The sequence below is a fragment of the Hyperolius riggenbachi genome, chromosome 3 (assembly GCF_040937935.1).
Source record: "Hyperolius riggenbachi isolate aHypRig1 chromosome 3, aHypRig1.pri, whole genome shotgun sequence".
In the NCBI taxonomy this organism is placed as follows: domain Eukaryota; kingdom Metazoa; phylum Chordata; class Amphibia; order Anura; family Hyperoliidae; genus Hyperolius; species Hyperolius riggenbachi.
Window position 1 is genome coordinate 55490348 of NC_090648.1, and position 72089 is coordinate 55562436.

Below are 72089 nucleotides of genomic sequence, written 5' to 3' on the forward strand. Positions count from 1 at the left end.
CTGCCAGGCAACTGGTATTGTCTAAAAGGAAATAAACATGACAGCCTCCATATACCTCTCTCTTCAGTTCCCCTTTAAATAGAGATTAGAGGAGGTGCTCGCTGCCTTTTTTCTCTGTCCTCACCTCATAGGATCAGAGGCTGCAGTCCTGCAGAAATTTTTTTCTCTTTTTTGCACCTATCTGACTGTTTTCCTGCAGTCCCCGCACATTGCCTCCCTGTGCGACGATCCCCTTTTTATGTCCTATAAATTAGGATCAGAGGGGATGCCCCGTTCTGCTGGTCTTGGGGGCAAAAGCTGGTTTATGCTGTTGCTGGGGGCACTGTGTGCCTAGCCATACCAGATGCCTATTATGCATAAAAATTTATATACGATGCAGGGTATACAAGCCACTCGTGTGGGCTTAGGCTTACCGGCTCCGGCTTCTTTTTGACTCTAAATGAGTCTTGTTCTGGCGCATGTCCTCCTGAGTCTTGCTTTCCAGGGCATGCGCTCCACAGCATTCCGCGCTGGAGCGCAGGTGGGCGGGGTATAGGCGCAGCAGCGCTCTCTCGCCCTCTCGTCCGTGACGTCACTGCCCTCTGTTCTGATTGGGCGGTGACGTTGCTTACTCCTCCCTGGTCCTCCGGCGGCTGCCCATACAGGAAGCATTTTAAACCTGGTGGCGGCGGCGGCTGGCGTTCTCCGTGCAGCCCAGCGTGGATTTGTGCGGTCAGGGCGGACAGATGGAGCCCGAAAACTCTGCTGTAGCAGCAGATATATCCATAGTGGTGGAGGAGTGAGTACTTTTTTATTTCTTTCTTTCTTCGTTTGTTGCCTGTGTCCTGCTGCAGTACAGCACTGCTATACTTTGGCATAGCAGATACACTAAATTAATGCTTCTGTGTTACTATTTTCTCCTATCTTAGACACTATTTTTTCTTTTCCAGCTACTACTCTTCTTCTTCATCTCCGGACACATATGCGCCTCTCAGAGACCAGCAAACTATAGGTAGGTAAGTGCATTACAGGTAGGTTACCTTATCTTGGGAGTGCACTAGTAGCAGATAGTCATCTATGGCTATTCTTTTTTCAGCCCAAGAAGACAGAGGGAGCCAGACCCAAGGAAAGCAACAAGAAAATCATCTCCTCCAAGATATTATTCATCATCATATACAAGGCACCATTCAAGGAGTCGTTCTCCTCCCCGCAGGAATTATTACGACTATTATGATGATTACTATGCATACCGTAGGAGAAGAAGTCCTCCTCCCAGACACCATTCACCGGACCATCATCCACACCAGAAGGGCTGCTGGGCCTGTGGAGAGACTGTAATGCCAGGAAAATTGGTGTGCAAGACCTGCTTTCAACAAAAATCTGGCGAAACAGAGCGTTCTGAGATTGATGTGTCGGCACTAATAAAGAAAGCTGTCCAGGAATCAATGGGCACATATATCTCAAATCTTCCTTCTTCCCAACCCTTGGATCAGGCGTCGCCTCACACTTCAGCCTATGAGATACCCGCAAAAAATGTAGCCACAGGGGGCTTCGATTTCTCTCTTGTTCCCCCCTTTATCAAGGCAGTGTGAGAAGCGATTGAGTGGGAATCAGAAGAAAAGATGGAGGAATATACTACTAAGAAAAAGAAGAAACAATACTATACGCATCTTAAAAAGACTAAGGATACGTTTCCATACCTTGTGGAAATCGAAGAAGTAATTAAAGATGAGTGGCAAAGACTAGAAAAGAAAGCTCCTTTGGCCAATCGGCTTTCAAAATTATATCGGCTACTAGAGGATGAGTCAAAACCCTTGGACAATGCCCCTATAGTGGACGCCTCGATAATGAGACTAGCTAAACACATGACGCTACCTCTGGAAGACTGTATATCCTTTAAGGATGTAGTACTCAGAAAAGCCGATTTAGATCTAAAGAAGATATATACCTCGGCTGGAGGAGCATGCAAGCCCGCTATAACATTCGCAGCCGTAGGCAAAGCCGTAAAGTCCTGGACAGAAAACATTGAAACAGCTATAAGGTCAGATGCTGACAAAGATACAATAATTTCTTCACTGGACGATTTGAAAATTTCTGCAGACTTTATAGGAGAAGCATCATTCGATGTCGTGAGAGGAGCTTCTAGAGCAATGCTTTACTGCGTAACAGCTAAAAGAGCCCTTTGGCTCAGGTCATGGTCGGCAGACATAAACTCGAGACAGGCATGGTGCAAGATACCGTTCGATGGGAAGACTTTATTCGGCGAAAGGATGGGTGCAGCCATTTCGAGAGTTACTGGAGGCAAATCCGGTCTTTTGCCCCAAGACAGAAGATCTACCAAACCGAACTATACCTCCTCACAACAGCAACAAAATAGATATAAGAATGCGAGAGCATACCGCCCAGGCAAGAACTTTAGGAAAGACTGGAGAAGCACACAGGGGCCATCACACAGATCCACTAAGCAGAAGACCACGGAGGCTCCTACTAATCAGAAGAAGTCTTTTTGACGGTGTCCAAGTCCAGGATGTACCTGTAGGTGCCAGACTAAGTGCCTTCAGCTTAGGCTGGGAAAACAAGATCGATTCACAATGGGTCAACAGAACGATTTCCACAGGCCATTTCTGGACATTCAAGCACATCCCGAAGCATCGGTTTATCGAAACAAGAATTCCAGTTACACGGGAGAAAAGGAACATCTTATTATCCTACGTGCAAGAACTAATTCAGAAACAGGCAATATCTTGGGTTCCTATAAATTAAAGAACAGAGGGATTCTATTCCCCTCTCTTCTTGGTAAAAAATAAATCAGGGAAACTTCGTCCTGTATTAGATCTGAAAGGACTGAATCCTCACATAAATCTAGAAAGCTTCAAAATGGAGTCGCTCCAATCAATCAGTCAAGCTATCCTGAAGGACGACTGGATGCTCTCGGCAGATTGGCAGGACGCATACCTGCACATACCTATCCAAAGAGATTACCAGAAGTTCCAAAGGTTCGCAGTAGGGGAGGACCACTTCCAGTTCACCTGTCTCCCCTTTGGAATTTCAACTGCCCCGCGAACATTTACAAAGGTCCTAGTGTCAGTTATCGCTTTACTGAGGACTGAGAACTTACCACTATTTGGACGACATACTGCTTCTGGGATCCAGCCTACAGATAATACTTCAGCACAGAGAGATTCTGCTTCAGACTTTACAACAGTTCGGGTGGCTGATCAATCCAGAAAAAAGTCAGTTAGCACCGACCCAGGATCTTGTTTTTCTCGGAGCTCGCTTCCAGACTCGCCTAAACGCAATTTCGATTCCGACAGAGAAGATTCCTGCTATTCAACAGAGAGTCAGAAATATCAAGAGCTCCTCTTGGGCCTCCGCAAGACAATGTCTCAGACTTCTAGGTACCCTTTCGGCGACCATTCTTATGCTGCCCTGGGCCCACTGGCATATTCGGGACTTTCAAATCGGATTCCTCGATCAGTGGGACAGAGTAAACCTAGATCAGCGTATTACACTTCACAGGCCGATGACAGCCTTTCTTGGTGGCTTCTAGACTACAAGATCTGCCGCCAGGTACAGCTGACACCAGACCCTCCAATGATCGTAACGACGGACGCCAGCAGGAAAGGATGGGGCGCTACATGCCAGGATATGGTAGCTCAGGGTCCCTGGGAACAGGAGGTGGCGAAACAGTCCTCGAACTCGCTGGAGCTCAGAGCAGTCCTTCAAGCCCTGCTTCTTACAGCATATTGTCAACAAGAATTGTCTCCTCCGCATCGACAACAGTACAGCAGTAGCGTACATTCAAAGACAAGGAGGAACAAAAAGCCGTCATCTTCTAGAGAAATCAAGTTTTCCATCTGGCGGAAACGAACCTCTTGTCTCTGAGGGCGGTGTATATTCCTGGGAGATTGAACACACAGGCAGACTACCTCAGCCGCAACTCCCTCAACAACAACGAATGGTCCTTACATCAGGAGACATTCGACCTAATATGCAGTCGCTGGGGTCAGCCGGACATAGACATGATGGCGTCAAATCGCAATGCCAAATGCAGGAGATTCATGGCAAGATATCCATTCAATCATGCGGAAGCAGTAGACGCAATAACTGCCCCATGGAACTTTTCGAAAGGTTATGTGTTCCCCCCCAACACCAATGATACACAACCTCCTGAGGAGAATTCAACAGGAGCCAGTATCTATAATAGCAGTAATACCGATATGGCCTCGATGTCCATGGTACCCTCTTCTGCTGACACTGGCAGTAGGGGAGCCAATGACCCTACCACTCAGGAAGGACTTGCTAATGCAGGGACCATTCTTACACCCGAATCGTTTGAATTTAGCGGCATGGCAATTGAGAGGGCGAAGCTTGAAACCCTAGGATGTTCTGCAGGAGTCATAGACACTCTTCTTCAGGCTAGGAAGCCCTCTACTAACAGAACATACTGTAACATCTGGGAGAAATTCACATCATTCACTAGATCATCTTCTTTCAATCCTCATCAGCCTTTGCCTCAGAATGTGTTGGCCTTTTTACAGACGGGTATAGAGAAGGGTCTAGGCTATAACGCTATCAAAGTCCAGGTCTCCGCCATCTCTGCACTGTCAGACTTCAGGTGGGTCTTGCACCCTCTCATCAAACAATTTATGTTAGCCTTAATCAAAATTAGACCACCAAGGAAGTCAACATATGCAAAGTGGGATCTTCCCCTAGTACTGAACTTTCTGTCGGGCGATCCTTTCGAGCCAATACAGTCATGCTCACTTTGGAATCTGACCCTAAAAATCGCCTTTCTAGTGGCAATAACCTCAGCCCGCAGGGTCTCAGAATTGAGCGCTCTAGGATGCAAAGAACCTCATCTGACTTTCTTTCATGATAGAGTCCAGCTAAGGCCAGTAGACTCTTTCCTTCCTAAAGTAGTAAAATCATATCACATCAACCAAGATTGGTCATTACCAGCTTTCCAGGACGACTCTAGTTCAGTTCTACATAACCTGGACGTCTCAAGAACATTAAAAGCATACCTGGAAGTTACAGAATCCTTCAGGAGATCGGATCATCTCTTCATAGTACCTTCAGGTTACAGAAGGGGTCAAACGGCTTCCACAAGAACTATAGCTTCATGGCTAATAAAAACAATTCAATCGGCATACAGGGCTGTCGGTTTGCAACCACCAGAGACGATAGGGGCGCACTCAACTAAGGGAATCTCCTCATCGTGGGCAGCCTATTCATATGTATCAGCAACAACAATATGCCAGGCGGCAAATTGGTCTACAATTAATACATTTATCTCTCATTATAAAGTAGACGTTTCTGCAAGTACTCCAATTGAGTTCGGGAGAGCTGTAATCTCCTCCTCTGTATTCAGTAATGAATACATTTTCTTTTATTCTGCAGCATATATTAGTCACCCTCCCTTATTTACAGGGAGTGCAGAATTATTAGGCAAATGAGTATTTTGACCACATCATCCTTTTTATGCATGTTGTCTTACTCCAAGCTGTATAGGCTTGAAAGCCTACTACCAATTAAGCATATTAGGTGATGTGCATCTCTGTAATGAGAAGGAGTGTGGTCTAATGACATCAACACCCTATATCAGGTGTGCATAATTATAAGGCAACTTCCTTTCCTTTAGCAAAATGGGTCAAAAGAAGGACTTGACAGGCTCAGAAAAGTCAAAAATGGTGAGATATCTTGCAGAGGGATGCAGCACTTTTAAAATTGCAAAGCTTCTAAAGCGTGATCATCGAACAATCAAACGTTTCATTCAAAATAGTCAACAGGGTCCCAAGAAGCGTGTGGAAAAACCAAGGCACAAAATAACTGCCCATGAACTGAGAAAAGTCAAGCATGCAGCTGCCAAGATGCCACCAGTTTGGCCATATTTCAGAGCTGCAACATCACTGGAGTGCCCAAAAGCACAAGGTGTGCAATACTCAGAGACATGGCCAAGGTAAGAAAGGCTGAAAGACGACCACCACTGAACAAGACACACAAGCTGGGCCAAGAAATATCTCAAGACTGATTTTTCTAAGGTTTTATGGACTGATGAAATGAGAGTGAGTCTTGATGGGCCAGATGGATGGATTGGTAAAGGGCAAAGAGCTTCAGTCCGACTCAGACGCCAGCAAGGTGGAGGTGGAGTACTGGTTTGGGCTGGTATCATCAAAGATGAGCTTGTGGGGCCTTTTCGGGTTGAGGATGGAGTCAATTCAACTCCCAGTCCTACTGCCAGTTTCTGGAAGACACCTTCTTCAAGCAGTGGTACAGGAAGAAGTCTGCATCCTTCAAGAAAAACATGATTTTCATGGAGGACAATGCTCCATCACACACGTCCAAGTACTCCACAGCGTGGCTGGCAAGAAAGGGTATAAAAGATGAAAAACTAATGACATGGCCTCCTTGTTCACCAGATCTGAACCCCATTGAGAACCTGTGGTCCATCATAAAATGTGAGATTTACAAGGAGGGAAAACAGTTCACCTCTCTGAACAGTGTCTGGGAGGTTGTGGTTGCTGCTACAAGCAATGTTGATGGTGAACAGATCAAAACACTGACAGAATCCATGGATGGCAGGCTTTTGAGTGTCCTTGCAAAGAAAGGTGGCTATACTGGTCACTGATTAGTTTTTGTTTTGTTTTTGAATGTCAGAAATGTATATTTGTGAATGTTGAGATGTTATATTGGTTTCACTGGTAAAAATAAATAATTGAAATGGGTATATATTTGTTTTTTGTTAAGTTGCCTAATAATTATGCACAGTAATAGTCACCTGCAAACACAGATATCCCCCTAAAATAGCTAAAACTAAAAGCAAACTAAAAACTACTTTAAAAAATATTCAGCTTTGATATTAATGAGTTTTTGGGGTTCATTGAGAACATGGTTGTTGTTCAATAATAAAATTATTCCTCAAAAATACAACTTGCCTGATAATTCTGCACTCCCTGTATAATAGTTAGATCCCAATGTGCTGCCATGGAGGCATAAGGAAAGCGGAAAATTGTATACTCACCTATCGGTAATTTTCCTTTCCTGATGCATCCATGGCAGCACATGGATCCCACCCGACTATTCGGTGAGGATTATAGTTACAAAGACAGCGAGCACCTCCTCTAATCTCTATTTAAATACTGACTGGTCCTATGGGGTAGGGGGGCGGAGTCACTACCCAATGTGCTGCCATGGATGCATCAGGAAAGGAAAATTACCGATAGGTGAGTATACAATTTTCCGCTATCCAGCCAGCTAACATATGGTAAAGAAATCACTACATAAACCAGCTACACCAGCAGTATAAACCAGAACATTTTGCATCTGCTGCACACACACAAACCCAGACATGTACATGGAGAGGGGAGGGGCAGGTGTGTTCTGTATATGGAGAGGGGAGGGGGCAGGTGTGTTCTGTATATGGAGAAGGGAGGGGTCAGGTGTGTTCTGCATATGGAGAGGGGAGGGGGCAGGTGTGTTCTGTATATGGAGAGGGGAGGGGCAGGTGTGTTCTGTATATGGAGAGGGGGCAGGTGTGTTCTGTATATGGAGAGGTGAGGGGGCAGGTGTGTTCTGTATATGGAGAAGGGAGGGGGCAGGTGTGTTCTGTATATGGAGAAGGGAGGGGGCAGATGTGTTCTGTATATGGAGAGGGGAGGGGTCAGGTGTGTTCTGTATATGGAGAGGGGAGGGGGAAGGGGTGTTCTGTATATGGAGAGGGGAGGGGTCAGGTGTATTCTGTTTATGGAGAGGGGAGGGGGCAGGTCGGTTCTGTATATGGAGAGGTGAGGGGGCAGGTGTGTTCTGTATATGGAGAGGTGAGGGGGCAGGTGTATTCTGTATATGGAGAGGGGAGGGGGCAGGTGTGTTCTGTATATGGAGAGGGGAGGGGGGGGCAGGTGTGTTCTGTATATGGAGAGGGGGCAGGTGTGCTCTGTATATGGAGAGGGGAGGGGCAGGTGTGATCTGTATATGGAGAGGGGAGGGGCAGGTGTGTTCTGCATATGGAGAGGGAAGGGGATAGGTGTGTTCTGTATATGGAGAGGGGCAGGTGTGTTCTGTATATGGAGAGGAGAGGGGGCAGGTGTGTTCTGTATATGGAGAGGGAAGGGGCAGGTGTGTTCTGCATATGGAGAGGGGAGGGGATAGGTGTGTTCTGTATATGGAGAGGGGCAGGTGTGTTCTGTATATGGAGAGGAAAGGGGGCAGGTGTGTTCTGTATATGGAGAAGGGAGGGGCAGGTGTGTTCTGCAAATGGAGAGGGGAGGGGGCAGGTGTGTTCTGCATATGGAGAAGGGAGGGGGCAGGTGTGTTCTGCATATGGAGAGGGGAGGGGGCAGGTGTGTTCTGCATATGGAGAGGGGAGGGGGCAGGTGTCTTCTGTATATGGAGAGGGGAGGGGGCAGGTGTGTTCTGCATATGGAGAGGGGAGGGGGCAGGTGTGTTCTGCATATGGAGAGGGTAGGGGGCAGGTGTCTTCTGTATATGGAGAGGGGAGGGGGCAGGTGTCTTCTGCATATGGAGAGGGGAGGGGGCAGGTGTGTTCTGCATATGGAGATGGGAGAGGGCAGGTGTGTTCTGTATATGGAGAGGGGAGGGGCAGGTGTGTTCTGCATATGGAGAGGTGAGGGGGCAGGTGTGTTCTGCATATGGAGAGGTGAGGGGCAGGTGTGTTCTGCATATGGAGAGGGGCAGGTGTGTTCTGCATATGGAGAGGGGAGGGGGCAGGTGTGTTCTGTATATGGAGAGGGGAGGGGCAGGTGTGTTCTGCATATGGAGAGGGGAGGGGGCAGGTGTGTTCTGTATATGGAGAGGGGAGGGGCAGGTGTGTTCTGCATATGGAGAGGTGAGGGGGCAGGTGTGTTCTGCATATGGAGAGGGGCAGGTGTGTTCTGCATATGGAGAGGGGAGGGGGCAGGTGTGTTCTGCATATGGAGAGGGGAGGGGGCAGGTGTGTTCTGTATATGGAGAGGGGAGGGGCAGGTGTGTTCTGCATATGGAGAGGGGAGGGGCAGGTGTGTTCTGTATATGGAGAGGGAAGAGGCAGGTGTGTTCTGCATATGGAGAGGGGAGGGGCAGGTGTGTTCTGTATATGGAGAGGGGAGGGGGCAGATGTGTTCTGTATATGGAGAGGGGAGGGGGCAGGTGTGTTCTGCATATGGAGAGGGCAGGTGTGTTCTGTATATGGAGAGGGCAGGTGTGTTCTGTATATGGAGAGGGGCAGGTGTGTTCTGTATATGGAGAAGGGGAGTTGTGGGGCATCACCTACTCAGGCCTTACAGATACCAAGCCGAGCTGTTGCCAAGAAACAAGATTCAGCCAATCAGCGATGGAGCGGGGCTGACACAGGAGCAGATGTGTAGAGGATGGGTAGAGGAATAGTCAGGCTGGTCTCTGTTGGTTACGTTGGCGGCAGCAGTTGGGATATTGCATTTTTTAATCCCTTCTGTTTCTTCCATTCATGCAAACTGGCTGTTGGTTATCAGATGTGCTGAGTATATACAGCTTTATTAAGCTAGAATATTGATTCAATTAATATTCTAGATTGAATAAGATGTAAATACTCAGCACATCTGATACACCAGCGGCCACCAGCCGGCATAAATGGAAGAAAGAGGAGGCATTAAAAACTGCCCACAACATAAAATTGTCCTAATGCTGGGTACACACCATAAGATAGTTTGGCAGATAGATGGTTCAATAGATAATTTCCGACATGTCCCATCTTATTTTCTATAATTTTTCTGGTTGATTTATCATAGAAGTGAATGGAAATAGATAAGAAAAGATAGGAGAATTGAGCCCAAAAATGATTCGAAAATCAATCGAACAGAAAATCAACCAAAAGAACGCATTGTGTGTACCCAGCATTAGATTACTGAGGCTAGTGACAAATGAAAAATTAACCATCTCCATTGCACTTTGGCTACCTCAGATTACAATAATTAAACACAGCCCGCACTCACTATAGCTGATAAACTAATATACCACAAGCCCTGCACTCACTACAGCTGATAAACTCCTGTACCACAAGCCCTGCATTCACTATAGCTGAGTAACTCCGATACCACAAGCCATGCACTCACTATGGCTGAGTAACTCCCATACCACAAGCCCTGCACTCACTATAGCTGATAACCTGCCATACTACAAGCCCTGCACTCACTATAGCTGATAACCTGCCATACCACAAGCCCTGCACTCACTATAGCTGATAACCTGCCACACCACAAGCCCTACACTCACTATAGCTGATAACCTGCCATACCACAATCCCTGCACTCACTATAGCTGAGTAACTCCCATACCACAAGCCCTGCACTCACTATAGCTGATAACCTTCCATACCACAAGCCCTGCACTCACTATAGCTGATAAACTAATATACCACAAGCCCTGCACTCACTATAGCTGAGTAACTCCGATACCACAAGCCATGCACTCACTATAGCTGATAACCTTCCATACCACAAGCCCTGCACTCACTATGGCTGATAAACTAATATACCACAAGCCCTGCACTCACTATGGCTGATAAACTAATATACCACAAGCCCTGCACTCACTACAGCTGATAAACTAATATACCACAAGCCCTACACTCACTATAGCTGAGTAACTCCCATACCACAAGCCCTGCACTCACTATAGCTGATAACCTTCCATACCACAAGCCCTGCACTCACTATAGCTGATAAACTACTATACCACAAGCCCTGCACTCACTATAGCTGATAACCTTACATACCACAAGCCCTGCACTCACTATAGCTGAGTAACTCCGATACCACAAGCCACGCACTCACTATAACTGAGTAACTCCCATACCACAAGCCCTGCACTCACTATAACTGAGTAACTCCCATACCACAAGCCCTGCACTCACTACAGCTGATAACCTGCCATACCACAAGCCCTGCACTCACTATAGCTGATAACCTGCCATACCACAAGCCCTACACTCACTATAGCTGATAACCTGCCATACCACAATCCCTGCACTCACTATAGCTGAGTAACTCCCATACCACAAGCCCTACACTCACTATAGCTGATAACCTGCCACACCACAAGCCCTACACTCACTATAGCTGATAACCTGCCATACCACAAGCCCTACACTCACTATAGCTGATAACCTGCCATACCACAAGCCCTACACTCACTATAGCTGATAACCTGCCACACCACAAGCCCTACACTCACTATGGCTGATAAACTGCTATACCACAAGCCCTACACTCACTATAGCTGATAACCTGCCACACCACAAGCCCTACACTCACTATAGCTGATAACCTGCCATACCACAAGCCCTGCACTCACTATAGCTGATAACCTTACATACCACAAGCCCTACACTCACTATAGCTGATAACCTGCCATACCACAAGCCCTACACTCACTATAGCTGATAACCTGCCACACCACAAGCCCTACACTCACTATAGCTGATAACCTGCCATACCACAAGCCCGGCACTCACTATAGCTGAGTAACTCCCATACCACAAGCCCTGCACTCACTACAGCTGATAAACTACTATACCACAAGCCCCGCAATCACTATAGCTGATAAACTAATATACCACAAGCCCTGCACTCACTATAGCTGATAACCTTCCATACCACAAGCCCTACACTCACTATGGCTGATAAACTGCTATACCACAAGCCCTACACTCACTATAGCTGATAACCTGCCACACCACAAGCCCTACACTCACTATAGCTGATAACCTGCCATACCACAAGCCCTGCACTCACTATAGCTGATAACCTTACATACCACAAGCCCTACACTCACTATAGCTGATAACCTGCCATACCACAAGCCCTACACTCACTATAGCTGATAACCTGCCACACCACAAGCCCTACACTCACTATAGCTGATAACCTGCCATACCACAAGCCCGGCACTCACTATAGCTGAGTAACTCCCATACCACAAGCCCTGCACTCACTACAGCTGATAAACTACTATACCACAAGCCCCGCAATCACTATAGCTGATAAACTAATATACCACAAGCCCTGCACTCACTATAGCTGATAACCTTCCATACCACAAGCCCCGCAATCACTATAGCTGATAAACTAATATACCACAAGCCCCGCAATCACTATAGCTGATAAACTAATATACCACAAGCCCTGCACTCACTATAGCTGATAAACTAATATACCACAAGCCCTGCACTCACTATAGCTGATAACCTTCCATACCACAAGCCCTGCACTCACTATAGCTGATAACCTTCCATACCACAAGCCCTGCACTCACTATAGCTGATAACCTTCCATACCACAAGCCCTGCACTCACTATAGCTGAGTAACTGCCATACCACAAGCCCTGCACTCACTACAGCTGATAACCTTTCATGCCACAAGCTAGCTGATAAACTTCCATACCACAGTCCCTGCTCTCACTATAGCTAAATAACTGCCATACCACAAGCTCTGCACTTTACTATATCTGATAAACTGCTATACCACAAGCTAGCTGATAAACTGCTATACCACAAGCTAGCTGATAAACTCCCATACCACAATCCCTACACTAACTAGAGCTGAATAATTGCCACAACACAAGCCCTGCCCTCACTGTACTACAAGGATATCTGACGGGTATGAAGCTTGATGTAGCCCAGGATTGGGTGAAACGCATTGGTTGGAGGAGCCTATGCAGCCATCGAGGTCGACCTTGCTATATGCTCACCTCCGCTCCCCGCGTACTGAGCGGGTAGAAGCGCAAGTCATCAGGTGATCTGTCCCCAGCACGCACGCTGTAGAGGACAGCCAATCAAGTGTGATGAGCAAATCTCCCGCATGTCATTGCTGGCCTTGGTGAGCCACTCATGCTTGTGATCCATTGTGGAGCAAATAATGAAGGCGCTCTGGTGCCTTTGTGGGAATCAGCAGGATCAATTGCAAACAGGCCAACTAACACACTGTTGAATGCTATATGGCTTGTATGTAGGACTAAGCAGCTGAGAAATAACTTCTGACCCCGGGTCTCCTGAACTCAGTACCTGCAAGCTTTTAAAAGAGACTCTATATTGAAACAAAGGACCCCTCCGGGGTACTTACCTTGGAGGGGAATCTACTGGATCCGATTGAGGCTTCCCCTGTCAATCTGTCAGGCAGTGGCGCAGGTGCAATAGCGCCTGCAATATTTACCTTCCCCAGCGCAGGTGCAGTAGTGGCTCTCAGCTCAGATCAGGCAGGAATAGCCGATCCCTGTCGGGTCTGCTGTACTGCACAGGCGACTTACGCCTGCCGGGGTAGGTAAATATTTACATGGCCGCTGTTCAGAGCAGCCCAGCGAGACTACCGTGGGATGGAGGAGGACAGGGGAAGCCTCGATAGGATCCAGAGACTTTCCCCTCTTGAGCTAAGTACCCCCAGGGGTCCTTTTTACAGTATTCTTTAAAGGGCTTTTAATCCGCTATGCTAACTGCTGTTGCATTTTTGAGCTATATATTGCTGGATACCGCAATAATTTTTTCTGACATACCTTGTGTATGGTCATCAATCACTTTCTTTCCCTCTTTGCTTCCTTCGCTCCCAGTAGATCATGGCCATGATCCTAGCATGCATGAGGGAGTATGTGTGTATGAGGTCAACCTCCCTGTACCTAGCCTTACTATTTAATTGCTTTGAATGTGTGACATATTTAATGGACTCATCGTTCCACACTCTAGTGTGAAGCATATTCAGTAAAGGTTTTCTACTTTTTTTAAATGAATTGAGGTTCATTTTTCAAATATCGTTGCCATGTTTGGTATATCTGAAGGGTATCCCCTGCTGCTTCCGGTTCCTGTGATTCAGCTTTGCTTTGGAGGTGAAGGGAAGTCACCCTTGGGATGGGGAACAAGCCCATGTCATGTCTCTTTCACCCCCCTGCTCCACCTGGCAGAGGTTTCCTGGATACTTTCAGGTTGCTCTGACAGGTGCTCACAGGGAGCCATGTGCTGACATGTAAGTATATTTGCAACAGACCAGGAGTAGCTAGGATCTACAACTACATAGCTGACCGTGCTGGCGGTAAGGAGGGGGGCATATAGTATTACAAGCAATACCTTATAATACCTTATCTGGTCAATCCTAGACTAGCTGGCAGCACGCCTTTGTACAGTGCCCAGAGCTTACAGGTCCACACAACCTCCCATGCCTTAACTGACATTAGTTTTTTTCTATGATGCAGTAGAGTATGACTGAGCATGATAAAAAATGTACTGGGGGAGACACCAGAGAAACGAGGAAGCCCAGGAGGATAGCGATGGAGCCCACTGGTCTATATGGGGCTGGAGGAAGCCCCACGTACCTATAAAAGTCTCAAGTTTCCTTAAAGTTCTAACTCTGAATTGTGCACTGCAGCCCCACCATACAGTGTGATGTTAAATCTGTCTCATTCCGCTCCCGCCACCAAAACAAAACAACAACAAAAAACACAATAATTATCTTTTCAGCACTTTTTTGTCAGGAGTGTTTGTTCAGCCAGATTAAAGTGTTCTGGCTTTTATTTACTCTTCAGGAAAGCCATAGCTGCATATGACTGCAGATCCTGCCTTATTTGCATAGACAAAGCACCAAGTTTATTAAAATGAAGCTGAAGAGTAAAAAAAACCCAAATGCGTACTTACCTCAGTATCCCCATAGTTCTCACCTCCACCAATCCATTTATGATCTACATTGTGGAGTGTCCAGCCGGTGAGTCATTGAACTCTTTACATAGCTCTGCATTGTATTAGCATTGCATCCCAAATTCCCCCCTGAGCTGTGTTGTCATTGGTTGCCAAGCAACGAGTCCAGATATTTCCTACTCGTGCTTGGTTACATGTGAACCGCATGTGCGGTTCATTGTGTCATTCCAGAGGGGATGGCTGCGTGTGCCCACTGGACGTGGCGTCTAGTGGGCACACGCAGCCATCCCGTCTGGAATGACGCAATGAACCGCACGTGGGAGGTCACTTGGTTGTGGGCAGCACTGGGCAAAGATGCTAGTTTATCATGTGCGGAGGCCATGGACTGCTGTTTTCGCCAATGGTTATCGAGGATGGAGCGGCTCGGGGAAGAGGTGGAACGTGTCCGCTCGCCGCCAACGGAGCTCCGTGACATAACTGTGAAAAGGGGCGTGATCAAGTCCAAATCTGTGGACTTAATTGGTATGTAGACACCTGGGACATGACAGGCATTCCTGAATAATAAGATTGTGGACTACATTAGCACAGTGTGCACCGATTCCTTCATAACCCCTAGAGAATGTGTTGATTATGCATACTTTGTTATTATTCTGTTGTTTACCGATGTCAATCAACATGATGCCTGTATGAGGTCACTTGTAGGGGTGGGGTATTGGGGATTATTTAGATATATAAAGGTTTGTTCATAGGATTGCCATGTAACCGCATGCCTTGATAAGGGGGGACCCTGTGTGGCCCCAGAAACAATTGTTGGACTACATTGTGGAAATTACTACAATAAAAGTATGTGCCGATACCGATGATGTGCTGATAATACTTGCAGACTTTATTGATGTATGGCACTGTCTATGCTACTTTATCAAGCACCCAAACTTGTAGATGGTTTGTCGACTTTATTTGTGGAACTACACCTGCAAGGATGGGAGCCTGCCTGCGAACTTCCAGATTGTGCAGCGCTGGACTGGTGGTCAGGAGAAGAGTGAGGAGGATCCAGAGGGCGCAGCGCTGGACTGGTGGTCGGGAGAAGAGCGAGGAGGATCCAGAGGGCGCAGCGCTGGACTGGTGGTCGGGAGAAGAGCGAGGAGGATCCAGAGGGCGCAGCGCTGGACTGGTGGTCGGGAGAAGAGTGAGGAGGATCCAGAGGGCGCAGCGCTGGACTGGTGGTCGGGAGACGAGCAAGGAAGATCCAGAGGGTGCAGCGCTGGACTGGTGGTCGGGAGAAGAGTGAGGAGGATCCAGAGGGCGCAGCGCTGGACTGGTGGTCGGGAGAAGAGTGAGGAGGATCCAGAGGGTGCAGCGCTGGACTGGTGGTCGGGAGAAGAGTGAGGAGGATCCAGAGGGTGCAGCGCTGGACTGGTGGTCGGGAGAAGAGTGAGGAGGAGGGTGCAGCGCTGGACTGGTGGTCGGGAGAAGAGTGAGGAGGATCCAGTGGGCGCAGTGCTGGACTGGTGGTCGGGAGAAGAGTGAGGAGGATCCAGAGGGTGCAGCGCTGGACTGGTGGTCGGGAGAAGAGCAAGGAGGATCCAGAGGGCGCAGCGCTGGACTGGTGGTCGGGAGAAGAGTGAGGAGGATCCAGAGGGTGCAGCTCTGGACTGGTGGTCGGGAGAAGAGCGAGGAGGATCCAGAGGGCGCAGCGCTGGACTGGTGGTCGGGAGAAGAGCGAGGAGGATCCAGAGGGTGCAGCGCAGGACTGGTGGTCGGGAGAAGAGTGAGGAGGATCCAGAGGGTGCAGCACTGGACTGGTGGTCGGGAGAAGAGCAAGGAGGATCCAGAGGGTGCAGTGTTGGACTGGTGGTTGGGAGAAGAGCGAGGAGGATCTAGAGGGTGCAGTGCTGGACTGGTGGTTGGGAGAAGAGCGAGGAGGATCCAGTGGGTGCAGCGCTGGACTGGTGGTCGGAAGAAGAGTGAGGAGGATCCAGAGGGTGCAGTGCTGGACTGGTGGTTGGGAGAAGAGCGAGGAGGATCCAGTGGGTGCAGCGCTGGACCGGTGGTCGGGAGAAGAGCGAGGAGGATCCAGAGGGTGCAGTGCTGGACTGGTGGTCGCTGATGGTCGGGAGAAGAGTGAGGAGGATCCAGAGGGAGTGTTCTGACTTCTGCTTTATTTTCAATTATGAGCTTACTTTAACCCTTGCAACAAATTAAGTAAAAAGTGGACACAGAACAAGTTGTAGCTAGGCTTAGTACTATATGTACCCATGTTTATCTCATCATGTCACCTCAGTTCAGGGACTTTAAAGCAGGATTTTAAACCATAAAATCAAATTCCGTTTACCCACTTCTCTGTGTTTTTTATGCAGTGTACAACTGACCCTGCATTGCAAGCATTCCAATCCAACCAGAAATGTTTCTGCTAAAATTAATCTCATCTCAGTCAGCCTGGCTCTATTTGGTACATTGCTGAAAAAAAGGACGCTGGTCATCACCCCTCCTACAATCTTGCTTCTCACTGATTGGTTGAGGGCAGTTCAGCGTGACACAAGACTGAGAAGGTAGCAGATGCTGAAATATGATCTGTACTGTGCTTACATGTTTACAAAGCAAGCTAGATATGACAGTGCAGTTTTTCTAGGAGGAAAAAAAATGAATAAGGGAGTGACTGGCTAAGCATTACCTTGTACTTATACTGTGCTGCGCGATCTAGTTTTTCTTGCTTTCTTGTATTGTCATATTGCTGTATGTCACCCCTAAATATTGTCTGTAACCTAAACTAATGTCCAGCGCTGCGTGATAAGTTGGCACATTATAAATACAACAAATAAATAAGTAAATAGATCATAAATGACATCAGGTTTGGCTTCAATCAGAGGGAATAAAAATGGAAACTGCCAGGAACAGGTTTCTCTTTATTTACAATATAACATTCACCAAAATCAGTACAATACATGTTATGTAAGAAGAACAAGTATATATCTACTTATATATGTATTTTTTTCCCTGGGATAGTATAGTTGTTCCTGCTGCTTTAATGCTTTACAAACCAATCCACTGAGCAGCATGAAAGAGTCCTCAGGATTCTCTGTAAATATGCTGCCATGTGCATCTAGCAAGAAATAAAAGAAACACTGGGAAACACTTCTCCCCAGTGATGAGAGAGATACGCAGAACTGAACAAGCCTGTTATTGGCTGCTGCACTCTCCTCTCCATTCCTACTTCTAGCTATGTCAGGAAGATGGAAAGCAGTATGCTGTGGCCAAGTTCAGGTTCACTGAAAGCAAAGCTACGTAACATTGACCCTTACTTGTCACCAGTGTGAGCTCTCTCGTGTATGGCACGATATGCTTTCCGTGCAAAACATTTCCCACACTTAGAACATGAATAGGGCTTCTCACCAGTGTGAAATCTCTCATGTCTGACAAGCTGAGATTTCTGAACAAAACATTTCCCACACTCAGCACATGAATAGGGTTTCTCACCAGTGTGACATCTCTCATGCCTAACAAGTTTTGATTTCTCTGCAAAACATTTCCCGCACTCAGCACATGAATAGGGCTTTTCACCAGTGTGAGCTCTCTCATGTATGACCAGATATGATTTCTGTGCAAAACATTTCCCACACTCAGTACACAAATGTGGCTTCTCACCAGTGTGAGATCTCTCATGACTCACAAGTTCTGATTTCTGTGCAAAGCATTTCCCACACTCAGCACATGGATATGGTTTCTCACCAGTGTGAGATCTCTCATGTCTAACAAGTTTTGATTTCTCAGCAAAACATTTCCCGCACTCAGCACATGAATATGGCTTCTCACCAGTGTGGGATCTTTCATGACAGCGAAGGCTTGATTTCTGTGCAAAACATTTCCCACACTCATTACATATATGGGGTTTCTCACCAGTATGGGATCTCTTGTGACAAAGAAGATGTGATTTATGTGCATAACATTTCCCACACTCAGCACATGAATATGGCTTCTCACCAGTGTGAGATCTTTCATGTATAACAAGCTGAGTTTTCCATAAAAAACATTTCCCACACTCAGGACATGAATAGGGCATTTCTCCAGTATGAGATTGCTCGTGTATGACAAGTTTTGATTTGCATACAAAACATTTCCCACACTCAGCACATGAATATGGCTTATTCCCAGTGTGCAATCTCTCATGCCTGACAAGTTTTGATTTGCATAAAAACCGTTTCCCACACTCAAAACATGAATATGGCTTCTCACCAGTGTGTGATCTCTCATGTCTGATCAGCTCGGATTTGGACAAAAAACATTTCCCACACTCAGCACATGAATAGGAATTCTTACCAGTGTGAGATCTCTCATGTATACCTAAATGTGATTTATGTACAAAACTTTTACCACACTCAGCACATGAATATGGCTTCTCACCAGTGTGAGATCTCTCGTGTATAACAAGATTTGATTTCAGCACAAAACATTTCCCACACATGGAACAGGAATGAGATCCTCCAGTAGTAGGAGAGCTGCACTGGGTATGAGGCCCCTCAGGGTTAGATATGTGAGGGGAGTGTGGAGGAATATTAGGGGTAACTAGGACCCTCTTATGAGATCTCTCATGTCTGACAAGGTCTGCTTTATACCGAAACCATTTTCCACACTCAGCACATGAATAAGTCTTCTCACCAGTGTGAGATCTTTCATGTACAACAAGCAGTTTTTTCCATAAAAAACATTTCCCACACTCAGCACATGAATAGGGCTTCTCGCCAGTGTGCAATTTCTTGTGTCTGACAAGTTTTGATTTGCATAAAAACCGTTTCCCACACTCAGAACATGAATATGGCTTCTCACCAGTGTGTGATCTCTCATGTCTGACAACTCCGGATTTGGACACAAAACATTTCCCACACTCAGCACATGAATAGGAATTCTTACCAGTGTGAGATCTCTCATGTATGACTAAATGTGATTTATGTACAAAACATATCCCACACTCAGCACATGAATACGGCTTCTCACCAGTGTGAGATCTCTCGTGTATAACAAGATTGGATCTCCGCACAAAACATTTCCCACACGTAGAACAGGAATGAGATCCTGCAGCAGTGGAAGAGCTGCACTGGGTATGAGGCCCCTCAGGGTTAGATATGTGAGGGGAGTGTGGAGGAATATTAGGGGTAACTAGGACCAGATCGTGAGATCTCTGATGTCTGACAAGGTCTGCTTTATACTGAAAACATTTCCCACACTCAGCACATGAATATGGCTTCTCACTAGCGTGAGATCTCTCATGAAGGACAAGATTTGATCTCCGCGCAAAACATTTCCCACATGTGGAACAGGAATAAGGTCCTCCAGCACTGGGAGAGCTGTACTGGGTATGAGGCCCTTTAGGGTTAGACAGGTGAGGGGAGTCTAGAGGAATATTTGGGGTAACCAGGATATCTGCAGGAGTCTCTTGTCCAATTACATCTTTCGTTGCACAGTCTGTGGCTACAGAGAGATGAGTCTCTGAGAGGTTCCTGATGCCCGGACTCCACACTGCAAATAGAGAAACATCATCACTTCCTGTTAGAGAATCCTGAGGGGAGGAACAATCATTAGGGATGTTCAGTGAGCTGCTGATAATTCCAAGTTGATGCAAAGTTTATGCAGATAAGAAATGGACCAGATGCCGTTTGCTTATTATTAACATACAACTTGCACCATCTCAGAGTTATTGGCATGTCACTGACCAACACTAGTTATCAGCCTGACAAAGAACTGCTCACTACAGGTGGCCAATCACATGATTTTATCAGCTAGGAATTCCATCAATCAATTGCATTTCCTGACAAATCGGATTATCTGCATACCGTTTATATTACATTTGCAAACAAGTCAGTTATTTGCATCCCATTGACCCTCCCTACAGCTAAAGCACTGGCCATACATGGAAAAGCAGTAAAATGCAGAGCTTGATGAGACAATGGAAGCAATGTTTTACTCTAGTGACAACAGACCTATATGTACTTATAGCAAGAAATCTGTGTTATGTTTGTAGAGCAATGGGCTTTCACTTACACATCCTTATTACCATTGTATCCTTGTGTCACTCATATGCCCCTTGTAATGTACCTTTTACGCTCTCTTGTTCTTAATTGTGTTAATAATTATATTTTGACATTACGCAACACTAATTTATAGGAAAAACTATTTGGAGCACCAAAACAACTAATACTTCTGTAGCTGGATGTATATACTTACATACTGTATATACTCCTATACATAACTCACCCCCTACTGCAACCAGTCTGTGTACAGTTATGTACAGCAACCTTTATAAACTTATTACAGACTAGTAACACTTAGGGCCAGTTTCCACTAGTAGCGTTGCGATGCGGCTACATAGCCACATCACACCGCAGGTGTCCTGAAACACATGCAGGGCAATGGAAGAGTTTCCACAGTGTTCATGTTATGCGGAGCGGTGCGGAGCGATCCGAGAATCTGCAGCATGCTGCAGATTCTCGCACGGCCGCATCCGCCCGCAGCCACGTCCCATCTCCTCAATACACTTCCACATCGGGAGATGCGGAAGTGACGCCGGCGGCGGAAGTGATGCGATGCGGCTAGGTAGCCGCATTCGCATCACTTTGCAGTGGAAACCGGCCCTAAAGGTACGTATATTTTTGGATGACTTGTTGTTGAAACCGGTTGTAGGACGTGTTTACGTTCGATCGTTAGACTGATAGCAGCTGTTTTGACTGATCCACTTGGTGGATCTGTGAACTAACTGTCGTTCAAATGATAGTTAGGTCCGTACATGTGTACAAATGACTTGTTGTGTGAAAGTCTATTACTTTGACACTAATAGACATTCAAACAACAAGCTGTTTGATCAGTCGTTTGATCTGGTTCATTGTTCTATCCAGTCCATTGACCAGTCAAACGACATTTTAAATTAGCTGTAATTAGCATTTCAAACGGTTTGTTGTCTGTGTGTCCAAGGAGTCTGAACGACTTTTTTTTCAAATGACAAGTCATTCAAAGGTCTGGTTTGAACGACAATCGGGCATAAAATCAGACGTGTGTAAGCACCTTAAATTGTAACTGTCGGGCATAAAATAAAAAATCAATTCTTTTTTTTTATCTGGTAAACAAGTAATACAGAAGCTAACCAGGCAATCCAAAAGTTAAAATCTCTTTTACTTTTCTTGTTTATAAATGATCATTCCCCAGTTTATCTGACTCTTATTTGGTACGTTGCCGCACAAAGGAAGTTGCAGGGCATGCTGGGTTGTCTTTTTTTGCTTCTTTATTTCCCCTCAGACTTAACTAATGTATAGAAGCAAAAAAGGACAACCCAGCATGCCCTGCAACTTCCTTTGTGCGGCAATGTACCAAATAAAGAGTCAGGTAAACTGGGGAATGATCATTTATAAACAAGAAAAGTAATAGCGATTTTAACTTTTGGATTGCCTGATTAGCATCCTTATTACTTGTTTACCAGATAAGAATAAAGAATTGATTTTTGATTTTATGCCCGATAGTTACACTTTAAGTCCCAGCAAATAATGCCTTGTATGCAAATAAAAAGCAGCCTGATATGGGGGGGTTGAGGTTCTAATGCTGGGCATACACGGCGTCCAGGGAAGGATTATCAATCGAGCCTAATATCCAACGTGTCCGATCACCGCGGGGATCGATTCTGCGCTCGATCCCCGCGGGCGGACAACAGCGGCAAATCGAGCGGGTGATAAGCGCCGGCGGGGACGAGCGGGAATCGATCCCCGCGCACGCGTGGACGATCGGGGACGAGGCGGATCGACCCGTGTATGCCCAGCATTACATCATCCGATTCCCCATGTGCCTCTGAACACACCAAACAATACACAACAAAAAATATGTAGTCGCCCAGTCAGGCTCATAACCATCATATGAGGAGTTCACAAAGGCTGGGCAAATACATAGAGCAAGAAGGAATATTCTGGTGCCCCCTCTTATGTCAGGCTGCACCCTATAGGGGCTCTTGGTTCTATGGGCGACCTCTTAGGACTGGTGCACACCACCACAAGAGATTTTTAAACACTAGAGATTTTAAAAGCTCTTGCTAATGGAATGCTATGGGGGATTTTTACAAAACCACATCGCTCCAGTGAGCACTCACACATAGGATAACATTAGCAAGAGCTTTTAAAACCACTAAGTGCTCAGAATAGCTCTTCTGGTGTGCACCATCCCTTAGGCTTTTTACCCTCTATCAGATGTGTCAAATCATGGATATCCCCATTGTAGGTGTGTACCTGGGTACTTCTACGCAGTATAGGTGACTAAGCATAAGAATGCATTCTTCTGTGAACTAAAACCCCGGCTTTTAACTTAGCTGTAAGGATAACAGTTGTGCCTGGATGAGTGAATCTGTGAATGCATTTGATGGAACATTTGCATGCAAGAGTGCGAAGGGTTAATAGATTTTTTACATTGTAGGTGTGGGAATGCAAATGCATCCCCTGTTAGCATAGGAACCCCTCTAGGACAGTGACCTGCAAACTTGGCTCTCCAGCTGTGAAGGAACTACAAGTCCCACAATGCATTTGCCTTTATAAATCATGACTGTGGCATTTAGACTCCCACAATGCATTGTTAGACTTGTAGTTCCTTAACAGCTGGAGAGCCAAGTTACAGCGGATACACATCCTGCAATAAATCTGCAGTGTATCCACTTCCTGCTTTCATGGAAGCAGACATGTTGTTAACATCCTGTGCTTTCAAATTAGCCTCTCTGCCAAGGAAGTCAACTGACACAGCAGAGGGATCAAATTACAACTTGTGATTAGTCACAGATGAGGGAGAATTAGACAGGCTAAACTCTCTAAATACACACAGGGTGCATTTCTCAATGTTTTCCTTCTGCCCTGCGCAGGAGATCAGGTCCACTTAAACCCCCAGGCATGTTGGATATGTGGCACCAACACTAAGTCGGTAACACTAAGTCACCCCCTACTGTGACCAATCTGTGCACAGTAATGTATAGTGACGGTTATCAGCTTGTTACAGGCCGGTAACACTAAAGTTTCTTGCATATGCCTGACTACAGTTGGCCGAGGCAGCCTATAACGACCAGCTCAGCCAATAGGCGAGTGTACAGAGGCCCCCCAACCACCAACAGAGAGTCATGAAGCAATCTGCCTGGTTGATCAACTTGGTTGAGCGACAGCCAACGTCTTTGAAGACGCCACTCCCCACCAGTCACGTGACGTCACACACGCTGCTCTGTTGTCTCTCCCATAACAACAGAATGCATTGTCAGAAACACAGCTGACATGTGTCTGTAAAGGCCAGCCCAGCGATGCTGCCCAGGGTGATCGGGTCCCTATCCTCAATGTACACATCTTTAGTCACCCCCTACTGTGACCAATCTATGTACAGTGACCTTTATCAGCTTATTACAGGCTGGTAACACTAACTCATCCCCTATACTGTGACCAATCTGTGCACAATAATGTACAGTGACATGTAATGTACAGGTTAATTAACGTTTGTGTTGGAAAAGTGTGGCTGAGGGGATTTTATAATCGGATGCATTCACGATTTCTTTGGTAATCGGTATTTCAGAGAATGCAAAGGCATCACAATCGCTACATGTGACAATTTAGTGACTCTCACAGTAGGAAAACCCTCACCTGATCAGTATTGTATTGCTGCTGCAAGATATAGCGGATGCTTCTCACTCCTTCACCACCTCCCCTCTCCACAGAGCAGAACAGGGAACTCCAAAGCCATCAGGATGTCTGTACTGTTATTGTTAGTAAGCTGTCACCAAATACAATCAATAATGAGAGCTTGAAGTTAACCTGAGATGGCAAAATAAAAAGATTTTATACTTACCAGGGGCTTCCTCCAGCCCCATGGGCACCGATGCATTTCTTGTCATCCTCCTGAGTGCTTTCATTTAGTCGCAATCAGGCCTGGTAAACTGACTCAGTCGTGCCAGTCAGCTCATTAGCGCATGCACAGAAGAGCCGACTGGCGAGACAGAGCCAGATTACCGTGCCTGATTGCGACTAAATGGAAGCAGTCGGGAGGACGGCAAGGGACGCATCGGTGCTCATGAGGCTGGAGGAAGCCCCGGGTAAGTATAAAATCTTTTTATTTTGCCATCTCAGGTACACTTCAAGATGACAAAAATCTAACCCAGGCTTTCTCAACCAGGGTTCCCTGGCATTTTCCCACACCGTGGGGGAAGTGTAATAAAGCACACTATAATAGGTGGTACTGTAATAGGAAGCACTAAATTAGGGTCTCAGGAGACAGTATAATGAGTGGCAGTGTAATAGGGGGTAGTGAAATAAACAGCCACACATACTTTTAAAGACCATGGCTGCTGCAAAATAAATGCGGGGGTTCCTCGAGATCCAAAACTTATTTACAGGGTTCCTCCAGGGTAAAAAGGTTGAGAAAGGCTGATCTAACTAGTACACAGCATAACCCCGAATCAGGCCAGTCTGTGAGCAGCGACACAGTCACACCAATAATAGATACACATTTATTCTAGATTTACTGCTGATTACTCACCTATCCTGCCCTCTGTAACATTGTCCTCCTCTTTACTTGTCCTCATCATGTCACCCATCATAGACTGCTGGTCACTCCTCACATATGTCTCCTCCTCTTCCTCTTTTTTTGTACTCATTGTGTCACCCTCCTCCGCAGACTGCTGATCACCCTTCACACATATGGCTTCTTCTTCCACTTTATTTGTCCCCATAATGCCACTCTCTGTTATAGACTGCTGATCACACCTCATATATGTCTCTTCTTCCTCTTTATTTGACCTCATTGTGTCACCCTTCTCCATAGACATCTCATTTTGTTCTTCTTTGATTGTCCTGATCATGTCACCCTCCTCCGCAGACTGCTGATCACACCTCACATATGTCTTTTCTTCCTCTTTAATTGTCCTCATCATGTCTCCCTCCTTCATAGGCTGCAGATCATGCCTCACATATGTCTCCTCTTCTTCCTCTTTTTTTGTACTCATTGTGTCTCCCTCTGTAGCAGACTGGTGATCACCCTTCACATATGGCTCTTCTTTCTCTTTACTTGTCCTCATCACGTTACCCTGTTCCATAGTCTGCAGATCACTCCTCACATACATATCATTTTCTTCTTCTTTGATTGTCCTCATCATGTCACACTCCTCCACAGACTGCTGATAACTCCTCACATATGTGCTGCCTTCTTCCTCTTTACTTGTCCTCATCATGTCACCCTCCTCTATAGACTGTTGATCATCCCTCACATATTTCTCTTCTTCCTCATTACTTGTCCTCATCATGTCACCCTTCTCTATAGTCTGCTGATCACTCCTCACACACGTCTCATTTTCTTCTTCTTCTTTGATTGTCCTCATCATGTCACCCTCCTCCGCAGACTGCTGATAACTCCTCACATATGTCTCTTCTTTTACTTTATTTGTCCCCATCAGGTCTCCCTTGTCCATAGACTGATGATCATCCCTCACATTGGTCTCTTCTTCCTTTTTAACGACAACACTTACATGTATCAGTTCTCCACCCTAAGTTCACAAAATGAGAGTTAATTTAAATGGTGAACACAGATAACAGCATATGCAGAAGGATAATGAAATACAGTGTGGAGTCTCTGGGGATTCTCAGTTGTACCTACCTGATAATGGTGGGGGGTGGTGTGACCTTCCTGTGGACAATCCCAAGAATAAAAAGGACCTGTACTTCTCTCTGGTTGGTTTCTGTTACTTGATTCATCTGTAAGAAACACAACCACTAACTGAATACATTGGGGTTTATTCACTAACAATAGCGCTCCCAAACAGCGCAAATAAATTAGTGTCACGAGTGCTAATAGAGCTGCGCAACTTACTTTTTACTCCCAGCACACTACACATGCTAGTGGCAGCATAGCGTGCATAATTAAGCAGAGTCAGTGGAGTGGGTGCTGAGCGCATGCTATGCTACAGTAGTGCAGAATGGCGAGTGCTCGTAACTTATGCCTGCTCCTTGCCAATACCGGGCGCTCCACTCGTTCCACCCCGAGCCCCTTCGGATCCAGTGACTTTAATGGCTTTAAAAGACGCGATCCCCGCACTTTGATTGCCCAGCAAAATCTCACTGTAATATAAGCCGCACACCAACTACTTTGCATTGTATCAAAGTGTCTTATCTTCAGTGTTGTCCCATAAAATGACGTGATAAATATTTAGTAAAGTGGGAGAGATCACTATTGTGAGAGACTGTATGTGTTTAGCAGATGATGGATATAAGGGAGGATCTAGGTAAACTCCAAGTACTGCTCTTTCCTTTACAAGAAATAAAAGTCTCCTCTTACCCGGTGATGTGAGGGGTGGCTGATTCTCCATCATGGCATCCTTGTAGAGGTCCTGGTGTCCTTCTATATACTGCCCCTCCTTAATGGAGAAATAGATTATACAATGTGCTTCATTATAGGAACCTGACACATAGAATGATACAGTCACCACCCACACAAATCGCAAGCTGTCAATGGATACTGTCCTATAATATCTGTTAATGCTCAACTCACCCTGACAGCAGATCAAACAGGATGTTGTGGGCTTCTGCTTATCGTGTCCCTCAGAGGTGAGGTGGGGTCACTGCAATGGTTAACTGATTTCAAACATGGAAAACTCTGTATGGGAAGACTGAAAGTAAGGTCATGTGACACCCCTAGAACACCCCCCCCCCCCCCGCGCCTCTCCAGTCACGTCCAAATGTGCTCTCATTAAAGGACAACTGTAGTGAAGGGTATATGAAGGCTATCATATTTACTTCCTTTTAAGTAGTACTAGTTGCCCTGCAGTCTTGCTGATCCTCTGCTTCTAACACTTTTAGCCATAGAACCTAAACAAGCATGCAGCAGATCAGGTGTTTCCGACATTATTGTCAGACCTTTAAGGGAAGATGCCTTCTCTTCTCTTCCCCCTTTTTAGTTCCTTAGGCTGTAAAACCAATGTATGTAATTTTTACGAAGACAACAGAAAGGTATAAATTGTCCACTTTGATCTTTTTTCTTCTCCTGTTTGTCTGGCCACTTTGGGGTCAGTCCAAGAGTATATGTCCACTTTATATGTGGGTACCATAGACTGTGGTGAGCAGAACATGACTACCCGTTTTGTGTGCTTGCACTTTTGGGGGCAGTGTATAGCATGTTTCATGTCTAGTGCTGTAATAAGTATAAAATTAATATTAGTCTTGGCACTTGTAAATACACGGGTGAGTCGTTTTTTGTCTGGGCTTTAGGTCTAACAAATTATACGGACCAAATAATTATATATAAATTTCTTTCTAATTGTCTCATCTTTTTCTTATAGCATACCATCAGTAGTGCCTATAATGATTTGTCTGCGGTTTCTTGGGGGCTTCTGTTGGGGCCTCGCATACTCTGGATGGATTAATATATGAAACAATCATATGGAGAATTTTTTGATATGCTGTAATATATTTTTTTGGACACAAGATGGCAGTAATTGGAATTTACCCTGTATACAGAACTTTCTATGTATATATGTATATAATAATGACGTATGTTTTGTGCTTAAAAACTACCATATACATATTTTTTTGTAATTGATTTTATTTTTAAACATGATAAGTATGATGTCTTTTATTAAATAAAATACATGGTTCCACTGCTGCTCACATAACAATCGGATTTGGTGCGCTCCTCCGGAGCGCACGGAAGTCCGACAGGGAGGCAGTGCGGGCTGACATCATAATGACGCGGTTACGCTCTGTCTTGCGTGGCCACGCAATACCGGAACGCACAGATACAGGAATCAATATGAAGGCTCCCAGATTCCCTGTAGTCAGCCTCCCTAGAAGCAGCAGAGCGCTGCAATCGCGTAAGGCGACATTCCCCCCTCTCCCTCCAGCAGCTGGGACCTTCTATACACCTTTGGTAAGCACATCAGCACTTTATATTGTTTTGCACATTTGATATTTATTTGTGATAACATTAATTCACTATGGACTGTTTGGGGTTTTGTAAGTGATATGTTTACAAACTTTTTTGCACTCAGGTAGCACGCAGCACTTTTTTTCCACAGGCAGGTTTTTTGCTGACAGGATTTTTTTGTGATATTTTACTATTGGCAGTTATGTAGGAGTTTTTCCTGTGTGATTCTAGTGAAGGGATTTGTCCAATATGTTTTATAATCTTTTGTGCACCAGTCATATATACAATTGATTGTTCACTGTTTTGATCCCTGGAGAGATTTCCGATTATAATCGGTTTAAGAGGGTGGTTTTATAGGTTTTAATTCTTGATGTTTTTGGATAAGTCCTCAAACTTTCATATTTTTGCATCATATTTGGATGAAGTGTAATTGTCTAATTGAATGTTTACAAATTGTCTCTAAGAGAAGGCATCTTTCCGATAGATTTCAATGCAAAAAGAAGCAGTAGCGCACTGGTGGATGGTGAGCAGCCCAGGTGTACTCAGGGCCAGTCCTCAAGCCCCTAAAAAGGAAAATACAATGCCAAGCAGGAGCCAAGCAGATCATATTGATCCATCATTGAGCGCTAGGTGCTCCTGCTTAGCATTGTATTTTCCTATAGATTTGCATTGTGTTGTATAGCCTTTCAGGGACGCATTATCATGTGCATCTAATTAGCTCTATTAGCAGTTGTATTAATTATTGTCAGACCTGACAAGATTAGTTGGAATGCTTGTTTCTGGTCTAATGCAGACATGACTGCAGCAAAAGAGAGCACATAGCTGCCAGGCAACTGGTATTGTTTAAAAGGTAATGAATATAGCATCCTCCATATATCTCTCACTACAGTTGTCCTTTAAGGTAGGGGTTGTCTATTCCCTCGGTATGACAGACAGGAAGTGCACAGAATGTCTTCTACACTATGTACGTCCGATGGGAATTCCGACTCTTCTCAGAGAATCGGCTCCCATTAAAGAGCCGGCTCTTACGGCTTTGAATCTGCTCTTCATTAAAGCGGTATTGTCACCATAAAAATCAAATTTCAACAACTGGTCTGAGTGTATTAAGTGATAAAGATGCTGACCCTGCATTCACAACTTGCAAAACGTTTTCTGCTGTTATGGTTTGGAAGTATCACATACTTTATGAGCACTGGCCCTAGTGTCAAACAGTGCCAAAGAGTTGAATGCTGGGAATTCTTTTTATCAATAATATATTCCTCCTCTTCCATTTATTTCCCTGCCTAGTTGCTTATCAGAAACTACCTCTGATTACTTGTGTTTACAAGCAAGGCTGAGGTGACTCAGTGATTGGAGGATAAGACAGTGTAGTTCCTAGTATACACCTCAGTGGGAGTGTCTGAAGACTCTGGGAGGAGGGCAGCTAATGAATACACAATGAGCAAGAGAAGGGAGGGTGGAAAACAAGAGTCAGGGAGGATATGATGTCAGCATTAGCTTGGCAAGATGGCCACTGCCTAGAATAGGATTTTCTGCTATTGCTTTGTAAAATTCACAGGAATCAGTACATGGATAGCACAATACATCTGTTATGTAAGTAGAAGTAGTATTTATCCACTTATATATGTGTTTTTTATTTCTAGGTTAGCATGGGTGTCGCTTGTTCTTTAAATTTCACTAGACACCACTCAGAATTGGAGTAAAAGCCCCGCCCCATCTCCATGACAACTCCAGACTGCTTCTCTGACTGGGGCAATCCCTCCTGCTACTGCTCTGCTCCGCCGCATACACTCCTACAAGCTGCAGACTACATCTCCCAGCATGCCTCAGCGCCCTTTATTACAGAGCAAATCAGAGCTGTGTGGGGCAGCTGAGGCATCGGCTCTTTTAAAACTGAGAACTAGTGTTGTCCGGATCATGAACGATTCGGATCTTTAATCCAAATCTCTTTTGTGAGTCGAATCATCCGGATCATCAAAATAAACAGATTCGGATCAAAAGGGTGGAGCCAGGAGCGGCACACCCCCCTCTCTCAGCGGGCAGGGGGGTCCTGGAAGCAGAGCGGAGATGGATCGCTCAGTTGGAGGGGAGCCAGCCTTGCAGGGACAGGTAGTTGGGAGAGGGGACATGGGTGCCACTGCCAGATATGTGTGGAGCACACTACTGGCTGCAATGTGCTGCTGATTATAGGTTGTCTGTTGTAGTTGTGAACAAATTGGAAACTTTTGGCTGAGAAGCACAGCTCAGTAACTCTGCAGACAGCTTGGAACACAGGCACTGTGATTGCTGTGCAATATGATCCTCCTGCACTGCTCTAAACAGCTGCACTTATCTTCTCCCTAAATTTATGATGTGTTCGAGAAAAGGGGAATGCTTACTTTCACTGTGTGACGTTTGCATTCAGAGTATACAGATGAACATATAGGTGAAATATATGTAAAGCATATGATTGCAATTGGGTATTGTATGCAAAAAAACATTTCTGCTCTCTGCTCACCCTTCTTCATTCACCTCCTCCCTTCTGTTCACTCCCTGCCCACCATCCCCCCTTCTCTATCTGTCCAACCCCCTCCCCTTCTCTGTCCATCCCCCCCTCCCCTTCTCTGTCTGTCCACCCCCCTCCCCTTCTTTGTCTGTCCACTGCAGGGAAAGTCCTGTCCTGCTAGTCATTTCACGCCACCCCTCCTGAAAGCTTCCCTAGTAAAATGATCCGAGATTCGGATCAAAGATCCGGATCTTTTCAATGATCCGATTCGAATCATCCGAATCATTGAAAAGATCCGAACTTCGCATCTCTACTGAGAACCGGCTCTTGCAAAGAGCCGACTCGTTCGCGAACAACCCATCACTACACCCCAATACCTGTCCTTCCTTCCTCCACCCCAATACCTGTCCTCCCTTCCTCTACCACAATACCAGTCCTCCCTATTACTGTATGTGTTTCTCCCCTCCCCATTTATTTTCTGTCCTCCCATTATGTGCTGATTCCTCACCCCAATACATGTGCTCCTCTCTACTATGTGCTCCTTCCCCCCCTCCCCTCCCTCCATACGACAGTGTGCTATATGCGATGTATCAGCAACAGAGAGCAAAATGGAAATGAAATAAACAAAGTAACCTTTCACCTCCTCCTCTGCAGCCAGCACGATGTGCTCCCAGTATTTCCGCTCTATGACCACTTCCGGTCTATTTCTTCCTGGAGGTGCTCAGACTGGCTGGCATTCCATCTGACGTCACCTCCTCACGTGACCTGCTCTGTGCCATTGTAGCGCTATCAGAGGCTGCGGGTGCTGGTGCTGCAGGACGATATGCTCCTTCCAACTTACGGGCTCTTATCATTCACTTCCTCTCTATGATTATGTACTTCTCAGTAACATCTTTCCACCAATTCGCCATCTTGTGGTCAGTCAGCTAACTGCAAGCTCTATCATCAATTATAGCTAGAGAGGGCAGCCGGGGAGTATCAGGGCGGCAAAGCGGGGTGTGGCACGGTATAAGGGCGGGGCCAATATAATCTGGGCGTGGCCAGTATTATAGAGGCGTTTCCCAAACGTATGTATTTATGTGATTGTCTCTTCTGTGGTGCTGTGCTGTACAGTGTAAGGGATTAGTTATTGAGCTCCTCTGAGGCCAGTCAGTCGGTGACATCACCATGTCAGGATTACCCACAAGGCAACTGAGGGGAGTACGAGAGGAATCGCCGCCGGGAGATTTGGGAACAGGATACAGCCGGTATGGCTTATCCTGCTCCTGCACAAGTTCCCGACAACGTTAAGTATTTATTCCCCCTCCTGGCCACCATGGATGGTGGGGAATGAAATAATTTGGTTTCCAGCAAATGCTGGAGGCTGAATTACAGTGTTTTATAATTAACTTCAGCTCTGTCTTCTGACGGTGCTGAAGTTACTCACTGTGCGCCGCTATAGCCGTAATTCCTATTACGGCCTATGGTGGCGCCGGCTGCGCCCAAATCTCCTGCGCTGGAATGAAAGTGTTCGAACTGAGGGGGGCATATAGACCAGCAGTGGGCCTCATAAATAGCAGCATGGCGAGCATAGGAATAGCGCTTGTAGGCTCCACTGCAGCGCCGCATCTTCATATCTCTCTCTCCTTGTCCAGCCGCTTTGGTCTGCGTCACTCTCCAGCAGCCGGAGACTCTCAGGTCATATGATGAGAGATGCTGACCCAGGAAGTAGAGATAAAGATGTGGTACTGCAATGGAACCTTCAAGCGGTATTTCTGTGCTCAACTTTGGGTAAACCTACCTATAATTATATGAGAGGGTTAACACCAGGGCCGGATTTACAACTCAGGAGCCTGTAGGTACAGGTGTTCTGGTGCTCTAAGCCCCACCCCTCAACACAGGCCACACCCCCAACCATCTGGTAGTGTTGCCTGATTTGATGGTTCAAGGCCCATACACACGCCGGATTTCCGCAAACGAAGGGTCGTTTGGACGAAAAATCAGGCGTGTAGAGTCTGTCATTCGGCTGATAAGAGCGGACTTGAGCGATCCGCCAAACGGAACACTCAAGTCCACATGGCACATAGAAAAAATGCTGTGCACCTGTCTCTTTAAGTACTTTTATTTAGTCCTTCAGGCAACCACATACATTTCTGACATATCTGACCTAGAAAAAAAGATGATGTCAAACCTCAGTGGAAGAAGGTGCGGAGGTGTATAGGGGAAAGGTGACCAGGGAGATGAGTGGACGGCACTACAGCCGTTTCACGCCAGCCCGGCGCTTGTTCACGTATGTGTGTCCTTAGTGAGACAGCGCTGTGTGATTTCTTACAGAGGACCTTCAAGCAGCGCCCCCAGCGCTGTCTCATTGGTGTGGAATATGGGAAAGTGAAGGTTGGGGGTGAGGGGGCGGAGACTCGCCGCCCAGCGGCGAGAGACTTACACAGAGCTTGTGTTGATGTGCTTGGCTGCACTCCGTAATAGACTATTGTAATAAACATTCAGTGCAAGTTATAACCATTAACTATATCACATTAGTGACAACAAATACAAAAAACACTCATAATTTGTAACATGTAAGTGAAAAGTGCAATCATTGTGCTATAATTAAACATGTGCAAAGATCAGTGCACCTCTGCACGCTGGCATAATGGCATTGCTAAATTGCTTCCTATCTCCTATATTTTTAAAATCATGGATTTTATTTTCATAATTGGATTTTAAGATAAATAACCCCCAAAGAACTCCCATTAAAAAAAGACTGGGGGCAACACCATGCGTACTGAGACCAAAAGAGGATGCATTCACCCTATTTATTTTCTCCTTGATTATTACCATTCCCTTTTTTATTGAATGTCCTGGATCAACAGGGATATGTGAGGGAGCAGGCTGGTGTTGTACTTTGTACTGGTTGAACTCGATGGGCGTATGTCTTTTTTCAACCAAAATAACTATGTAACTATGTAACAATTAAATCGAGGTGATTCAGGGCCGCAATACACCATGAATAGAGGCTAATTAGCCCACCTTTTTAATTAGTAAAGGTTTGGGGCAGTTAGTACTCTAACTAATGAACTGTCCAAAGGACCCGTACTCTAGTCCAAATAAGAATACATTGAACCAAGACAGTATTTATTGAATACCTGACACATCAGCGTAGAGGAGAGGGAATAAAAGGGGAGATCCCCCTTAAGCACCACAGGGGACCAAACCGCAGGTGTCACCAGGAGACAGAAATAGAGGCAGGCAAAACCTGAAAAAGAGAATGGCTGAGAGGCCATTAGGACCCCCAAAAAAACATGTCCGAAGCCCAGGGTTGGTTTTCAAGCTCGACCCCTCACACAAAAAATCCCCATGGTAGTAGCAATTGTCACCCTCATTTTTTGATAAGGGGTGAAGAAACCATATATCCGCATCAATGGCGCGGAAATTACTTCCACCTAGCTGCCAGACCCAAAAAGAGCAACCTTGCGGAATCGTGAAGCAGGGGGTTAGGTCGTCTATTGAGGACCTAGCAGTGTGTATTACACCTATTCTTTTAATTATGGGGTTACAGGTGGAAAACATTAGGCATCAACCGTTAGTTAAGAGGAGAAGATCCAAACAACCAGGGCACTCAGGAAAGACCCAAGGGAAAAGGAGGCACCCGAATCAAGAGGTTTCTAGAAAGGTCACGGAAAAGACAAGGGTAGAAGAACATTCAAGGGAGTTGGAAAAGGTAGGGATAACTAAGGGTCCAGAAAGCAGGACAGTTCCAATCTATCATTCAGGCCTAGTGGTCGCATAGCCTCAGTATGCAGGATAACCCGCGATTCCCGTCTGGTCAATTCTCGGTCGCGGTCACCTCCCCTGCGTGATAGGGTGACATGCAAAAGACCCACAAATCTCAAGCACCATGGGCCTTTCTTACATGTTCAATCAACCTGGGGCTACCTTTGCCCGATTTGATTGATTTAAAATGTTCCCCTATTCTTTCCCTTAGGGGGCAGGTGGTTTTGTCCACATAATAGAAAAGACAGGGGCAGAAAATCCCATACGAGACGAACTTAGTTTGGCAAGTGATGAAGGCCCTCACTTCTCACTGTAAGCCACCCAAACGGTAGTTCGTACCTTCCCACATGTTCCTACAAAAACTGCAATTTCCACATCTGTGGTTACCCCTAGGGCGTCCACCAGACAGCCAATTGCAAATGGGTGGTGAACAGTATTCACTTTGGGTCAGGGTATCCCCTAAGGTTGGGGCTCTCCTGTACGCCACTCTAGGGGGGTCAGGGAACACTTTCTGAAGGGTGGGGTCTCTCGCTATTAACCCCCAGTTTTTCTTAACCTGCTGGGCGGTCTGGACGAGCTCAGCTCGTCCAGTACCGCCGGAGCCTGCCGCTCAGGCCCTGCTGGGCCGATTTGGCTCAAATAAAAAGCAGCACACGCAGCCGGCACTTTGCCAGCCGCGTGTGCTGCCTGATCGCCGCCGCTCTGCGGCGATCCGCCGCGAGCAGCGGCGAAAGAGGGCCCCCCTAGCCGCCTGAGCCCAGCGTAGCCGGAACAAAAAGTTCCGGCCAGCGCTAAGGGCTGGATCGGAGGCGGCTGACGTCAGGACGTCGGCTGACGTCGATGACGTCACTCCGCTCGTCGCTATGGCGACGATGTAAGCAAAACAAGGAAGGCCGCTCATTGCGGCCTTCCTTGTTTATTCTGGGCGCCGGAGGCGATCGGAAGATCGCCTCCGGAGCGCCCTCTAGTGGGCTTTCATGCAGCCAACTTTCAGTTGGCTGCATGAAATAGTTTTTTTTTTATTAAAAAAAAACCCTCCCGCAGCCTGCCTGGCGATCTTAATAGAACGCCAGGCAGGTTAATGATTCGGGTTAAACTGTTGGACATGGGGGTATAGTCAAAAGTGAAGGTAAGGGTATTCTTCTTTCGATCACTGGAACCTCTGGAGAGGAGGGAGCCCCTGTACACTTTTCTTGCCCTGTCCTGAGCCTCCTCAAGGGAGCGTCTGTCATACTTTCTTGCCTCTAGTCACGCAGTTAATTCCTGCGCCTGTAGCTCGAAAGTGTCCAGACTGGAATTATTCCGTCTTAGGCGCAAGTAGTGGCTGTATGGCAGGGAGGTTTTAACATGTCTAGGATGGAAGATGCTCCTATGCAACAAGGAGTTGACAGCCGTAGCCTTCCTGAATCGCTCACAGACCAGGCCAGCTCTATCTGGCCTAATCCTTAACCAGCTGAGCGGTCTGGACGAGCTCAGCTCGTCCAACACCGCCAGAGGCTGCCGCTCAGGCCCTGCTGGGCCGATTTTCACCAAATAAAAAGCAGCACACGCAGCCGGCACTTTGCCAGCCGCGTGTGCTGCCTGATCGCCGCTGCAGCGCGGCGATCCGCCGCGTGCAGCGGCGAAAGAGGGTCCCCCCAGCCGCCCGAGCCCAGCGTAGCCGGAACAAACAGTTCCGGCCAGCGCTAAGGGCTGGATCGGAGGCGGCTGACGTCAGGACGTCGGCTGACGTCCATGACGTCACTCCGCTCGTCGCCATGGCGACGAGGTAAGCGAAACACGGAAGGCCGCTTATTGCGGCCTTCCGTGTTACTTCTGGCCGCCGGAGGCGATCGCAAGAACGCCTCCGGAGCGCCCTCTAGTGGGCTTTCATGCAGCCAACTTTCAGTTGGCTGCATGAAATAGTTTTTTTTTTATTTAAAAAAAACCCTCCCGCAGCCACCCTGGCGATTTAATCAGAACGCCAGGGTGGTTAAAGGATACCACAACTGACATGTGGCATAATGAGATAGACATGGGTATGTACAGTGCCTAGCACATAAATAACTATGCTGTGTTCCTTTTTTTTTTCTCTGCCTGAAAGAGGTAAATATCAGGTATGTAAGTGGCTGACTCAGGCCTGACTCAGACAGGAAGTGACTACAGTGTGACCTTCACTGATAAGAAATTCCAACTATAAAACACTTTCCTAGAAGAAAATGGCTTCTGAGAGTAAGAAAGGGATAAAAAAGGGGGAAATTCTTATCAGTTAGGGTCACACTGTAGTCACTTCCTGTCTGAGTCAGGACTGAGTCAGCCACTTACATACCTGATATTTACCTCTTTCAGGCAGAGAAAGAAAAAAAGGAACACAGCATAGTTATTTGTGTGCTAGGCACTGTACATACCCATGTCTATCTCATTATGCCACATGTCAGTTGTGGTATCCTTTAAATCTAAGAAACTGATGGATTCGTCACTTACAGGTATTTCCGAGGTGAAACGCATGTTCACCCGGTTGTCATTAAGGTGACTCATGAAGGCATCGAACTCCTCTGTGTCTCCCTGCCACATGACCAGCACATCGTCCACATACCGGGCCCAGGTTTTAATGTTGTGTCTAAAGGGATTCCTAGAGTTCTTCACATAGACCTCCTCCCAAGCTCCCAGGAAGAGGCCTGCATAGGTACATGCCATAAAGGTCCCCATGGCTGTCCCGGACATCTGGTGGTACCACCTTCCATCGAACAGGAACACATTGTGAGTCAGAATGAACCTTAGGCATTCACAAAGGAAAACCTTGTACCCTTCGTACTTGCTTGTTCTTTCCAGGAACCTCCAAACTCTTAGCCCCTCCTCGTGGGGTATCCTGCTATATAGACTTTCCACATCAATGATGGCTAATTTAAAGCCTGGTTTCCATACCACGCTTTCGATAAGATTAATCGTGTCGAGTGTGTCGGCCAAATAGGCCGTGACCCCCACGAGTAGGGGACGTAGCAGGTGATCAAGGAACCTGGACAGACGCTCCGTCAGCGAACCACACCCTGAGATGATAGGTCTCCCTGAGGGGGTTCTCTGCAGACTTGTGTAGTTTGGGAAGGTGGTACCACACTGGGTGCCGGGGGGACACGGGGAGTAGATCAACCGCCAATCTCTGTGGCATGTACCCTTTTTCAACTCCCCGTCTTAAAGAAACACTGAAGAGAAAAAAAATGTATATTATGATTTGTATGTGTAGTACAGCTAAGAAATAAAACATTAAGATCAGATACATCAGTCTAATTGTTTCCAGTACAGGAAGAGTTGAGAAACTCCAGTTGTTATCTCTATGCAAACAAGCCATTACGCTCTCCAACTAAGTTAGTCGTGGAGAGGGCTGTTATCTGACTTTTATTATCTCAACTGTAAGTGAACTGTTTACTTTTTATCTGCTAGAGGAGAGGTCATTACTTCACAGACTGCTCTGAAAGAATCATTTTGAATGCTGAGTGTTGTGTAATCTGCACATATTATAGAATGCAATGTTAGAAAAAACACTATATACCTGAAAATAAAAGTATGAGAATATTTTCTTTGCTGCTCATCTTCTAGTAATTATTCATAGTACACAACCAATTCATTATATCATATTTTTTTTCGCTTCAGTGTCTCTTTAAAGTACGAAGAGTTGATTGATACCTGTACGTGGGATTGGTACCCAATTTTTCATAGAGTTCAGTATTGTTTAATTGCCTGTAGGCCTCTTTTGTGCAGAAGTCACTCGACATAATCACCACATTCCCCCCTTTGTTCGCCTGTTAGCAGACTTGTCGGTTCTGCATAAATTATCAGGGGCTCGATTGTAGCACATTGCATTCATGTCGGCAGCGACCTGGTGAAAAAACTGATCAACCGGGGAACCGGGGGGAATGGGTATGGGTCCAGTCAACTTGCAGGCTCGGAAATCCCCAGGATTGCCCAAAGACAGACCCTGTGAGGACGTGTGTGTTTCCCCTGTATCACAGGAACCTCCCTCCTCCCACAGCTCCTCCAGTATCCGGAGTGCCTCTATCTCAGCGGTGTCCCAATCTACCATGGGACTGAACCTTAAGGCGGATAAGGGACTTCTCACCGATACTGGGCTCCATCACTCTGTCCTTGGAGCCCCTTTACCCCTTCCCCACTCCAATAGAGTTGGTTAATCATCATTTTTCTAGTAGTTTTGTAGAGGTCAATGAAAAAGTCCACATAATCAAATTTCTGCGTGGGCGAGAACCCTAAGCCCTTTTTCAATAGTGAAATGCAACATTCAGGGATAATCTGTTCGGTCATGTTGACCACCTGAAGTTCTCCCTTTGAATGTGACTGTACCACTGGCTCAGGGCAGGCCTCTACTCTTTCATTCTCCTTCTCTTTGTGCTGCTGTTGCCGTGTCGATTCTTGGTGGCTACTGGAGAGTCCCAGGTTACATTTCTCCCAGTGTCTGTTTCTTCCTCCTCGGCGGATCCTCCGCCTAAAGGGGTCGAGACACATGGTCCTGCAGGGGTTGGTTTAGCTTTAGGGTCCGGGTTATGGCCTCACTTCTTCTTTTTAAGCTGTTTTGGTTTTAATTTACCCTCTGGTTTTTTATCTTCCTATGAGTCCGAACCAGAATCCGTGGTCCAGTATCCCTAGCCTTTCCTCGGTCTAGCCCCTCAGTTCGGAACCCCTCCTTGACCCCAATAAAAGATCCTTCCTTTTTAGAAGTCGTCCTGATCATGGTGGAACTTCTTAAGCTTCCTGGCCTTTAGCTCGTTTTGGATTGGTAGAACTCTTTTCTCAATCTTAGAGATAATGGAGGCAGAACTCTCCTCTGAGGCTACTTCTTGTAGTTGTTCCCTTGTTTCTTGGAGCTCCCCAGAGACCTTGTTATGCTTCTCAATAGTACGTTCTCTAACGATATCCTGTAGGGTTCTACAATAATTCAAATGTGCGGTCTCCCACCTCTACACAAACTTTTTGTCGTCTTGGTACTCAGATGGTTCTTTATATAGGACCTAAAGCCATGTGCATTGTAGCCCGCCTCTTTATACTTAAGGTGGTAGCAGTCCAAAACAACTTGGTCTTTTTTTCGCAGAGAACGCTCAAGTCCGCTCTTATCAGCCGAACGACAGACTGTACACACACCTGATTTTACGTCAGAACAACCGGTCCTTTGGACATCCAAACGACCCGTCGTTCGTGGAAATCCGGCGTGTGTATGGGCCTTCAGACTCATCATGACTGTACTGTCTGTAGGCATGCAATTTGATGGCCTGCATGCAGGTCATCAAATTGCATGCAAATGTTTTAAACTGTCAAAGCTGTCAGCTATTTGGTTTAATACTCCCCCAAAGCTCACCCAACCCTGGCCATATATTAGACAAGACACGGAACATTTATATCTCACATTTCTCCGGGCGGACTCAAAGCGCCAGAGCTGCAGCCACTAGGATGCACTCTATAGGCATTAGCAGTATTAGAGAGTCTTACCCAAGGTCTCCTACTGAATAGGTGTTTGCTTACTGAACAGAAAGAGCCGAGATTCAAACCCTGGTTGCCTGTGTCAGAGGCAGAGCCCTTAACTAGTACACTATCCAGCCACTACACATATACAAACAGAACATTTATATCGCGTTTTTCTTCTGGCGGACTCAAAGCGCCAGAGCTGCAGCCACTAGGATGCGCTCTATAGGCAGTAGCAGTGTTAAGCCTCTTGCACACTGCAAGTGATTCCGATTCAGATTCCGCTTTTTACATCCGATTCAGATTCCGATTTGCAGTGTGCAGGGAGCGAACTGCAAATCGGAATCGGATGTAAAAACTGATTAAAAAGCGGAATCTGAATCGGAATCGCTTGCAGTGTGCAAGAGACCTTAGGGATACTTGCCCAAGATCTCCTACTGAATAGGTGCTGGCCTATTGAACAAGCAGAGCCAAGATTCAAACCCAGGTCTCCTGTGTCAGAGGCAGAGCCCTTAACCATTACACTATCCAGCCATATGCTAACAGATCAATCCCTGCTCTTGTAGTTTAAACACAAGAAATCAATACATAAACCAGCTGCACTCCCAGCAGTATAAACCAGAACATTTTGCATCTGCTGCACACACACAAAGCACACAGACCCAGACATGCACATGGAGAGGGGAGGAGCAGGTTGGTTCTGTATAGGGAAAGTGGTGGGGGAAGGTGTGTTCTGCATATGGAGAGGGGGCAGATGTGTTCTGCATATGGAGAGGGGAGGGTGCAGGTGTGTTCTGCATATGGAAAGGGGAGGGGCAGGTGTGTTCTGTATATGGAGAGGGGCAGGTGTGTTCTGTATATGGAGAGGGGCAGGTGTGTTCTGCATATGGAGAGGGGAGGGGCAGGTGTGTTCTGCATATGGAGAGGGGGGCAGATGTGTTCTGCATATGGAGAGGGGAGGGTGCAGGTGTGTTCTGCATATGGAAAGGGGAGGGGCAGGTGTGTTCTGTATATGGAGAGGGGCAGGTGTGTTCTGCATATGGAGAGGGGAGGGGCAGGTGTGGTCTGTATATGGAGAGGGGAGGGGCAGGTGTGTTCGGTATATGGAGAGGGGGCAGGTGTGTTCTGCATATGGAGAGGGGAGGGGCAGGTGTGTTCTGCATATGGAGAGGGGCGGGTGTGTTCTGCATATGGAGAGGGGAGGGGCAGGCGTGTTCTGTATATAGAGAAGGGAGGGGCAGGTGTGTTCTGTATATGGATAGGGGGGGGGGGGCAGGTGTGTTCTGTATATGGATAGGGGGGGGGCAGGTGTGTTCTGTATATGGAGAGGGGAGGGGCAGGTGTGTTCTGTATATGGAGAGGGGAGGGGAAGGTGTGTTCTGTATATGGAGAGGTGAGGGGGCGGGTGTGTTCTGTATATGGAGAGGGGAGGGGGCAGGTGTGTTCTGTATATGGAGAGGGGAGGGGCGGGTGTGTTCTGCATATGGAGATGGGAGGGGGCAGGTTTGTTCTGTATATGGAGAAGGGAGGGGCAGGTGTGTTCTGTATATGGATAGGGGAGGGGCAGGTGTGTTCTGTATATGGAGAGGGGAGGGGCGGATGTGTTCTGCATATGGAGAGGTGGAGTTGTGGGGCATCACTTACTCAGGCCTTACAGATGCCAAGCTGAGCTGTTGCCAAGAAACAAGATTCAGCCAATCAGCGATGGAGCGGGGCTGACACAGGAGCAGATGTGTAGAGGATGGGTAGAGGAATAGTCAGGCTGGTCTCTGTTGGTTACGTTGGCGGCAGCAGTTGGGATATTGCAGTTTTCAATCCCTTCGGTTTCTTCCATTCATGCAAACTGGCTGTTGGTTATCAGATGTGCTGAGTATATACAGCTTTATTAAGCTAGAATATTGATTCAATTAATATTCTAGATTGAAGGAGATGTAAATACTCAGCACATCTGATACACCAGCGGCCAGCAGTCGGCATAAATGGAAGAAAGGGGAGGCATTAAAAACTGCCCACAACATAAAATTGTCCTAATGCTGGGTACACACCATGAGATAGTTTGGCAGATAGATGGTTCAATAGATATTTTCCGACATGTCCCATCTTATTTTCAATCATTTTTCTGGTCGATTTCTCATAGAAGCGAATGGAAATAGATAAGAAAAGATAGGAGAATTGAGCCGAAAAATGAATCGAAAATCAATCGAACAGAAAATCAACCAAAAGAACGCATTGTGTGTACCCAGCATTAGATTACTGAGGCTAGTGACAAATGAAAAATTAACCATCTCCATTGCACTTTGGCTACTTCAGATTACAATAATTAAACACATCATCAGGCAGTGCTTAGTACCTGTCAACCTGCACATGGCACGCAGCACTGGCTGTGCAAGATTGTTACCTGCCCTGACTGGTGAGTGGCTGGCTGGTCGGCGTGGCCTTGCTTTGTTTGTAATCCGCCTCAGAGGAGGCTCAGTGCCGCAACTCTAGTGCACTTCTGGTGGGCTGCAAGAGGGGAAGGCGGAGCTATAGCCTACAAGCTGTTCTTTGATTTCCGTCCAGGTAGATCCCAGTCACCGGCAGCACTGGCTGTTTTATCTGTGTGTGGCTTGTGCGGGGGGGGGGATGAGATTGCAGGTGGGGCGAGTGGGCTGGAGGAGTGACACCAATCATGCACCCAGCTTTTAAATTGCAATAGGTGGATTTAGAGAGCTGCTTTTGTAGCATAAGGCACCCGTAGGCACATGCCTACAGTGCCTTATGCTAAATCCAGCGCTTATCACCAGGCCACCATCTTGTGGTCAGTCGCAAACTGCAGGCTCTATTATCAGTTATAGGAAGAGAGAACAGCTGGAGAGTATGCGGGAGATAAAGGGGTGTGGCAAGGTATAAGGGTGGGATACTGGACGTATCCACGATCATGGAGGCGTTTCCTAAACGTATATATTTATGTGAAAAAGCCCCCCCTTCGGGGAAAGACTCACCAGACTTCTAGGCCTACAAGGCCAATGCTCGCATTCGGGGTATTGGCCACCCCGCAGCCTCTCTGGCAGTCCTCTCTTGGCTATTCCCAGTCTGTGTAAGCAAAAAGCGGATTCCACATCGCGTAAAAGCGTACCAGTTTATTTTTAAAAAAAGTTAAAAACAGATCAGTGGTGTATAACCACTCATTGGGTCAGAAAACTTCATCAAAAATGAAAAAACACAGCCAGCCCCTTGTTTTACAAGCTACCTGATTCCAGGTACAGGGGTATGCAGAGATGAGATGCACTAAGCTGGTGACAAGGCGCACGCCTCTGTCATTTAGTGTCCCTCTCCGCAATAGCTTACTGGCTAGTGCTCTAAAAGATACCGAGCCTGCTGCACACAGACAATCCCGCCGCGTCCAGCGAGCGTTGTGCGCTGTGACGTCACTCCGTGGCTCCGTGGACGACGCTCGCTGGACGCGGCGGGATTGTCTGTGTGCAGCAGGCTCGGTATCTTTTAGAGCACTAGCCAGTAAGCTATTGCGGAGAGGGACGCTAAATGACAGAGGCGTGCGCCTTGTCACCAGCTTAGTGCATCTCATCTCTGCATACCCCTGTACCTGGAATCAGGTAGCTTGTAAAACAAGGGGCTGGCTGTGTTTTTTCATTTTTGATGAAGTTTTCTGACCCAATGAGTGGTTATACACCACTGATCTGTTTTTAACTTTTTTTAAAAATAAACTGGTACGCTTTTACGCGATGCGGAATCCGCTTTTTGCTTACACAGACTGGAAATAGCCAAGAGAGGACTGCCAGAGAGGCTGCGGGGTGGCCAATACCCCGAATGCGAGCATTGGCCTTGGAGGCCTAGAAGTCTGGTGAGTCTCTCCCCGAAGGGGGAGCTTTTTCATTATATGACATATTTGCTGTGTCTAAGAAGGAACAGGCAGAGAAGAGCGCTTAACCATTTTTACTGAAGAACTTTATTTTGATGGTTGCACGCATCTAGGAAGAGCGCTCCTACATGATAATTATTATATGAGCAAGGACATTATACATGTGGTTACTGCCTGCTATTGTGTTTTACTTAGAATTTAGCACCTGTAATATGAATGTTTGATGAATGTTTGATTCATTATCTTTTATATAAAACATTTTTTAGAGGTGACCTATATAACATCTACTCAGCATATGAGCGCAGTATCAGGGTGCTGTAATTGTTGTGAATATATTTATGTGAAACACCTTCTGTGATGCTGTACAATGTTAGGAATTATTTAGTGAGCTCCTCTGATGCCAGATACTGTATAATGCTGCCCTGCTGATATTGGTAGTCCCTCAAAAACTGCAGCTGCTATCTTATGTAATCTTGCACGCTGCCTCTAAAAGTCTCAGCTACCATAGATGAATGGTGATCCTGTGAAATCTTCCCCAGTTGTAAACAACCGTCGTACTAGGTGAGCACTGCAACTTAACTCAGACCTGCACAATCATCCACGGATGCAAAATCCTATTGCTAACAGCAAAGCAACAGCCTATACAGTGTGTGGCTGTATGGGGATTAGTCTCTGTACTTACGCTACCGGTATTCACCGCTCGTCTTCACGGGGGAGCACAGCTCAGGGCACTTCCCTCCTATTTGCCAGACATCCTCGTTTCCCCGCAGCTTGAAGCCGGTGCACCGCACAATTCGTTCCCAGGAGGTCCACGGACGTCCGGAGGAGGTTCCACTTCGTTAACGCTCACATGGTCTAGACCAGGGCCCGCCCGCTGACGCATTTCACCCCGCCCACTGGGCCTTTTCAAAGCATAATGGGTTAGGGCAGTCAGGAAGGCTCTTCCCTTCATTCGGTATACAGCTCCTCCTTTTATTTAACCCCATAACCGCTGGCATACTGTGTTTAACAATCATAGCAGATTACATGGATTACTTTTAAGCACTTCCACACTTTCCTTTACTATCTCAACAATGAATAGTCAATTCTTAAACATACATCAGCAATTTCCAAAGCATGTTCCACTCCTAATGCAGGAAATAGATCATATTGATATCTGAATTCAATCCCTGAGGGATCTTTATTTCCAATCGATAGATCCAGCTGGTTTCAATTTTATACAGTTCTTTCTCGATGTCACCCCCTCTCTCTCTTTGGTACGTTTTGCTTTATAATCCCCTTAAAACATAGGCCTGAAGGGTCCTTATCATGGTACTTCTCAAAATGCAGACCTAGGGGGTTATCCTTCTCTGCTTTTTCAATATTTTTTACATGCTCACCGATCCTAGTGCCTAATCGTCTTTTCATTTTTCCGACATATAGTAAATTACATGGAGATGTGATGCAATAAACAATTCTCTCAGAGTTGCAGTTAATATTATTAATTTATTTATTTATAAAGCGCCAACATATTACGCAGCGCTGAACATTAATTTAGGTTACAGACAATATTTAGGGGTGACATACAGCAATATGACAATACAGGAATACAAGAAAACCAGATCACACAGCACAGTAGTACAAGGTAATGCTTAGTCAGTCACTGGAGGGGAGCATGGAGATTAGGCAAGTTAGGTTCACTCAAATGCATAACATGGGTGCACAGTAATGGAGGTGCATGATCAGGTAGGACACAAAAGGAGGACCCTCCCCAAAGGCTTACAATTTAGAGGGAGAGGTAGGGACACGAGAGGTAGGGGACCAGGGTTCAGCTGTGGGTTTAGAGCAATTGTGAGTGGTGGTAGGACAGAGTGAAAAGGTGAGTTTTCAGGGCCTTCTTGAAGGTGTTGAAGGAGGAGGCTGCCCTAATGGGTGGAGGTAGGGCGTTCCATAGTGTTGGAGCGGCTCTTGAGAAGTCTTGGAGGCGTGCATGGGACTGGGTGATGCGGGGGACGGTCAGGCGAAGTTCATTGGAGGAGCGGAGTGAGCGGCTTGGTGTGTATCTCTGAGTAAGATCAGAAATGTAGGTTGGACAGGTTTTGTGGACGGATTTGTAGGTCAAACACAATATCTTGAATCTGATTCTGGACTGGCTAGGAAGCCAGTGGAGGGATTCACGGAGGGGAGCCGCCCTGGTGGAGCGATGGGAGGAGTGGATAATTCTGGCTGCCGCATTCATGATGGACTGCAGTGGGGCTATTCGGGTCATAGGGAGACGAGACAGAAGGGCATTGCAGTAGTCGAGGCGGGAAATTATGAGGGCATGGATGAGGAGTTTGGTGGTGGCAGAGGTCAGGAAAGGGCGAATCTTACAGATGTTACGAAGGTGGAAGTTGCAGGACTTTGTGAGGTTTTGGATGTGGGGAGTGAAGGAGAGTGCGGAGTCCAGGGTGACACCCAGAAAGCGGGCTTGAGAGGTAGGGCGAATGGTTATCTCTAATCTCATATGTTCTCGTCCCCTTCGCATTGGTAAAAGTTTTTGCTCTCTTAACCAGGCTACAAACACAACAATTTCCGCAGCTAAACATACCAAATTTTTGTGGGAATCGTCCCAACCAGGTTTACTTCTGACAACTATTAAATTCAGACCTCACCAATATATTCTTTAAATTCTGTGCCCTTTTGGCTGTCATATAGGGCCTGTCACCAACTATTCTGGTGATCATCTGATCCAACATCAGCACATTCCAATATTTTTGTAACACATTTTGTAAATTATACCAGTGCGATCCATACATAGTCACGAATCTAATTGGATCCCTTTCCCCCACAACTTTCTTGTTCTTTTTCTTAGGTAAACTTTCGCTGCGGACCTCATCTCTCCCTTTTTCTCACATTCTCTGAAATTCTTGCTCAACCAATTCCCCTGGGTATCCCCTTTGTACCAATCGGTCCCCCAACTCACGACCCTCTCTTTCAAAATCACTGTCCAGCGTACACAATTTCTCCTGTGCCGATAAACCTGGCCCCTTGGTACAGCTCTTTTTTGGGAAATCAGGTGATGGCTACCAAAATGCAACAATGTGTTGCCTTGCCATGGGTTTCCTATATGTCATAACTAATCTCTCACCCTCCCTACTAAAAAGGTTAATTCCCTTTCATCCACATCAAATGTGAATTTCAGGTTTCTCTCGTTGTTTCCCAACTCAAGCATGAATTAGCATAGCTGGTCTCTTGTTCCCCGCCACACCAGGAGCACGTCATCTATGAATCTCAACCACAAGCGCACATGTCGCTGGAAGAGGTCCATAGGGTAGACGTCCTGTCGTTCCCACAGCCCGAGATGGAGACATGCGTAGGCTGGGGCGCAGGACGCACCCATCGACGTACCCCTGGACTGGCGGTAGAACCGACCATCAAACACAAAACAATTGTATTTCAAAACACATTCCAAAGCTTCAATCAAAAACCTGTTATGTAGCGGGGAATCTGGGTAGTGCTCCTTCAAGAAAAAGATGTAGATGCCATCCCCACCTCGTGGTGTATGGACGTATACAGGCCCTCCACATCCACACTCACAATGAGATCCCCACCAGAGACAGGAAACCCCTCCAAGACCCCCAACACATCTCCTGTGTCTCTAATGAATGAGGGTAAAACTTCAACAAGTGGCTTCAATTTTCCGTCGAGATATTTTCCCAATCTTTCCAACGGGCCCTCAATACCTGACACAATCGGGTGGCCGAGAGGGCGTTTCCTGTCCTTGTGGATCTTCAGAATAGTGTAAAATATGGGGGCCCTAAAAGTAGTTACACTACAAAATTCATCCTCATTCTTTGTGAGAACCCCCAGTTCTTTTCCCCTATCCACTAACAAGTTGACTTGTCTTAATTGCCAAAAACGGATTTTCCCTAAGTCTCAAATAAGTTTCACTGTCTCCTAGGAGCCTTAAGCATTCTCCTTTATATTGCTCAGTGGAGAGGATAACGACATTTCCTCCTTTAATCGCTACTGCGGATGATAATATCATCTTGTTCCTTCAAAAATATCAAGGCCTGTCTTTCCCCCGGGGTGAGATTGTCTTTAGAGGATTTTTTAGGGGTCCAATCTATTTTTTCCAAATCCCATTGTACAAGATCTCTAAAGGCTTTTAGTTTGTGATTTAATTGGGGCATGTGTCTAGATTTTTTATGGACTTTCATCAAATAACATCTCCAAATCTCTCAGGGAATTCCTTTCCTCTACTGTCATTTGTCCCACCACCCCTGTGGCTTCTACATCAGTTCTCTTATTTTCCTTTTCCCCCTCTGGATTCTCAAACATGAGTTTTAGTGCTACTCTCCTCAAGAAAAATGTAAGATCCTTAAACACCTGAAACTCATCTCCCCCTGCACAAGGGGCAAAATAAAGGCCCCTTCGCAAAAGGTTATAACAGTCCTCATTTAATGTCAGGTTAGTCAAATTGATCCCATAATTTAACCTTCCATCGTTTATTTTTGTCCCCTGACCGGTTAAACCCTTTTCTCCACCTTCTGTGTTTTCAAGTTGCCCTTCCTCGTTACCCCTACCATCCTTCTCCTCTACGTCTTCGATGTCCCCATCTCCTCCTTTGTCCTCTTCTTGCTCTAAAAAAAACCACCCCACTCTTTCCTCCCCTGTCCTCCTCCTCCTTTCCCCCTGGCTCACCTTTCCTCCCCCTATTCCACTGTCTACCCCTAGATCTACTTCTTGGTGTCCCTCTCTGACAGTCAAACTCACCGTCATATCACGATTTTACATCTTCCTGGGACTTTTTTTTTTTAATATTAATTTGCTGTCTCCTAACTTCCCCTTTCAATTGTTTATTCAATTTCTCAAATTGTGGATGTTTCTGAAAGGCATCTAGTTCCCCCTTGCTTATCTCTATTTCCTCACCCAACTCCTCCAATTGGATCTGTTCCTCCTAAATAATCATATTCATCGTCGTAATTCCTCTCTTTATACATTCCTCTTTCCATACCTTAATGAATCGCTCTGTATGTAAATGTTCTGCCAGGACTATCCTTTCCCTCATACCCCATGGGACTACTTGCTCCTTCACATAACACTTAAAGGGGAACTTCAGCCTAAACAAACATACTGTCGTTAAGTTACATTAGTTATGTTAATTAGAATAGATTGGTAATATAATCTCCTACCCACCCTGTTTTAAATGAACAGGCAAATGTTTGTGATTCATGGGGGCAGCCATCTTTTTGGTTGAAAGGAGGTGACAGGGAGCAAGAGACAGTTCCAACTGTCCTGTGTCCTGATCACCCCTCCCAGCTGCACACGCTAGGCTTCAAATTTCAAATTCAAAATGTAAGAAAAAAATTTGCACCAAAACAGCAGAACGAGAACAAAAACATCAGAAATCCCATCATGCTTTGCACAGCATCAGGGAAAAATTGCACAGGCAGTTTTCTTCTGTGCAGCTAAAAATGAGGCTTGTATAAGAGAAACAAAGTTCTGATGCTGTGAAACTGTTAAAGAAACACCAAGCCTTTTTTAGTGCTGCTGAGTCGATTTTTAGTCTGGAGGTTTACTTTAAGTGTGGATATATCCCACTTCCTCCTTAATGATTTTAACTACTTCCCGACCGCCGTATAGACAAATGGCGGCCGGGAAGCTGACGCCGCAAGGACCGCCGTATAGACAAAATGCGGCGGTCCTTGTATGGGCGTGGGCGGAGCGATCGCGTCATCCGTGACGCGATCCTCCGCCGGGAGTCGGAAGCCTGGCATTTTGCCTCTGCTCGCCGGCCACTTAGCAGCGCCGGCGAGCGGAGGGATCTCGGGGATCCGCCAATCAGAAGGTATAAGGCACTTTGTTAAGTAAACAAAGTGCCTTATACGTGCTTCCTCCTCGCCTCGTGGTCTCATTGTTGCAGAGACCACTAGCGAGGAGGAAGCACTTTGTGAGTATTACAGCACACACGTTTTTTTTTGCCTACAGCCCCCCTGATCTCCCACCCCAGGCCTCATACCCCCCCTGATCACCCCAGCAGACCCCTGCCAGCACCCTTGCACCCCTTTAAAAACCCCAACCCCCCCACCTATCACTAACTTTAAACGCTATCCCCTGCGTTAGGTCCCTAACTGCCTCCTAGTCACCCCTGATCCCCCCCCCCTACCTTTAGATCACCCCCAGACTCCATCCCAGACTACCCCCCTGTATACTGTATACAGCTACCTTACCCTCTGATCCCCTTCTGATCACCTGTCTATCACCTGTCCATCACCCCTTGGCACCCCCACCCATCAGAGCAGACCCTAACTGCCCCGCGGGAGTAACCGATCACCTGCCCAGGCCCTCGATTGCCCTCATACCCCCCTTCTGATTACATCCCCTGCTCTTTGTTTACATCTGTCCTCCCCAGCAATCACTAACTGATCTGCGATCAGTAACCCCCTGTGTCTGCCTCTCATCAGATCAGGACTCAGTTTGCCCCGTGCAGGCTCCTGATCAACCCCCCACTCCCTCAAATCGCCCTCAGACCCCCCCCCTAATCACCGTCCAAGTGCATTGTTTTTGACTGTCCTGCGCTTGTATTCGATTGTGCTGCGCTTGTATTTGATTGGGCTGCGATTGTATTTGATTGTCCCGTGATCTGCTTCGATTGTCCCGTGATTGTTTGATTGCCTGAGACCCCACTTCCCGCCACACCCAATCCCACCCTCCCCCCATCACCTTCCGAGTGCATCAGATTTGATTGGCCTGTGATTGGAGTCGATTGTGCTGTAATTGTATTTGATTGTCCCGTGATCGGCTTCGATTGCCCCGTGATTGTTTGATTGCCTGAGACCCCACTTCCCGCCACACCCAATCCCACCCTCCCCCCATCACCTTCCGAGTGCATCAGATCTGCTTGTGCTGTGATTGGAGTCGATTGTGCTGTAATTGGATTTGATTGTCCCGTGATTGTTTGATTGCCTCTGAGACCCCACTTCCCACCAACCCCAATACCTCTCAAATACTCCCTTTTTGCTAGGTAGGTGCTCTTTTTTTCTGGGTAGTCTCGGAGGAAAACCCCATAAATTTAGCAATCCAAAATGGCAAGAAGGGGGCTTTCCGATGACGAGGTATACAGGTATATGGACCAGTCGGATGAGTTCTTTTGGGAAGAATCATCCGTCGAATCTTCCGGGTCCAATTTTGAACCTGTAGAAAGCAGTGGTTCCCTGACCGATACTGATGACGAGGCTATGGTCCCGGCTACAGCCAGGCGTACCAGACCCCAAGTCGTTAGACCGCAGGTGGCGCAGGATCCGCCTCAAGGGCAGCAGGGTGGTGCTAGCGCTGTTGATAGTTTTCTTGGTGAGGCAGGCACCAGCAGCGCAGCATCTCCTGGACTTAGTGCCAGTGCTTCCGTAGACCCTGACGAAGTGGTGAGCGTCAGCATGGAAGTGGAAACTGGTACGGTGGCAAGTGCAGTAGTACCCCCGTCGCAGCCACCAAGAAGAAGACGGGCCCGTAGTACCCATAGACTCCCAGAGGTGCTGGCACAACCAGATTGGCAATCCCCTGATTCCGCCGCACCCGTAGTGCCCCCTTTCACCGCCCAGTCTGGAGTCCAGGTGGCGACAGCTCATCTAGGAACGGCCCTAGACTTTTTGCAGCTGTTCATCACCCAGGTTCTCCTGGACTTAATTGTGGTTGAGACCAATCGTAAAGCCACACAATTCATCACCGAGCACCCGGAGAGCATGTATGCCCAGCCTTTCGGGTGGAAACCAGTCCAAGTTTCCGACATTAAAATCTTTTTGGCCCTTATCCTTCACTTGGGACTAATGAAACAAAATGTATTGCGGTCGTATTGGTCTACGAACCCAGTACATCATGTTCCCTTGTACCCTGCTGCCATGTCCAGGACACGATTTGAGTCCATCCTGCGCTTCCTGCACTTCAACGACGACGAAACCTGTCTTGAAAGGGGAGACCCTGCTTATGACCGGCTCCACAAAATTCGGCCCCTCATAGACCACCTGTCCTCAACATTTGCAGATGCTTATATCCCTGAACAGAACATCTGCGTAGACGAGTCCCTCTTACGCTTTACCGGGCGCCTTGGCATCAAACAGTACATCCCAAGCAAGCGCGCCCGGTATGGGGTGAAACTGTATAAGCTCTGTGAAAGGGCCACAGGCTATACATGTCGTTTTAGGGTCTATGAGGGAAAAGACTCAAAATTGGAGCCGGTCGGATGCCCTGACTACCTGGGGAGCAGTGGAAAGGTTGTGTGGGACTTGGTGTCACCCTTGTTCCGGAAGGGGTACCATCTTTTTGTGGACAATTATTACACAAGTGTGGCCCTCTTTCAGCACTTAAAGTTAGAAGGAATCCGATGCTGTGGCACTGCGCGGCCTAGTCGCCAGGGCTTCCCCCAACGGCTCGTTACCACCAGACTTCAACGGGGGCAGAGGGCCGCCTTGCGTACTGAAGACCTGCTCGCGGTGAAATGGAAGGACAAGAGGGACGTTTACTTTCTGTCCACCATTCACACAGACACGACTGTCCAAATTCAACGGGCAACTAAGGTCATTGAAAAGCCCCTTGTCGTCCACGAATATAATGTCAACATGGGAGGGGTGGACTTCAATGACCAGAGGTTAGCGCCCTATTTAGTTACCCGGAAAACAAGACGCTGGTATAAGAAAGTGTCTTTTTATCTGATTCAATTGGCAGTTTACAACAGCTTTGTTCTCTACAGTAAGGCTGGGAGAACTGGATCTTTCCTCCAATTTCAGGAACAGATCATTCTGGACATCCTGTATCCAGGAGGTGCCAGGCCCCCCCCCCCCAGATGCAACTAGCCGACTGCATGGTAGGCATTACGCCTATCAGATTCCGTGTGCCCCAGGTCAACGCATCCGAAGAAAACGTTGTCGTGTCTGCAGCAGGACTGGAAGAAGGAATGACACCAGTTTTTATTGTCCCCGCTGTCCTGACCAGCCTGGCCTATGCGTAGGGCCGTGTTTTGAGAGGTACCACGAGCAGGTACACTATTAGAACCTAGGGAACTCCAGACACAGGAGTAGGCACACACTCAGTGGTCTTTTGCACATTGTCGCAGGGAGAGGAGAGGTAAGCTTGAAGACCAAACGGGTAAGCATAAAAGTGGGAAGAAGGATCGGTTTCCATGCTTGATATTGCTGATCTGTCCTGGATTGGCGATATAAGACGGCATGTTTGAATTTCCCTTGAGTGTGGACACCCCCGGTTTATATGTGATTTGGGCCGATGATGATGCTTTAATGCCACACAGAGTCATCTCTATTGGCAGGCATATTGCTGTATCCTACAGGCATAATGCTGTATACTAAAGTTCTGAGGCCCAGTCACATAAGTTGGTGGCTCACCCTGAGTGCAGGGTGGCACGGGGTGTCTCTCTCCTGAGGTTATCACTGCCATTGATGTGGAGGAAGATCTGCCATTGATGTGGAGCAAGGTATGTTTGCCGTTCATTTTTCCTTTCAGCCCAGAGTGCATTACCCGTATACCCAATATAAGGAGTATAGCAGAAACTCCTAATACTGGCCATACATGTAATGATTGCAGAGACCCTAAAATGCCAGGACAGACTCCACAAATGACCCCATTTTGGAAAGAGGACACCCTAAAGTATTATGTGAGGTGCACAGTGAGTTCATAAAAGATTTTAATTTTTGTCACAAGTTAGCAGAATTTTTTTTTTTAATTTTTTTTTAACAAAGTGTCATTTTCCGTTAACTTGTGACAAAAAATAAAATTTTCAATGACCTCACCATTACCCTCATGGAATACCTTGTTGTGTATTCTTTCCAAAATGGGGTCATTTGTGGGGTTTGTTAACTGTCCTGGCAAGTGGGCGGGGTGCTAAATTGTGAGCACCCCTGTAAAGCCTAAAGGTACTCATTGGACTCTGGGCCCCTTAGAGCAGTTAGGGTGCAAAAAAGTGCCACACGTGGTATTGCCGTACTCGGGAGAAGTAGTACAATGTGTTTTGGGGTGTATTTTTACACATACCCATGCTGGGTGGGAGAAATACCTCTGTAAATGACAATCTTTTGATTTTTTTACGCACAATTGTCCATTTACAGAGTTATTTCTCCCACCCAGCATGGGTATGTGTAAAAATACACCCCAAAACACATTGTACTACTTCTCCCGAGTACGGCGATACCACATGTGTGGCACTTTTTTGCACCCTAACTGCGCTAAAGGGCCCAAAGTCCAATGAGCACCTTTAGGATTTCACAGGTCATTTTGCGGAATTTGATTTCCAGACTCCTCCTCACGGCTTAGGGCCCCTAAAATGCCAGGGCAGTATAGGAACCCCACAAATGACCCCATTTTAGAAAGAAGACACCCCAAGGTATTCCGTTAGGAGTATGGTGAGTTCATAGAAGATTTTATTTTTTGTCGAAAGTTAGCGGAAAATAGATTTTTAATGTTTTTTTCACAAAGTGTCATTTTCCACTAACTTGTGACAAAAAATAAAATCTTCTATGAACTCACCATACTCCTAACGGAATACCTTGGGGTGTCTTCTTTCTAAAATGGGGTCATTTGTGGGGTTCCTATACTGCCCTGGCATTTTAGGGGCCCTAAACCGTGAGGAGTAGTCTGGAAATCAAATTCCGCAAAATGACCTGTGAAAGCCTAAAGGTGCTCATTGGACTTTGGGTCCTTTAGCGCAGTTAGGGTGCAAAAAAGTGCCACACATGTGGTATCGCCGTACTCGGGAGAAGTAGTACAATGTGTTTTGGGGTGAATTTTTACACATACCCATGCTGGGTGGGAGAAATATCTCTGTAAATGGACAATTGTGTGTAAAAAAATCAAAAGATTGTCATTTACAGAGGTATTTCTCCCACCCAGCATGGGTATGTGTAAAAATACACCCCAAAACACATTGTACTACTTCTCCCGAGTACGGCGATACCACATGTGTGGCACTTTTTTGCACCCTAACTGCGCTAAAGGGCCCAAAGTCCAATGAGCACCTTTAGGATTTCACAGGTCATTTTGCGGAATTTGATTTCCAGACTCCTCCTCACGGCTTAGGGCCCCTAAAATGCCAGGGCAGTATAGGAACCCCACAAATGACCCCATTTTAGAAAGAAGACACCCCAAGGTATTCCGTTAGGAGTATGGTGAGTTCATAGAAGATTTTATTTTTTGTCGAAAGTTAGCGGAAAATAGATTTTTAATGTTTTTTTCACAAAGTGTCATTTTCCACTAACTTGTGACAAAAAATAAAATCTTCTATGAACTCACCATACTCCTAACGGAATACCTTGGGGTGTCTTCTTTCTAAAATGGGGTCATTTGTGGGGTTCCTATACTGCCCTGGCATTTTAGGGGCCCTAAACCGTGAGGAGTAGTCTGGAAATCAAATTCCGCAAAATGACCTGTGAAATCCTAAAGGTACTCATTGGACTTTGGGCCCCTTAGCGTACTTGGGGTGCAAAAAAGTGCCACACATGTGGTACCGCCGTACTCGGGAGAAGTAGTATAATGTGTTTTGGGGTGTATTTTTACACATACCCATGCTGGGTGGGAGAAATAACTCTGTAAATGGACAATTGTGTGTAAAAAAAATCAAAACATTGTCATTTACAGAGATATTTCTCCCACCCAGCATGGGTATGTGTAAAAATACACCCCAAAACACATTATACTACTTCTCCTGAGTACGGCAATACCACATGTGTGGCACTTTTTTGCAGCCTAACTGCGCTAAGGGGCCCAAAGTCCAATGAGCACCTTTAGGCTTTACAGGGGTGCTTACAATTTAGCACCCCCCAAAATGTCAGGACAGTAAACACACCCCACAAATGACCCCATTTTGGAAAGTAGACCCTTCAAGGTATTCAGAGAGGGGCATGGTGAGTCCGTGGCAGATTTCATTTTTTTTTGTCGCAAGTTAGAAGAAATGGAAACTTTTTTTTTTTTTTGTCACAAAGTGTCATTTTCCGCTTACTTGTGACAAAAAATAATATCTTCTATGAACTCACTATGCCTCTCAGTGAATACTTTGGGATGTCTTCTTTCCAAAATGGGGTCATTTGGGGGGTATTTATACTATCCTGGAATTCTAGCCCCTCATGAAACATGACAGGGGGTCAGAAAAGTCATAGATGCTTGAAAATGGGAAAATTCACTTTTGGCACCATAGTTTGTAAACGCTATAACTTTTACCCAAACCAATAAATATACGCTGAATGGGTTTTTTTTAATCAAAAACATGTTTGTCCACATTTTTCGCGCTGCATGTATACAGAAATTTTACTTTATTTGAAAACTGTCAGCACAGAAAGTTAAAAAAAATCATTTTTTTGCCAAAATTCATGTCTTTTTTGCTGAATATAATAAAAAGTAAAAATCGCAGGAGCAATCAAATCGCACCAAAAGAAAGCTTTATTAGTGACAAGAAAAGGAGCCAAAATTCATTTAGGTGGTAGGTTATATGAGCGAGCAATAAACCGTGAAAGCTGCAGTGGTCTGAATGGAAAAAAAGTGGCCGGTCCTTAAGGGGTAGAAAGCCCTAGGTCCTCAAGTGGTTAATAGCAATTTATTGTGTTCCCTAAATAAGGTATCAATATTCTCTTCTGAATCTTTTACCACACCTGTTTCTTTAACTGCTCCCTGAAATGCCCCACTTCTATCCTCTATTTCTGTGGAAATGACATATGCCATGCTTGATTGCTACCACAGTCACCTCTGCCTAAATTGGAGTTCCTGCAACAGATAATCTCTAAAATAAACCTGAACAGGTTCTATTCACATGACGTCTGCTGTATAATATGCCGCTAAATCCTCCAAAAATGAAGGTTGTTTCGTGTCCACTCCGAAAGTTATACTACATATAAACAAAAAATTGGATCGGGTGGCCAACAAATGCTACATTTCATTGACCCTTACTTACCTGTGTGAGATCTCTCATGTATAAGAAGATATGATTTATGTGCAAAACATTTCCCACACTCAGCACATGAATATGGCTTCTCACCAGTGTGAGATTTCTCATGACTGTCAAGATGTGATTTCCGAGCAAAACATTTCCCACACTCAGCACATGAATATGGCTTCTCACCAGTGTGAGATCTCTCATGACTGTCAAGATATGATTTCCGAGCAAAACATTTCCCACACTCAGGGCATGAATATGGCTTCTCACCAGTGTGAGATCTCTCATGCATGACAAGATATGATTTCTGTGTAAAATATTTCCCACACTTAGCACATGAATAGGGCTTTTCTCCAGTGTGAGCTCTCTCATGACTCACAAGATTTGATTTCTGTACAAAACATTTCCCACACTCAGGGCATGAATATGGCTTCTCACCAGTGTGAAATCTCTCATGAATCACAAGTTCTGATTTCTGTGTAAAACATTTCCCACACTTAGCACATGAATATGGTTTTTCACCAGTGTGAGATCTTTCATGTCTAACAAGTCTTGATTTCTCTGCAAAACATTTCCCACACTCAGCACATGAATATGGCTTTTCACCAGTGTGGGATCTCTCATGAAGGCGAAGACTTGATTTCTGTGCGAAACATTTCCCACACTCATTACATAAATGGGGCTTCTCACCAGTGTGGGATCTCTTATGATGGAGAAGATGTGATTTATGTGCATAACATTTCCCACACTCAGCACATGAATATGGCTTCTCACCGGTGTGAGATCTTTCATGTAGAACAAGCAGAGTTTTCCATAAAAAACCTTTCCCACACTCGGCACATGAATAGGGCATTTCTCCAGTGTGAGATTGCTCATGTATGACAAGTTTTGATTTGCATACAAAACATTTCCCACACTCAGAACATGAATATGGCTTCTCACCAGTGTGCAATCTCTCGTGTCTGACAAGTTTTGATTTGCATAAAAAACATTTCCCACACTCCGAACATGAATATGGCTTCTCACCAGTGTGTGATTTCTCATGTCTGACAAGCTTGGATTTGAACATAAAACATTTCCCACACTCAGCACATGAATAGGAATTCTCACCAGTGTGAGATCTCTCATGTATGACTAAATGTGATTTATGTCCAAAACATGTACCACACTTAGCACATGAATATGGCTTCTCATCAGTGTGAGACCTCTCGTGTATAACAAGATTTGATTTCAGCACAAAACATTTCCCACACATGGAACAGGAATGAGATCGTCCAGCAGTGCGAGAGCTGTACTGGGTATGAGGCCCCTCAGGGTTAGACATGTGAGGGGAGTCTGGGGGAATATTAGGCGTAACTAGGACCCTCTCATGAGTTCTCTGATGTTTGACAAGGTATGCTTTATACCCAAAACATTTCCCACACTCAGCACATGAATATGGCTTCTCACCAGTGTGTGATCTCTTGTGTATGACAAGATAAGATTTGTATAAAAACATTTCCCACACTCAGCACATGAATAGGGCTTCTCACCAGTGTGTGATCTCTCATGTAGGACAAGATGAGATTTCTGTATAAAACATTTTCCACACTCAGCACATGAATTGGGCTTCTCACCAGTGTGAGATCTCTCATGTCTGACAAGTTTTGACTTCTCTGCAAAACATTTTCCGCATTCAGTACATGAATAGGGCTTCTCACCAGTGTGCGCTCTCTCATGTATGACAAGTTTTGATTTGAATACAAAACATTTCCCGCACTCAGCACATGAATTGGGCTTCTCTCCAGTGTGTGATCTCTTGTGTATGACAAGCTGTGACTTCAATGCAAAACATTTACCACACGTGGAACAAAAATAAGATCCTCCAGTGGCAGAGCCCTGCTGGGTGTGAGGCCCCTCAGGGTTAGACAGGCGAGGAGAGTCTAGGGAAATATTTGGGGTAACCAGATAATCTGCAGAAGACTCTTCTCCAATGGCATAATCATCCGTTGTACAGTCTGTGGATACAGAGAGACGAGTCTTTGAAAGGTTCCTGATGCCGGGACTCAGTGCTGCAAATAGAGAAACATCACTTCCTGTTATGCCTGCATACTATTTACATGACATTTGTATACAATTTAGTTATTTGCATCTCATTGACCGTCCCTACAACTAAAGCATTGGCCATACATAACATAACACTGTAGCTGGATGTAAATGCTTACATACTGTATATACTCCTATACATAACTCACCCCCTACTGCGACCAGTCTGTGTACAGTAATGTACAGCAACCTTTATCAACTTATTGCAGACTACTAACACATAAGGTACATAAACACCCCTGATATATCTGAATGAGTTGTTGTTCAAACCAGTCGTTGGACGTGTTACGTTCGCTCATTAGACTGATAGCAACAGTTTTGACTGATCCGCTTGGCAAATCCATGGACTAATGGTCATTCAAACTACAGTTAGGTCCAAAGCTGTGTACAAATTACTTGTTGTTTGAAAGTCTATTACTTTGACACTAATAGACATTCAAAAAACAAGTCGTTTGATCAGTCGTTTGATCTGGTTCATTGTTTTATCCAGTCCATTGACCAGTCAAACAACATTTAAATTAGCTGTAATTAGCATTTGTTTACTTTAAAAAACCTCAGGGAGATGTCCCTAGTCACCAGATGGGGACTCTATTCAGAGAAAGGCTTCCCTCACAGCAGGAGACCTATTCAAAACCTGCTTTCCCACAGACTTCATGGCACCGATGAAGGGCAGATCTGAATGCATGTGTGGTATGATTTCCTGTCGGTATACGAAAACCGTATATCGCACACCTATGAAATTCATATAGTCTTATTCGCTGAAGTCTGCCCAACGTGCGGATATAAAATTCATGGCAATATCTCGTCCAATTATTGCGGTATGAATCTTCTCAGGAACCTGAGAAGCTACCCAAGTCACGTCTGATATATTAATCTGTATTTTCCGACAAGTATGAATCTGTTATCCACCTAAATATGACATGTATTGTTTATGAGTTACGGCATTTTATAAGTTTAAACCTAAAATCTCTCAGAGGGAATGAACTGTCATTGGTGGGTAATTCAGAGGGGGCAGGCATTGCCACACCCCCGAGCCAGCTTCATCAAAAGCACCTGGCCAGCAGGCGGACCTCATTCCTCCATTTTCCCACCTTCATGAGAGCTGCTTCCACTTTGAGGAACAAGTGGCGGCAATCTTGTCTGAACTTTGCTCCTGGACTGAAACAAAGCACCTTTTCCATGTGCTCAGATTTTCCCAGAAGGACATCTCTCTATGAACTTTAAGTATCCGTGTTTTCTCCCTTTTATTTTCATACTGTGTTATCTCATGTCTCAATAATTGTTGATTTTAATAATTTTCTGTATATATTAATTATTCATATTGCATATTTAATAAATGACGTTCAAACGTCCTTTGTTTATTCAGCTACCCTATTATTCAGCTATACAGAGAAACTGAACCCAGACTTCTGAGGAGACGCTACTTTCGTTGCTAGCTAGACAGAATAGAGTGTGTTTAACCGTTTTATTTGCAGGTCTAGAAATAGCTAGTCAGTGGGTGCTTCTGGCCCAGGAAAGCAGAAGTGGTGGCAGTTATACCCTGAACTAGTGTGTAAGTTGTAATTACCGAACCTCACAGGCTCCCTTCTGGTCAGGCTGCTGCCCAAATTCTGTCGGTTTCTGCCCACTGATCGCGACCACAGCTTGCATGGTCTGTGTGCTGAAACCGATTGGAAGGCAATTTGCGGTCTGGCCACTAGGGGCTCTGTGACAGTGGTGACATCAGGTAAGTTTGCTTTTAGGCTTTTTACCCTATGTCAGATGTGTTCAATCATAGATATCCCCATTGTACAGTAGGTGTAGGCAGCAGATGCATCCACCGTTAGCATAGGAACCCCTCTAGGAGATTGGCCTTGACGTCGGCAGCGGGGCTTAAAGCAGACCTGAACTCAGAACTTCCTCTCTGCTCTAAAAGATACACGACAGCATAATAACCTTTCTTTAACATCTGTAACATTTCTTTGTTACAGCTGATACAAATCCTGCAATAAATCTGCAGTGTGTCTACTTCCTGCTTTCACGGAAGCAGACGTATTGTTAACATCCTGTGCTTTCAAATTAGCCTCTCTGCCATGGCAGTCAGGTGACCCAGCCGAGGGATCAAATTACAACTTGTGATTAGTCACAGATGAGAAAGAATTAGACAGGCTAAACTCTCTGAATACATGCAGGGTGCATTTCTCGATGTTTTCCTTCTGTCCAGTGAAAGAGTTCAGGTATACTTTAACCCCCATGCATGTTGGATATGTGGCACCAACACTAAGTCGTTAACACTAAGTCACCCCCTACTGTGACCAATCTGTGTACAGTAACGTATAGTGACGGTTATCAGCTTGTTACAGGCCGGTAACACTAAAGCCTCGTACACACACCTAACTAACATTGGCCGAGGCAGCCTATAACGACCAGCTCAGCCAATAGGCGAGTGTACAGAGGCCCCCCAACCAGCAACGGACGATCGGCGAGCAATCTGCCTGGTGGATCAACTTGGCCATCTTTGGAGACACCACTCCCCAATGGCCACGTGATGTCACACACATGCTGCTCTGTTGTCCCCCCCCCCCCCATATAACAACAGAACATGTTGTCAGAAACACAGCTGACATGCATCTGTAAAGGCCAGCCCAGCAATGTCGCCCAAGGTGATCGGGTTCCTATCCCTAACGGTGACATTAATTGTTAGGTGTGTACAGGGCTGTGGAGTCGGAGTCGGCGCACTGTTGGGTGCCTGGAGTCGGAAAAAAAATGCACCGACTGACTCCTAATAAATTTAAACTGTAATTAAAATAGAAAATATGATAAAATGTTCTATTTCTCAGATAATAGTCATCACAAATAATTTATACATACAGTAATAGCTGTGCTTAGTCCACACAAATGAAATAAACCAATCAAAATTAGCTACTTGTGCTGCTCCAATAAAGCAGTCCCCGTATTTTTAAAGTCAGATATACATATCTGATAGTGACTGTACAGTATATATGATGTGTACACAGGAATCTCTTATATATACACGAAATAACATCTATGCTGTAAGAATAAAGCCTGATGCGTAACCGTGTCACAAATAGAGATGGTCAATAAGATGGAAACAATTCTGCGCTGATGCTGATTTATGCAAATGTATGCACTCTCTTTGCTCATGAAATCAAATAATTTGATATGTTGTTAAAATTTGCTTTGGTGACTACGAATTAAGTAAAATAGAAAAGTTTTATACGGGAAGGGGGAAGAGGCGGACATGACGGAGTAGGGGGGCGTGACCATCCCCTTCCCCGATCTGGCTGCCGAGTGTAGCGCGGCGTGAGTGGAGGACCGGGGCAGGCAGACGGGGGAAATAGCCTTGCCCAGCCAAACCGTCCCGGCCCGGCACTGGCAGTAGAAGGGCTCCCTGGAAAGAGCAACGCTCAGTGGGCATGCCTGAACGGCCAGGAGCGGGGCAGAGTGGCTCCACGTGGAGGACCGAGGGAAGCAGACTTACCCAGCTAATCCAGCCCGGTCCCGGCAGCAGAGGGGCTCCTCGGGAAGAGCAACGCTCGGCGCGTGTCTCAGTGCTGTGTAGCCAGGACAGGCAAGGAGCCAGGAGGCAGGCAGGAGGCTCCACGTGACCAGAGAGAATTAGGAGGAAGAGGCGGAGGCCGGAACAGCACGGGGAATCACTGGTACATTTTCATGCGTATGGAGCTAGGAGCACGGACTGGTGGCGGAGAGAGAGTGGAGCTGTCAGCATAAGGTGCACGGGCCACAATAAGGAAGCTGTGAAGCCATAAAGACCTGTATGAAAGTGCCCGGAGCAGTGGGGGCGTGAATCAGGAGAGCACTGGGTCAGTACAAGAGTGGAGAGCCAGGGGAGAGCTCAGAACGGGAGGAAAGAGCCTTGGGGACATTTGATAGCTGTGGAGGAAGAAAGAGCAGCCATAATGGTGAAAGAAAGAAAAGGAGAAGAAAGGGAAAAACCTGACCAAGGAACAAGAGGGAGCTGGCCAGCATGCAGTGAATAGAATTTTCAGTACGACAAACAAAACCCCCATAAAAGAACCCGGACTATCGGACTGCCCCCTGGTAGCCTCAAATACGAGCTCCCCGGGCATGGAAGCGTTGGAGGAAAACGTCACTCAGAGAGGTAATCTAGAGGAAATCTGGAAATGCCTAAGAAGCCTTCCAACCAGGCAGGACCTGGAGGCCCAGACAGAACGGATTGTGACATCGCTGAAGCTGGAGAGAACAGAAGTTAAAGAGGAGCTGAATGTCCTAAGGGAAAAAACGGGCACTATGGTTGCGGAAATATCTAAACTACAAGCAGAGGTGGAGGTACTAAAGAAGACAGGTGAGAAGCAAAAAAACTGTAATATGGCTTTAAAGTATGATATTGATGATATGCAGAATAGAGAAAGGAGAAACAATCTGAGAATAAAGGGGGGGTCCCAGAGACAATTCAGAATGAAGAGATAGAAAACTGTCTACAATCGATATTTAACACACTCCTGGGCCGCCCAGAGGAAGCCAGTATTAAATTTGACAGAGCACATAGGGCACTAAGGGTGAAGCCTAAGGGGAATGAACCTCCAAGGGAGATAATTTGTAAGTTTCATAATTACCGAGATAAGGAGGCCATTTCGGAGAAGGCAAGACAAAAGGGAAATCTGGAGTGGCAGGGGGGTAATATCAGTATTTTCCAGGACCAGTCTTATGTGACTTTGATGCTACGTAAAGCAATGAAACCTTTGCTGCAGGTATTACAACAGAAGGGGATTCAATACAGGTGGGGATTCCCCTTTGCGCTGATTATTCGCAAGAATCAACATATATTGACTTTGAGGAGACCGAATGACCTCCCTTATATATGCAAGGAACTGGACATACCGTTGATTGAACTGCCAGACTGGGATCTGGAGGGTCTGGGCAGGAATACAGTTAGCAATAAGTAAAGAGATGGTGGGGGTGCGGGGGGGGGGGGGGGGGAAGAGGAGGGAGTAGGATTTGGGTCTGCGGGCAGTGTCTGGGGCCTTTTTTTTTTTTTTCCCCCTTGTCGCTGTTGTTTTTGACTGGGCTTACTCTATATGGAGGGTGAGGGATAGGGTGAGGGATATATATGTGCACGATACAACAGAGGTTTGTGTGGAAATTTTTTTTCGAGAGATGTAAAAGATGTATTCTTCACAGAAAATGAAGGGGATTATATAGGTTAGATTGATATCAAAGATAGGAGAATTATATGTTGAAATGTGGGGGGAAGTGGGGAGTGGCGTACAAACGCGGGTGGGTCCAGGGGAAAATTAAGATGAAATTGGGAAACAGGAGAGATACGAAGTATAAGGTGGGGGAGAGTATTAGAAGGGGAAGAATGAGACTGAGAAAAATTTGGAAATTAATGGACGAGCCGGGAAAGTACGCCACTCCCACTTAACTATTACAATTATATGAGTGAAATGGGGTTCACTGGGAAGGGGAGGGAAAAAATAATGAAGGGCAGAAAAAGTGCACTGTATTTGTATATAGGTATCTATTTATGTAATAGAAAGCTACACACAAGAGGGGAAAGGGAAAGTTATATATTACTCAAAAATAAGTCACTCAAGGAGGGTACAGGAGGGGAATTTAGATAGAGGGGGGGGGGGGGGGGGAGAAGAGGGAAAGGGTGTCACAATATGAAAAATAAAACACAATAAGGTAGAGATAAGGACATGTTGTAAAGTATGGGGAAGATATATGTAAAGGAGAGGGGATGGTGTGCAATTCGGGTGAGTCTATAGGCAATAAGAATATTCGAGGGTATAGAAGGGGGGTGGGGGTTGGGGGGGGGGGAATGGCGGGAGTACAGGGGGGAGTTGGGCTATGGGGGGAATGGACGAGCCCGGGAAAGTACACCACCCCCCTCTCTCGGGGGATACAGTGTGGATATAAGAGAGTTAAGGGAGAGATAATGGGGTGAGAAGGGTATAAAAGAGCTGGAGGCCGGGGTGGGCCCAAATCTCTCAGGGGGAAAAGTTGCAAAGATAGGAATGAATGGGGGTATGAATGGGGGAATGGGGATCAATGGGTCACTCCGGCTGTAGCACAGGGAAAGATAGAAAATGTTGGAACTTAACATATGGTCACTGAACGTCAGGGGATTAAATATCCCGGAAAAGAGATCAGCAATCCTGAGATTATGTCATACAGAAAAAGCTAATATAGTCTGTTTACAAAATACACATTTTAAGGGCCCTGCAATGCCTCGGATATATGATAGATATTATAAGTCTGTGTATGTTAGTACCCCACAAGGAGCTAAAATTAAAGGTACAGCAATTTTAATAGCAAAAGAAGTCCCATTCGAATTTAAAGGAGAATATGCTGAACCACAGGGCAGGTTCAATATGATTAAGGGTCAAATGGAAGATAGGATGGTTACAATTGGGTCATATTATGCACCAAATAAGGGACAGGTAAAAACAGAGGGATTTTTGAGGAAATTAGAGGAATTCTCGGAGGGGAGTATAATAATAGGGACGGATTTCAATATGGCGTTGGAACCAAAAATAGATACGTCAATGGGAAGAACTACAATAACAGATAGCACACTGAGGAAATGTAAGAATCTTCTGCATAAATCTCAATTAATAGATATATGGCGGGTGGGAAACCCCTCTAGTCGTGATTATACATACTATTCACAAATACATAGATGTTATACGAGGATAGATTATATTTTTGTATCCCATGATTTGCTTTCATCCTCAAGATCCGCTAAAATTGGCCCTATTACGGTATCAGATCATGTGCAGGTAACAGTGAAATTGGATTGGAGTGGAAGGGATAGAAAACCCATGATTTGGCGACAAAATGATGCACTACTAAAAATAAAGAGGTGGTAGACAGGGTTAGGGAGGAGTTAAAGAATTATTTCTTGTGGAACTCCGCGGGCGAGGTGGCGGAACCGACAGTCTGGGAGGCCCATAAGTGTTATATAAGAGGGATATTGATTCAAGAGGGAGCGAGGAGGAAAAGAGAAAGAGAAAAGGAGATAGAGCAGACCCTAGATAGGATAAAGGGATTAGAACAGCAACATAAAGGAAGGCAGGAGGAAGAAGTCTTGAAAGAGGTAATAAAGGAGAGGGAAAGATTAAAGGAATTATTGTTCTTTAAAGTTAAAAATACAGCCCTAAGGTGCAAGCGCACTTTTTATGAATATGGAAATAGATGTGGATCAATGCTAGCTAGAGCACTTAAGAAACAACAAAGAAGAAACTATATCCCTTGTATTAAGGATGCAGGTGCAAAGAAACATCATAAACTAGAAGAGATATCTCAGGTATTTTGTGAATACTACACTAAATTATATAACATAAGGGGTGAAGTAGATAGAGAGAAAAAGGGGGAAAGGAAAAGGAAAGTAGGGGAGTATTTGGAACAAAGTGGCATGCCCAGGCTGTCGGAAGAAGAGGCCTCGTCCCTGGAGTTCCCAATTACAAGAGAGGAGGTGAAAAGAGCACTTGGGCAGTTACATAAGGGTAGGGCGCCAGGACCGGATGGTCTAACTACAGATTATTATGGGTTATTTGAAGAACAATTAACGGGGCCTTTAGTGGAGATGTTTAATGATAGATCAGGGGTGAGGTTTTCGCCCCGTATGTTGGAGTCCCATATCACGGTACTGCACAAGGAGGGCAAAGACCCGTTACAATGCCAGAGCTATAGGCCTATTGCACTACTAAACGTGGATATAAAGATATATGCAAAACTATTATACAATAGACTATGCCCATATATGAAGGGACTGATTCACACAGACCAGGTGGGATTTATGGAGGGCCGGGAGGCTAAGGATAATACGATCCGAACGCTGGATTTGATCCAGTGGGAGAGGGCTCACTCCAGCCCTGTGGTGCTGCTGTCAACAGATGCCGAGAAAGCATTCGACAGGGTGGAGTGGGCCTTCATAGAGGGGGTTTTGAGATATGTAGGGATACAAGAAGAGATGAAAAATATGATCATGGCCCTGTATGCACAACCGAATGGAAGAGTTAAGGCTAATGGTGTCCTGTCAGGCCCCTCCAATATAAGGAATGGGACTAGGCAGGGATGCCCTCTTTCACCACTAATTTTCGCGCTTTCGCTGGAGCCATTCTTGTGTAGGGTGAGGGGGGACTCCAACATACGGGGCATAGGGGTGGGGAAGGGGGTACATAAAGTGGCCGCGTACGCGGATGATATGTTTTATATTGGGGAACCCCATATCACCTTACCAAATTTAATTAAGGAATTCCGGGTCTATGGTTCCGTCAAACATGAAGATAAATATGGACAAAAGTGAGATGATAGGAGAAGGACTGGGGGAGGAACAATTGAATCAATTAAAAGAAAACTTCCCATTTAAGTGGCAAGAAAGGACCCTTAAGTATCTGGGGGTAAGAATAGCCTTCACCGTAGAAGAACTGGTGGAATATAATTATGCACCTATGTTAAGACAAATAAAACAGGACCTGACGAATTGGGACCGTCCACAATTCTCATGGTTCGGGAGGAATGCCATTATAAAAATGAATATACTACCCCGGTTGCTGTACATTTTTCAGACCCTCCCGATACCGATCCCCCCCCCCTTTTTTGGGACACTTAGAAGTATAGCGGGGAAATTCTTGGGAAGGGGGCAGAAAATGAGAGTAAACTATAGAGTACAGTCAACGGAGAGGGCCAAGGGGGGACTTTCAGTGCCTAACTTTAAAAAATACCACGAGGCTGCGACCCTGGTGAGAGTAGTGGATTGGCATAAGCATGCGGAGGATAAAGAATGGGTTAAGTTGGAGGAAGAGATGGTGGGGGGCCCAATTAAGAATATACCATGGTCCGCGTAAAGAAAGGGGGAAATAGAAATGGGAATGGGCATGCTACTAATAAGATATAACAGGAGAGGACCCGCAACATCTACAAACAATTAGCCTGAGGGAGCCAGGAACCAATGGGCTCAGCAAACAATGGAAAAGAAAGTTCCGCTACACCAAAGGCTGGGTGAAAAAATGTTTCTCTATTTATTGATAACTTCAGTGGATACAAAAAATGTTAAAAGAGCTCACGCGTATCGGAGCTCATGGCTCCTTAATCATAGCTAACACATTGTTAAGGTGCAACAGTTTAAATAGCCCAGTATCCTCCCTCCCAGATGGGGGAGGGAGGCGAGGCCAAAGATCTTAAAGTAACATACAGCAATATAACTCCATATTAAAATGGCAAAAGCCTAAACATGAAATATGATAAAATACTACATGCACAGTAACAAACATAACATACTATGTGAAATTGTCCAGATGCACTAAGAAATATGGCAAAAAGGTATATATAAAACAGCAGAATTCCACCCTAATGCTGATACGGGTCCAGAATGCTGTGATATTAAACACCAAAGTCATAAGTTAGACTAACGTCCATTCTGGAGTTTAAACCATGTGGGATCCGTGTCCCCAATTTCCATATCCAAAAAGCCTCTCTTTTTGCGCAAAAACCTATACAGATCACCCCCTCTCGCAGAACGCATAACCCTCTCCACCCCCTGGAAAACAAAGCCTCTCATATCTCCCTGGTGTGTGTTCAAAAAATGCTTCGACACACTGGAAACCTGGGAGATGTAGGACCTATTTCTGAGGCATCTAGAGGCTCCGTTGTAATGTTCGGAAATACGTTGGCGTAGGGAGCGTGTAGTACAGCCTACGTACTGCAATCTGCAGACGGTGCAACCCACCAGATAGACCACATAATTAGTATTGCAATTAATGTATTGCTCAATCCGAAATTTCGTACCATTGGAGGTGGAAACTATCTCACGAGTTGCACCATACACAGTACAATACCGGCAGGTGTTATACCCACATTTAAAAGGAACCCGTGTAGGTCAACCACGTAGGGACTCTCCTCTCCGAACTAGAGAAAAGGCTCGGGGAGAGCCGGGACCCCAGGGTAGGGGCCGACGTGCAGCGAAGTCACAGCCTTGTCCTAGAATCTCATGGAGCTTCGGGTCCGAGTGCAGAATGGGCAGGTATTTTTTTTAAATATATTAACAATTTGGTTGTATTCCAAGCTGTATGGGGTCGTAAAGGTCAGACCCCTCTTTTTACGTCCCACTCTGCGATCAGAACCCATATACAACAACTCCGTGCGACTCTTGTTGAGTACTTGTTTTTTGGCCTTTTGGATCAAGCTGCTGTCGTAGCCCCTATCCTGAAGCCGCCGCTCCACCATGGTCAACTCCCTCTCCACATCCCCAGGATCGGAGCAATTTCTAGCCGCCCTCAATAGTTCACCATAGGGAATCGACTCTATGGTGTGTTTAGGATGGTATTGTACTGTGCATGGTGCAACTCGTGAGATAGTTTCCACCTCCAATGGTACAAAATTTCGGATTGAGCAATACATTAATTGCAATACTAATTATGTGGTCTATCTAGTAGGTTGCACCGTCTGCAGATTGCAGTACGTAGGCTGTACTACACGCTCCCTACGCCAACGTATTTCCGAACATTACAATGGAGCCTCTAGATGCCTCAGAAATAGGTCCTACATCTCCCAGGTTTCCAGTGTGTCGAAGCATTTTTTGAACACACACCAGGGAGATATGAGAGGCTTGGTTTTCCAGGGGGTGGAGAGGGTTATGCATTCTGCGAGAGGGGGTGATCTGTATAGGTTTTTGCGCAAAAAGAGAGGCTTTTTGGATATGGAAATTGGGGACACGGATCCCACATGGTTTAAACTCCAGAATGGACGTTAGTCTAACTTATGACTTTGGTGTTTAATATCACAGCATTCTGGACCCGTATCAGCATTAGGGTGGAATTCTGCTGTTTTATATATACCTTTTTGCCATATTTCTTAGTGCATCTGGACAATTTCACATAGTATGTTATGTTTGTTACTGTGCATGTAGTATTTTATCATATTTCATGTTTAGGCTTTTGCCATTTTAATATGGAGTTATATTGCAGTATGTTACTTTAAGATCTTTGGCCTCGCCTCCCTCCCCCATCTGGGAGGGAGGATACTGGGCTATTTAAACTGTTGCACCTTAACAATGTGTTAGCTATGATTAAGGAGCCATGAGCTCCGATACGCGTGAGCTCTTTTAATATTTTTTTGTATCCACTGAAGTTATCAATAAATGGAGAAACATTTTTTCACCCAGCCTTTGGTGTAGCGGAACTTTCTTTTCCATTGTTTAATAAGATATACACTGAGGGTCTTTTTTAGAAATAGGGGGAGGGCAGTGGTCTCCCCGTGGCCTACACCCATGATTCCAGTCCTAGGAAACAAGAACTTCCCATTGGGGATACAACTATGGAAATATTGGGGAATGGAAAAAGAGATGGAATTGAGAGCTCGTGACTTAGTGAGGGAGGGGGAGTGGGTAGAGCTACAGGAAATAAGAGAACAGAAAAAGAATAAGAAAATAGATGAATGGAGTTATCTCCAATGTAAATTCTTTTTGGCGTGCTGTGGCCCGAAAAGTGCCATGAGCAGAACATTAACACCGTTTGAAGAACTTTGTGGGCGGAGAGACACGAGGGGGGAACACTTTCTAGAATATATGCCTTGCTAAACGAATCGGAAGACCCAACAGCTGTAATAAGATCAAAGTGGGAGAAAGATCTGGGGAGACAATTTACGGAGAGACAGTGGCAGAGGGTGTTAGAACTATCTAGTAAATCTTCAATCTCCACAAGCAGACAGGAGGCAGGGTATAAAATATTTGTAAGGTGGCATTATACCCCAGTGAGATTGAACAGAATGTTTCCAGGGGCATCGGCAATGTGCTGGAGATGCGGGGAGGAAAGAGGGGATTTTATGCACATTTTTAGGGGGTGTAAATTGATAGAACCATACTGGGCCCAGGTAAGAAATCATATAGAGCTTATTGAAGGGACTAGGCCACCGGGAGATCCTGCTTTCTATCTGTTACACTGTAATGACTGGCCCCAGAAAAAATATGATAAATCCTTAATGAGATTTTTGGTAAATGCTGCACGGATTTTGGTAGCAAGGCACTGGAAGTCCACCCTGCCTCCCTCTATAGAAGAGTGGATGAGAGAACTGGAACGGGTGTGTAAAATGGAGGAATTGACGAATTAAATCCAGGAAAGATGGGAGGTACATGAAGAAAGGTGGAAACAATGGGGGGAATTTAAACATACAAGGGGCTTATAAATTGTTAAAAACAGAAAATTGAGTGAGAGGGGTACCCTGTAGACGACCAGTGACAAAATGTAGGAGTAGGTGAAGGTGGGAAAAATTTAGTGGGGTGACCCGGGGGGGGGGGGGGCAGACTAAGAATGAATGAGAGGGGATAGAGGAGAGAGGGAGATAGACTGGGCCAAGTTGGGGAAGGGTAATAGCAATAAAATTAAGTGAAATTTATGGGGAGGGGATATGGAGAGGGAAGGAGTAAATAGCCTTCAAAGGGGAAATACTCTGGAAATGGCTTGAAATTGAGTTATATGATAGACACCCCAGCTCCCGGTGACTGGAACCCAACAACCAGTGTAAAGTTTTATATATGTATGTGATGTATATGCAAGTTTTGTATATGGAAAACTGTATAACTTTGAAAATGGAAAACTAAAGATAATATAAAAAAAAGAAAAGTTTTATACATACCTGATGCTACCTCCAGCCCCCTTCAGGCCAATCAGTCCCTCGCTGTCCTCTTTCGCCACCTGGATCTTCTGCTACGAGTCCCGGTAATTCAGCCAGTCAGCGCAGTCTGGCCACATGCCGCTCCCACAGCCAGGAGCATTCTGCATCTGCGCAATAGTTATGCGCAGGTGTAGTACGCTCCCGGCGGCGGAGTGTGTTCATGCGCACTACGCCAGACTGGCTCAAGTACCTGGACTCACAGCAGAAGATCCAGGTGGCGGAGGAGGACAGCGAGGGACTAAGTAGCCTGAAGGGGGCTGGAGGAAGCCCCAGGTATGTATAAAACTTTAATTTTGTCTGTCTCATGTTTACTTTGTTACACAGTAGTACTATACATATGCACTCCCCACAGAGCTACAGGGAATCCACTGATAATCAATATAT

General features: G+C 45.9%; 2 protein-coding genes across 2 annotated transcripts; both read right to left on the minus strand.

Annotated features, from left to right (window-relative positions):
• Positions 1 to 17432: 17432 nt before the first annotated feature.
• Positions 17433 to 31689, minus strand: LOC137560968 (zinc finger protein 585A-like). Its single transcript, XM_068272161.1, has 5 exons — positions 31658 to 31689; positions 26949 to 27027; positions 26271 to 26368; positions 25158 to 26160; positions 17433 to 20141 (listed from the first exon to the last, which is right to left on the minus strand). Exons 2-5 carry the CDS (start codon positions 26980 to 26982, stop codon positions 17926 to 17928), a joined length of 3351 nt encoding a protein of 1116 aa, XP_068128262.1. The 5' UTR covers positions 26983 to 27027; positions 31658 to 31689; the 3' UTR covers positions 17433 to 17925.
• Positions 31690 to 56452: 24763 nt separating this feature from the next.
• LOC137562621 (zinc finger protein 84-like) lies at positions 56453 to 58534 on the minus strand. The gene has a single exon (XM_068274135.1). The coding sequence runs from the start codon at positions 58456 to 58458 to the stop codon at positions 56971 to 56973; it is 1488 nt and encodes a 495-aa protein (XP_068130236.1). The 5' UTR covers positions 58459 to 58534; the 3' UTR covers positions 56453 to 56970.
• Positions 58535 to 72089: the final 13555 nt, after the last annotated feature.

Bases quoted from the DNA above. Each gene is read 5' to 3' on its own strand.
- LOC137560968 (XM_068272161.1), bottom strand. From the start codon at position 26,982: ATGATGGAGAATCAGCCACCCCTCACATCACCGG. The intron at 26,369-26,948 runs GTAAGAGGAGAC...TGTTTCTTACAG, and splicing joins GCCACCCCTCACATCACCGG to ATGAATCAAGTAACAGAAAC. The intron at 20,142-25,157 runs GTGAGTAATCAG...CTCTATTTGCAG, and splicing joins TGTTACAGAGGGCAGGATAG to TGTGGAGTCCGGGCATCAGG.
- LOC137562621 (XM_068274135.1), bottom strand. From the start codon at position 58,458: ATGTTTTTATACAAATCTTATCTTGTCATACACAAGAGATCACACACT.